A 72,089-nucleotide genomic window follows, 5' to 3' on the forward strand; every position below is an offset into this window, starting at 1 on the left:
CACTTAGTAGGATGGCAAAACTTTACCAATATTTGACCTGCGTGTAGGTTTTCCTCATCTTTTGAGGATAAGTTAACCTTTGAACGTGGTTGATAATAGGTGTGAAGTTTTGCTTCCTCTTTCGTGATTGTGCGGGTAGAACCGTCACTTGCACTTAGTAGGATGGCAAAACTTTACCCATATCTGACCTGCGTGTAGGTTTTCCTCATCCTTTTGAGAAATTTGTTTTGAACCGTTCGACGCGCGGTTGTCAATAGGTTAGTGTTCAGTTTCCTTTCATGACTCATGCGGATAGACCGGCACTTTCATTTAATGGGATCATTGAACTCTTCCCCTTTGACTGACCTGCGTGAAGGTTTTTTCCTGTTATTGGGTTTGTGCGGGTAGGACCGCCTTCCCACGCAACGACTTCACGTAATGTGAATGTCGTCACCCGTGTTGCATAGTTAACCGTTCGACGCGCGGTTGTTGATAGGTTATTGTTCAGCTTCCTCATTATGATTCGTGCGGATAGACCGGCACTTTCATTTTTGGGTGCTGAACCTTTTCCCTTCAACTGACCTGCGTGAAGGTTTTTTCCTATTATTGGGTTCGTGCGGGTAGAACCGCCTTCCCACGCAACGACTTCGCATAATGTGAATATCGTCATATTAGTGCAGAAAAGTAAAATCATCAGCTTCGATGTTCTAAAGAGAATCATTTCCATTAGAAGTGGCTCTTGGCCTTCTTTACAAATTGGAATTGATTTACATGTAAACTGTGTAAATGAGCTCCCTTCCATGTTGGGATGGGAGTGCCATCGAGCCGATACGCACCTGGTTCGGGATCTCGTTCTTTACGCAGCATGTAGTCTTGATATTGAAGCTGGAATTTTTATTCTTTTCCCCCGCTGGGGTTCTACACGCACCCGCCTGCTCATCCTTTATTGCGCCACGAGGTGCGCGAGCGTCCCATCTCTGACAAATGCTTCGACCATGTCTTTTACGTCTATGCATTCTTCAGTGTTGTGGCCTTTTGTCTTGTGAAAGTCACAGTATTTGCTCCGATCAGCATCGTGACGATGTCGGATTATTGGAGGCTTTGGCCACGGGAGCTCTTCAGTGGCGAATATCTCAGTGACGCTTTTGGTGAGTGGCGTCCATCTGGAGTTTCGGTGCGGCTGTACATTATCCCTTCCGCCCAATCGATGTTGCAAGCCGGATGAGGTGTCAAAGTTTACCCTTGACTGCCAAATGCCTAGCTTCCGCTTTTTGTTTAATCGGGCGGTGAGGACATTGTCTTCTCTCGTCTTCTGAGTGTAAATGTTTGTGCTCTGTGGGAGATCTCTACCCAGTTGCTTCTCCGTTTCCGCATAGCGCTTTGCTGCTGTCATGATGGCATCCCATGTGGATGGCATACCATCTTTACCCGTTAGGGTGCGGATGAGCTCTGGGTCATGCGCGCCCTGGATGAAGGCTGCGCGAACAAGATCTTCGCTGATATTGCCCAAACTTAGCTTCTTTGAGTTGAAGCGAGTGATGAAGTTTGGCAGAGATTCATCTTCTTCTCGTATGCATTTGAGGATTGTCCATTGCTCCTCGGTATACTTCCGTTGCTGGCTGAAGTGTTGGCTAAACTTCTGCTGGAAGTCTGCCCAGTCGTAGATGTGGTTGACCGGTAGACGATCAAACCAAGCTCTAGCAGCCCCAACAAGCGTCATTTGGAACATGTAGCACCACGTGGGTTCCGTCCAATTGCTGACGGTTGCCCCCGCTATGAACCTGTTCAAATGATCGTCTGGATCAGATATACCGTCATACGTGCCTATGTTAGGCATTTGTTTGGCACTCTTTGGGGCGATTGCTTCTGCAATGTCCCTTGCAAACTTGGACGTTCCTGCATTTGCAACGTTTGGTCTGAACGTTTTGGAGAAGTCTCGTGGACTTCCACCTGTGCTTTTTGGTTTGAAGGCTTGTCCAAAATGCCTTTTCGGTTGGGATTCCATTTCCTTACGCTTCCCTTTTGCCCTATGGCGAGGGTTCGCGTCGGAGTCGGATTCCTCTGAGTCATCCTCCCAGTTTTCGAATTCGTCGGCCTGTTGTACGGAACGCAAGCGTTCGTTCAATTCGGCCTGGAATTCCTTTTATCGTGCCTCCGCCCATGCCTTGACTTCATCGAGAGTTTGGCGGGGGAGTCTTCGTTTCTCAACCTGGGTATCAGTGGATCCCAGTAGGCGATCATTTACTGCACTTGCCCCAGCATGAGTAACTGGGGTAGTGTTCGTAAAATTTACTTCACTTGCCCCGGCTTGGGTAACCGGGGTAGTGTTTGTAAAAACTGTGTTACCGGTATTCCCCCCAGTAGCTGGGGTTGTGGTTACCGGAATTTCTCTAACCATCTTTGTAGAAGTTTGAAAAAACTGGAGAAAAATGTAGTTCTAGCTTTATGCACGGATGGCGCCAATGAAGAAACACTAACCGAACCCCGGACAGATTACTGGTAACCTGGGGGTTAGATAGATGTTTCCCACGAGGGGTTAGACCCTGAGAAGATGGTTCTTCTGATAACCTGCAAAACAGACACCGTGAGCTCGTCACTGAGAAGGGGGGGGGGGGTTCCTCCTTGTGACCACCCTCCGGCGTGAGAATCAGACTAGATTGCTCTTTAAATATAAAAGTATATTAAGAGATTGCTAGAGCAGATATCAGGTATAATATGATGATAATCCGATAAGATATGATAATACAAGATAAGATGAGATGGTCATACCATTTGTGGTATTTATAGCCGAATGTAGGTTTCCAAGGAGGTATGGCCGGCTGCAACAGTGTTCCTGTTCCACCAACAGTAGCCTACGCACGTGCCCTGCTGGTAGTTGGTGGGTAGGTAGCGGCTGACAGCGACCAGGCCTGCTGTATACTATTCCTTTTCCACCAACTGTCAGCTACGCACGTGGTATGACAAGAGTTGGTGAGTAGGCAGCGGCTAATAGTGACATACAGTGTAGGAGCATGCTGCTCGCCATACTGTTGTCTATAAGCTGTCGTATCTTTAGTCAGATCTTTTTCCCATACCTCGTCAGGTACAGTACAGAAGATCTTCCTGTATCGTACGGACTGGCTTATTTGGGCGGGAGTATTCCCCCTCCCGCCCTTGTGCGGGATTGTTCCCGGCTTCGCTCATTCCTTCAGGTGACACTGAACGATTGAGAGCTAAGTGCCTTGTGCGTGTAGCCTTGCTGCGCGGGTGGCCTTCCCTAATGGCTTGTATCCGAGGCTGCGGGGACAGGCGGAGTCCTTCACCATTGGGAGGCATTTCCTGCGGGACCAGCTTGCGTACTGCGCGTAAGGACGTCACGTCTCTGAGCATGGTTGGTCCTGCGGATCCAGTTGGTTTCTGCGCAGACGTCCCTGTTTAAGGTGAGTCTTGCGGGTCCAACTGGGCTCTGCTGGGACCTACCTCTTCAGTGAACTATCAACTTTTGACATGGTTCATATCAAAATACTTTCAACTAGTAAATTTAGTTTATCATGTCGAACATAATATCAGCAATTCTGTTAGTTTTGGATGATAAGTGACAAGTAGTATATTATCTATAAAAAGTATAACAGAACCTTTTTGACATGTAACAAAATAAAAATATATTGGTTGGTTTAACGCTGGTTTGATTATGGATTTTTATTAGAACGACGACTTTCTTGTATTTAGGCTACCGAGGTTTGGTTATGCTAATTCGGTTATTTATACACATAAACATAATGAGTCCCTAAAAACCAGTTATCAAACAAATCATAAGCGACTAATTTGTTCTTTTAATTACTTCATTTAATTTAGTTAAGAGTTGATTGTTTTTCTTCTCACCTTGTGCCATTTATAAAATATAAAATTTTATCTCAAGGAAAAGAATTTGATTACTCTCATTGATCCGTTTTGTTTGGATGGGCCGGATGGGTCGGGTAGCCGGTACTCAATCATAATCCAGTCGGTCTTTACACTCTTCGTCGGGTTTCCAGCAAAGAAGGCCAAAGCTTTTTTCACCCCAATCTTTCTGGACCCTGAAGAAGCAAATATTGACGTATCTTTTCCCATAGCTTTCCAAAAGCCCGAACCCGCCGATCTTTTGGGCCTAGACCCTTTCGGGTATTTCCTATCTCTCGGTGTAAAGAAAAACCACTCATCCTTCCCAAACAACGCCTTTCCTACAAAGCAAACACAAAATGTATCAATCCTTAACGAACCCAACAATAATAATAGAAAATACAAATATCTTACTAGGAAGATCCCATGGGTCATATTTATATAGCTCGATTTCAGCAATGATCTCGGCAGGAAGCGAAATTAGCTTAATTTTCTTAAACAAGTAATGCATGATGAGCTCTTCATCAGAAGGATGAAACCGGAAACCGGGTGGGAGACGAGGAAAGTCCTCTCCTACCTCCATGTTGTTTGGGTGAACGGGAGAGGGATTAACAAAATCACAAACACTGTTTATATTAACCAATCAACAATCTAGGACAACACAAAAGTTAATAAATGTCGTTTTTACTAGATTATAGAATAATAATGTATTAAATTATTAATGCAGATTCTAGTTTTAACTTTCTATGTTGTATTACATAGTGAAACCCGTCCCCAAGGTTGTGGAATGTTTATGTAGACATGTATTTGCTATTTTTTTGCTTAATATATGCTTATCACTCTTATATATAATATATACAGCGGCAAAAAAAATGTATGCGTTATTTTGTTTTTATTTAAAATAATGTACTTATTTATGCGAAAAAAATAAAAATAAAATTGAAATCTTAAATTTGTTGTTAATAACAACTAAGGTTGGCGTAATTATAGAGTGTAAATCGTAAATCAATTGAGTTGCTTAAAAAATACTTAATATTTGTAAGTCCCCCCGGGGGCGTCGCCGATCGATACGAGATCCGCACGAGGTCTAGGAGTGCGGAATCCTCCTAGACTCGTTAATGGTGTACAAGATGAAGAACACAAACACGTACACGAACAAATACAAGAACGAATACAAGAACGGGATAATCAAATCTGCAGATTCTTATATATAATAATCAACCACGAGACATACAGAACATAAACAGAAAACACGACTGACCCGAGGTGAGCTCTACCTCGGGTCGTCTCACACGACTCTCCTTGTCTCTTACTCTCTCTAAACAAACAAACTGCTCAAAACACACACTAATTACTGGATTCTTAAAACTAAACAAGACACACGCATATATACATAAACTTCAGTAGGCGTCAGTAGGCGAAGTTGTTCATAACTTCGCCTATGGCGAAGTTGTGATAACTTCGCCTAAGGTGAAGTTGTCCTAACTTCGCCGTTGGCGAAGTTGTTCTAACTTCGCCTAAGGCGAAGTTGTTCTAACTTCACCTATGGCGTCTCCGCTGGTCTGAATTGCATAGCGACGGTCACAAAATGCACCAACAATATTAGCTTACTCAAAGCTCAAAATGAGTCGAGCTAGCTTAATTGATATCCTGCTTAAGCTCGGTATCAAGTCCAAATTAGAGCTTGTTTAATAAACGAGATGAAAACCTAACTTCACATAATGAGTTTGACTAGGCTAGCAAGGTTAACAAGCATATTATTTATACATGTATAATAACTATTATTTATATTAACAATATAAAATCACATATTAAAAATAGTTATGATGAAATCAATTAATATACATGCATATATAAATAGCAGTAAGTCATAAAAAAACAGCATATTCTAATTTAGCAAAATGAGAAACTATTCTTAAAATTTAAGCATCTAGAGATGGGGTTACACTAGCGATATGATATGATTTTGTCTTGGCTTTTTTATATTTTTCTTGACAAATTATTCCTGATTGTCATGGGTACAAAAAAAAGCTGGAATTGGATAACGATATGTTCTCTCACTTTTGACAAAACCTTGATAATAACTATAATTAGAGTTGTTTATTAAGCATTTATGTTTGACTTAATATTTGTTTAATTAAGTTGCATGTATACGTTATTTATATATATTTTTCTCTAGTATACAGTTTCATCTGTGAAACTTTATATAGTTTACTACATACTTATTAGTTGTTTAAAGACGTCTAGTTAAATTAGAGCTCAACTAAATTGGAGGTGTCATTATTGCGTGTCTGGAACGAGGGGTAAAGACTCTTGTCTTTTCAGATAAAAACCGTGGTTCAAATCCTGACATGTGGTAGATTATTCTTTTGGTGTAGTTAAGGAGTATAGGAAGTAGACAAGTGTATCATACTCGTCAATTGTGATTATTTATTAATTTAACTAAACGGCTGGAATTTATTCGCCAAACTTCCTTACTTAAACCTTAAACAGGAATAATATAACCTACTAAAGTTTAGATTAAATAAGTTTACCAATGTGATCAACAATATGGCCGCCTATATTTTTTAGAAAAAGATCAGGACGCTAAAGTTTAAGGACCTAAAGTAAGAGCTATTTGGCCCAATTCTTTAGGGCCAACCCTCACATACACAGTTTAAATATAAACAGAAACATAATAAGACTTAAATGTACTCTTGAGTGGCTTGCCATAAACCACATAAAAAAAGAAAAATCAAAGATCAATATTATTAAAATTAAAAAGATGGGCAACTACGTAGCAAGAACCCGAACAAATAGAAAAGGAGAAAAAAACTAGTAACATGTAGCGAAACAAAAACAAACAACCATACTATATAGGAAAATTCACAAGGTTAATTTGCGCCAATCTTCCAAATGTATTATTGGCTATTTCGATATAGCAGTAGCACGAGTCAATCTATGTGACAGTTTTAGTATTTTGATTTTTGAAGATTAAAGGGTGATTACAAATATGGTATTTTTAGTAGCTGACAAATATTGACAAATAAAAGATGAGGATAAGAGAAACTGAACGATTATTAGAAACTAAAGATTGCTTTGTCTAATTTAATTATAATGCTTGCTAGAAACTATCATCAATTTGGTTTAAAAATAGATTCAAAAGTAAGTCGATAATTTAGTCGAATTTGTGTAAGTTTATTTTCATGTAGGTTGCTATTGTTGGGGTGTTGGCTGTCCTCCGGGTTGGGGAGACTACCTTTCAGCGGGTGTCGGTTGCTTATAAAATATACTGCTAGTTAGAGAAAAAAACGGTATTGAAGATAAATCTATACAGGGAGTAGATGTGGACAAATAAACTGGTTAACCAAAATGATCCGAAAATAAAACCAAAATCGAACTGGTTTGAAACCGATTATGTGGAAACCGGTTTGGAACTGATTGAAACCGTTGGTTCGGAACCGGATTGTAATTTTCTCCACCAAAACCGGGTCTAAACCGGTTAACCGAACCGACACTGGCCACAACTGGTCAAAACCCGAACCAAAACTAATCGTAACATGGTAAGAAACCGGTTTCAACCCGAACCGAAACAGATTATAACTGGTTTTCACTTTTATTGACCATCCCCGAACTGATTTCAACCCAAACCAGTTTTGAGTTTTAAACCGGTTTATGCACCTTGGGAGTGACTAACATTAATATGCAAATACTAATTGTTTTTAAACAAATAATATTTTTTCATTTTCATATAAAGAAAATTAACTTCTTTCCAGAATGATTTTAATAACTTATTGGTAAAAGATGTACGTACAACATCCATTAATATTATTGAATAATAAATTTAATTTAAAAATAGTAGATATGTAAAATGTAATATAAAAATACCAACAACAGTAGTTTACCTACACACATCTCTAGAGAATTGTTGTCTCGAGGGGAGAGAATATGGATTCCTTGGGTAATTGGGTATATATGGGTTTGGTAACATACCTCCGAATGCTTCATTCCAAAAAGTGGTTTAACCAAACATTTATACCCTTTTTATTATAAATTGGGCCCGATGGTCCCGAGCATTAATAAATATTATTTGACATGAAATAAACAAATACAAATATAAAAGTTTTTAATTTCGATTTTGCATATCTTAGGTTTATTTAAAACCAGTGTTTCACGTCGGACATGTTAGTAAACCACGAAGTTGACAAACCCAAGTGTCATTGGTCCCGGACGTTGAGGTGGTGAGTCGACGCAAATTCGGACATCATTAGGTTATGTTACTGACGCCGTTGATGCGTTAAAACCCAAAAAAGAAATTTGTTAAGGTAACATATAAACAAATAAAAAATTCGACGTTTATTTGGTCGATAAACCCATGGGCAATGGTAAAACCCAAACGTTGTCAGTCCAGGACATTGAGGCTGTAAGTCAACACGAGTTTGGTTGGTTTCAATTACTTTTGTTATGGTGCAAAAGCTAAAAAATGGGAAAAAAAATAAAATTAAACGAACCAATGGAGCGGCGACGGTTAGTAAACTAGGGTGTTGGTAAACCCCAAGCATTCTTGGTCCCGGGCGTTGGTCCTGAGAGTCTACGCGAATTTGGTCGATTTTTTGTTATATTCATTACTGTACTGGAATTTAAAAAAAAATACAAAAAATTGGCAAGGACCAATATGGTGCGACAAGTGGCCCAATTGGGACTTAGAGACATCAAACTTGTTCATTGTAATAGTAATAATAATAATAACAAAAACAATAATAATAATAATAACAACATGTTTACATTTATCTTATTTTACATTACTGAGTACACATTAAAATTTCTAAACTTACAAATAGATACACACACAAATTCATCAACACAAGTATCATATGTATTAAATTTATGAATTTATTTATGTACATGTATTCAAGCAGGTTGTTGTGAATAAGGTTTAAATATCAAGTTAAAGCATCAGTCACTATCACGTAGTTAGTAATTAGTAAGGTTGTGACTAACACAATTTTTCAACGTAGTGTTGTGATTTAATGACCTATTTCCAATTACTGCGTTAAAATTTCACAATTTTCTTGTTAAAGTATTTGGGTTTTACCATATCTTTGTTAAAGACATGTTACAATGTTACCATCTCCCCCTTTTTTGGTTGGGCGTTAATCCCCTTGTGCGATGCTAATACCCTGTTATTATGACACATCACTTTTGTAGTGTCGTTTGAAGAAAAAAATTGGGCTAATGATTTTTTTTATATCATAACTTGTTACCTACTAAATTGGTCCAATTAAGTAAGATAATGTAGATTTTTTTTTTTGGCTGAGTGTGGACATCAATTCATCAAATTTCAACAGGTTTAATTAAAGGGTGAAAAGAAACTATTTTTTTTTCATAGGCATGTGCATTTTATTTTATGTAAGTTTAGGAATTTAATATTGACAAACTAAGTTGATAGACTTATTCATTCATGATAATTAGGTGGTATTTTTTATGATATTTACTTTTGTAAACTTCTATAAAATCAAATTATATGTCACTTGAATGTATGCATCAATAAAGCAGAACATTATAATAATGATAATATTATTTTCCTGTCATTTTCAATCTTGTATGTACTTCTTCCCACCATGTTACTTATTAGCTTCCAGGAAGCAAGAGCGATAGTGAAATGCTACCAATATTATAGGATTTTCACCATGATAATATATATTTCAACAATGTACGTACCCTGACAAAATTGTAGCAAAATATAAAAAAGATTAAAAGGTGAGCATTTTTCGACCATAGTTTTATATAACTATTGTCAATTGGCCAACGTGAATGTTGTAATGCCAGAAAGCTTCTCTAGACTCTAGCGACTATTGACATAACTTTTGAAACATCAAGATGTCTTGGTCGTTGTCCTAGTTACAATCTAAAAACTTTTTAAGAGAGATGATATACACTATTTTTTATACAACGAACATAAGAAAAAGTAAGTAATATTAACCAGATAAAAATATAAACAATTAATTAATAAAATATATGAGAACACACTGTTATTACTCATGAAATTATTAATTTAATAATACGTTATTAGAATGATAAGAATTTTGGGAAATTTTGTATTTTAGAGCAAGGGAGATGGAACAATTGGGTTGGTGGGTGTGATTGTGAGTGTGAGTGTACCCTCACACCAACTCAACTGTTTACCGGTAGAAAAATGTCTGGGTTTATTTCTAGTTATAACTTTTTACATTAAAAAATTAAACCACATATAGTTAACGTATAGTTAATTAATATGTGCATTCTTTTTATTACCTTTTTCATTTAATAATATGGAAACTCTTAAACGGGTCAAAATATGAGGGTGCATGTTTCTATAAAATTATTGAGTCTCACTCTATCGAAGATCAATTTAAAAGTAAGGAGCATTGTTTAAAAATAATTCATAGGCGTTAAATTAAAAGGTATAATTCTCAAGCAAACATATGCCAAGGGACTAATGTAGCTGGTTCAAACGCTAGCGGGTCTTTGTTGACATATAAAGAAGATGGAGCGTGGATGCTGTGCTGATTAGATTTAATTTGATCATATTGTCGTCTCATTGAAATATAGTAGTCTTAGTTAGTTTTCATCACTGACTTGATCATATCTTCATGTTATTGAGAGTTCTAGGCGAATCGATTCAACATCACTAACCGGTGTTGTGTCTTCTATTGATTATAAGATTCGACGTAGAGATCTCTTGTCTATCTCTGTCTTCGATTGTTAGAATTTCATCTCTGTTTTATGATATAATCGTTAGTTTCTTGGTATTAAACATTTTGATTTGAAACTAAATGTAAAGATTTCATTTTTCTGACAATAAGTACGGACATATTAAACAAGTGTGGATGCTTTAATATATAAAAAGTAGTTTAGTGATTTATTTTTTCTGTACTTTTACAAGAAACTTTCAATATACTAAAATCAAGTTGAGTAATTCTTCCATAAAAATTAAGAAAATATAAATAGTTTTTTTTTAAATATATTTCCCCTTGTATATTAATATCTTTTTATTAAGTGAATGTTATATACAATTAGTGATGTTAAGTGATTGAAAATATTGATTGTGAGAGGAGGGTACGGAGATGTAACAACTCCCGTCCTAGCCTTCTCTATCAAAAGTTGTAGCAATTATAACCAAATCATTTTAAACGCTAAAAGTTGTGCCCTTTTTTACAATGCCATTTTTTATTTAAACATTATATACAAATTAACCCTCATAATTAATACACAATATAGTTTGAGTAAGAAATCATCGTAAAAGAGTATTTATACCCATATGTTGCGGCATGTAATGAATTCGAACGCTTTCACACGTGTTGCGGCAAGTTAAATTGTGCAAAAGATTAAATAAAAGAAAAAAAATTTTATTATGTAAATAACTTAAAAAAGCAAGAGCCACAAATTTGAGTTAAATGGCAAAAGTGATATGTTTATGAGACTTGTGTATTGATACATGAATGGCTTTTAGTTATAGTCAGTACTTTGATTTTGAAATAAAAGTTATACATACCGTAACATAATAATAATAATAATAATAATAATAATAATAATAATAATAATAATAATAATAATAAGCACTTCGCAATATTGTATTCAAAGTTTTTTAAAACATCGATCATATTTTAAATAAGATATGAGAAAATAAATAGATACAAGAAAAATGTGGTGGTGACAAATGTCATGACATGAAAGGTAATTAAAAAAATAAGAAGTTTTATTATATAAATAGCTTAAAAAAGCAGGGGTGTTATATAAAACTTTAAATTATAGGAGTAATGGAGTATTAAATTAAAGCGATTTACCATGTCTAGTAAGTTTGTACCATGTGCTGAAACATGGAATGCAACAAACTTTTTTTTATAGGTCGGGGGTGTATGGTCGTCACAGAGGCAATATTACTCTTTAAATCATCTAAAGGTCGTGGATTTAATCCTCACAAAAATAAAAAATTTATAGTTGAAAAAAACAAACTTTTCGTCTAAGTGGACATCTTCTTAAGCTATTAAACACCTGTAATATATGTAATAAATCAAATACAATTACATTATATTATGTGAAAACTAAATTTTTATAAGTAATATAGAATAAATTTGTTTTAATATTTATCATTAATGTATTTTGTATTACTATATTATAATTGTCTATATAGTATTACTATATTATAATTTAATTGGCGTTAATAATGTTCACTTTTAAATAATTAACTAGAATAACTTTAATGATTGAAAAAGCTAAATACATTAATGATAAATATTAAAACTCAAAATTCTATGTCCTTCATACTATTACTTGAAAATTATGTATTTTTATTTAAATTGTTTTCACACAAAATCATGTTTTAACATGGGGTTCTAACCTAGAACTAAACCACATGCACAAAGGCAAATGTAATTTATCGAGTGGTAATATAGTAAAGGCAACAACTCGATAGCAATCCATAAACACGATGGCTCTAAATATTAAACCTTAAAGTTGATGTTTCTTTAACTAAACTAACATGCAAATTGCTAATCACTAACAAAACATTCATAAGTATCTAAAGGCAACTAACATGGATTGAACTAGTCATCATATATATTACATGCTAACATCGAACAAAATAAACATTAATGTAATTCACAGTATTGAACACGTCAAATTATATAATATTGTAATAGTTATAACTTTGACATTATTCAAGTAGTAAAATAAAAAATACAACTAATTACTATCAAATCGAAGTCCAATATTTCTTGTACTTCTCAATTAGCTTGAGGTAATTACTTCGTAAATGGATTGCCAAACTTAACTTTATATGAACTTCGCTAATTATGAATACATCTCCATGTTCCATTATTTTCTTTATATAATGGAACTTTCAAAGAATACGCTTTGTTCGATGATGTGGCCTTGGCTCATTTTCCTATAGAATAGCTTACATGATGTCACGACATATCTTTATGGGCTTATCGATGCTCAAACATCACACTTAGATCAATAATTAACTTCTTCATCCAAGCCGCATCTTGTGCCGGATCCAATGCAACATTGTATTATAACTGTGTAGTAAATTGTGCAACAACCTTTTGCTTAAAAAACTCTTCAAAGTGATAGCTCCCGCATTCAACATGAACATATATGTAGGTTCCCTGGACGGATCGCACGAGATATATCGGTCTACTCAGGTGCGGAATCTCTGCGTAGATCGTTACGAGTAGGTTCCCTGTTGGAATACCGTATGCCCGAGACACATAATTAGTTTAATGTGGCTAGTTGTGTTTGATCCAAGTCGGGTCATACCCAATAACGAGTTAGACACACACCAATTATGTATTTGTTAAGATAAGATCTATGAGACAAATACAGAACACGATACATTCAGAAAATCGGGTTTCTGAATACCTACTTGAAAGTGTTAAATAAATTAATTGGTTAATTCATTTATTCAAATAATTATTATTGGAATGATTATTTTACTATGTGTTCTTTTATAAAATGGTTTATAAAAGATGGGGTGTTTATATATTTTATAAAGTATAAAATAAATAAAATAAAAAAATAAATAAATATATTTTGGGGCCGGTTTTGGGTGGGCCCCACACCCCAAAAGTTTTGGTCAAAGTTGGTAAAGAAAGGATGGAGGTTGAGTGTGATTACACTTGACCAAAAAAACCTAACATGGATTTGATTGAACTTGATTGAGATATGATCTCATATTATAAACATATGGTTCAACACACTTTCATAATACAACCACTTTTCTTTCTTTCTTTCTTGTTTTTTTTGGTTCCGCCGAGAATTCAAGAAAGGAGGTTCGGGTCTCGGTTATTCGTGTTCAAGCTCCCTAACAAAGTTCGGTGTGTGTTGGAGGCTCGGGGTATCTTCCGTTTGAGGATTTTCCCTTTGAAAGTCTAGCATCAACATCATCATCTTCTTCAACATCAACTACACTCTTAAAGGGTTAAGAATGTAAGTGTTTATAGCTTTGATAGTTTAGTTTTTCCGTATCATTTGATCCTTGCTTCGGGTTTCTAATAAATAGATTATTGGTAATCTTATGAAATGAATAAACTAGGTTGTTCATGAACACATCTTATATAAACTTGTAATATATACATATATAAACACATGGATACATATGTTTAGTTTGTAAATATCACGCTTCCGCCATTTTAATGACTAGTTAAATGGTTAACTAAGTTTATAAATTCCATAGAAACCCAACAAATGGCATCAAGAGCCGGGATACGGGAAACTAAGCTTCGGGTTTTCGGTTTTATATTTTCCCCTTGAAAGATTTTATACAAAAAATTAACATGCATAATTTTTTTGTATTTAATCTTGTTATATTTTTGGCTTTGTTCAAAAAAAAAAAAATAAAAAAATAAAACCGAGTGAAATGGGCCGAAGCCCATTTTGGATGAATGGGCCGAAGCCCATAGGACCTTTCATTGGGCCGAAGCCCATGTGTTTTGGACATGTGGGCCGAAGCCCATAATCAAGTTATTGGGTCAAGCCCAAATGGGTTGGGCTAGGCCAGATAAGGTCGAGGGTTTTTGAAACGGGATCCTAAAACATAACGGCTTATGTTTAATTTTATTAAAACTAGACCGAGCCTAGACCAAAATGGATGTTTGTTTGTGGTTGATAATTGTAATTAATTATTCAAGTTTCGGTTTGTAATAATTAATTAGGGGCAGTTTTGTAATTATTTATTCATATGGGTATGTAATAAATAGATTGTTTGTAATATTTTTATTTTATAGAAAAATGTATTAGGACATTTGTTTTGTAAAATTAAAGAAGATTGCAAAATTGGAAGTTTGGGCCTTATTGGGCCGGGTATGGTGATAATGGGTCTCACAAGCCCATTAAGGGGATTCAAGCCCAAAAGGACCTAAGCCCACCTATTGAGCCCAAATGGAAGCTTATGGAAGCTAAGGCCCAAGTTCAAGCCCAATGGATCACAACGGGGTTGAAGAAGATGCTCGAAGCATTTGGATGCGGGATCGAGTGGGAGCTACAACATCCATGTGTCATGTGTCCCTTAGGATCGGACCTAAGACACACACTTGTTTCGGCTAACAAGTGTGGTCTAACTTAGCGGCTCGTGTCTAGTATAATTGTGTATGCTTGTTAATTGATTGTTTGATTATGTGGTTGTTAGATATTAGGATATCAACTTCGTCATATAGAATTAATTAACAAAGCATAAAACGGGTTCTAATAATTATCGGTAATTACGTGACACGTAGTTTAATAAAATGGATTTATTAACTAGCCGTCTCACGCCCATAATAAAATGGTTTTATTATAAATTAGAATTTTGAAAATGGTTTCAAAATATCATGTTACTAAATGCATGTTAGAACATGATTTAAAGTTTTACAACTAGAATTATTAAAACTAAAAATCCCTTTTAAAATTAAGGATATCAAGTTAAACACCATCCTTTTGTATAACGCTTAACATATTAGTAAGCTCTTAGTGGGAAAAAGGTCACCTAACCGCGTAGAGTAAATTAATATGTTGAGGTAATATTGGCATATAAATGGGAAAAAGGTCACCTAACCATTTATATGTTGATATTACAAGTTGATACAAGTAGGACGACTTAAAATTAGAACCATGTGAAGAGGGTCACCCAAGCATGGGTCTAATAGGTGTTGATGGGATAAACATGCCGACACGAAATATGATTTCGAACCGGTCCCATAAAATCTAGAGGTTGCAAAAGGGTTTGCAATTGTTATGAATAACTACCTTGATAAACCGACAATGGGAAAAAGGTCACCTAACCGGAGTCGGGTTTATCGTTGGATTCTAGATTTTAATTATTAATTATATTTGGTATATATAAAAGGGTATTAATAATTAAAAAAAGGTAAAACACTAAAATGAACTTAATTAAAATTCTGCAGATGGCCGCACACGTCGACGACAACATAATCCCTAACGTCCAAAATGTATCTCTCCGATCTATTCTCGCTAAAGACCGTCTTAACCACAATAACTTTTCGGATTGGTTCCGAAATTTAAGGATTGTTCTAAAACAAGAAAAATTATATCATGTTTTGGAAACACCTATCCCCAATGAACCGGAAGAGGGAAGTGAGGTCGAATATATGAATTGGGTCCAACACACGGAAGATTCCATTCAAATGTCATGCCTCATGTTGGCGACTATGGTTCCCGAAATCCAAAAGGATTTCGAAAACCATAATGCGTACGACATGATTACTCAACTTAAGGAAATGTTCCTTAAGCAATCAAGAGTTGAAAGGTTCGAAACGGTTCGAGCCTTGCATGCATGTAGAATGGATGATAATCAACCAGTTTCAACTTATGTACTTAAGATGAAAAGTTACATTGATCGCCTCGCCAAGCTCAATTGTCCCATCTCAAAAGAGTTAGCAACGGATTTGATCCTTAACTCCCTGTCGAAAAGGTTCGACACTTTCGTGTTAAATTATAACATGAATGGGTGGGACAAAAACATTGGAGAACTTCACTCAATGCTTAAAACAGCCGAGGCGAGCATGGGTAAAAGGGTTTTACCCGTGTTTGCGATCAATGAAGGTAAATCCAAGAATCGATCTCAACCCAATTCTAAGGCTAAGGTAGCAAAAAGAAAGGGTCCTCCTGTGCATCTTAAGGGTAAGGGCAAATCACCGGTTATGGCAAAGAAACAAAAGGTTGTGGAACCGAGGGGTCATAAGGATGATCCTTGTTTTGGTTGTGGGGAGACCGGACATTGGAAACGCAATTGCCCGGTCTACCTAAAAGAGCTAAGAGACAAGAGGAATGCGGGGCATCCCTCGGGTAATGTCTTTATGATTAATATTGAGCTAAATCTTATTTCTTCTAACACATGGGTATTGGATACCGGATGTGGAACTCATATTTGCAATTGGTTGCAGGGGTTCAAAAGGAATGAAGACTTAAAGAAGGGCGAAGTGAGTCTTTTCATGGGCAACGGTGCAAGGGTGCACGTGGTCGCTAGAGGAGACTTCACTTTATCGCTTCCAAGTGGTTTGGAAGTTGTTTTGAGAAATGTTTTGTATGCTCCTAGTTTGACTAGGAACATTATTTCCGTGCACCTTCTTAGACAATGTAACTTTGACTTTAAATTTGTAAAATCAGAAATGCATGTATTATCTAATGGTATCTTTTATTTTAAAGCTGTACCAAACAACGGTATTTATGAATTGGTTCATGACAATACCTCAAATAGCTCATTATATCAAACTTCCACTAAAAGACTCAAAAAGGATTTGAGTGATTCCTACATTTGGCATTGTCGTCTTGGACACATAAACAAGAATCGTGTAAATACTCTCCAAAAGAATGGTCTTTTGAAAACAAATGAGTTAGGTTCGTTTGATGAGTGTGAATCTTGTATTCAAGGCAAGATGACCAAAGAACCTTTTAAAGGTACAAATGAAAGGGCTAAGGACTTGTTAGGTATCATACATACGGATGTATGCGGACCTCTCAAGCCCACTAGTAGGAATAGTGAAAGGTACTTCATTACCTTTACCGACGATTTTAGTCGATATGGGTATGTGTATCTAATGAAACACAAACATGAAGCCTTTGAAATGTTCAAGGAATTTCAAAATGAAGTACAAAATCAGCTCGACCGAACAATCAAGGTACTCCGCTCCGATAGAGGAGGCGAATACCTAAGTGATGCTTTTCAATGTCATCTTAGAGATTGTGGAATTATTTCACAGTTCACTCCTCCTGGAACTCCTCAACATAACAGAGTATCCGAGAGGAGGAATAGAACACTGTTGGACATGGTTCGATCAATGATGGCACGAAGCTCACTACCGCCATCATTTTGGGGATATGCGCTACTTACAGCGGCTCGTATTTTGAATATGGCCCCGACCAAAAAGGTGGATCGAATACCCTATGAAGTGTGGCATGGAAAGGTTCCATCCTTTTCATATTTAAGGGTATGGGGATGCATAGTTTATGTTAAACGTGACACCCCAAATAAGCTTGAGGCTCGATCCATCAGGTGTATCTTCATAGGATACCCAAAGGATGATATAGGATATATATTCTATGATCCTAGTGAACAAAAGGTGTTTGTTTCACGCAAAGGATACTTCTTAGAAACTAAGTTCCTTATGGAAGGACCTAGTGAAAAGAGAGTGGAACTTGAAGAGGTTCAAGAATCACTGGATGATACACAGTTGGTCGATACTAGTTTTCAACACGAGGATGTTGAAGGTGATCAAATGGTTGATCATACACACGTTGCTCGCAGATCTAGTAGGATTAGTCGACCTCCCAAGAAATATGGATTTCTCGTGGATGATTGCTACTTGGTCGATTCGGATGAACCGATCTCCTACAAAGATGCTATGTCACAACCTGATTGTGACAAGTGGCTTGAAGCCATGAGCGCCGAGATGCAATCCATGCAGGATAACCAAGTTTGGGAATTGGTTGATCGTCCACTTAACTCCAAACTGGTTGGATGTAAGTGGGTCTTCAAGAAGAAGACCGATATGCATGGAAATTTAGATACTTACAAAGCACGACTTGTAGCAAAAGGTTTCACGCAAACTCAAGGGATTGATTATGATGAAACCTTCTCGCCGGTCGCGATGCTTAAGTCGATCAGGATATTATTTGCCATTGCAGCTCATTTTGATTATGAGATATGGCAGATGGATGTCAAGACCGCTTTTCTTAATGGATATCTTGAGGAAGATGTCCATATGGTTCAGCCTGAAGGTTTTGTCGATCCATCTAATCCTGACAAAGTATGTAAGTTAAGGAAATCAATCTACGGGTTGAAACAAGCATCACGGATGTGGAATCATCGTTTTAATGAAGAAATCAAAGCGTTTGGTTTCGTCCAAAACGGTGATGAGGCGTGTGTGTATAAATGGGCTAGTGGGAGTATAATCATGTTCCTTATTTTGTATGTTGATGATATACTTTTATTTGGAAATGATATACCAAGTATGGAAAACGTTAAAGCGTGGTTAAGTAGTCGTTTCTCAATTAAGGATCTTGGAGAAGCGACATATATCTTGGGAATAAAGGTCTATAGGGATAGACAAAGGAAATTGATCGGACTCAATCAAAGTGCATACATTGATAAAATCCTGAAAATGTTCAGGATGGAAAACTCTAAGAAAGGTTTGGTACCTATTCCTAGAGGAACCGTGTTAAGCTCATCCCAAAGTCTTAGCTCTAAGGAAGAGCAGGATAGAATGAAGCATGTTCCTTATGCTTCGGCAATAGGATCTATTATGTATGCAATGATGTGCACTAGACCGGACGTCTCGTATGCTTTAAGCATAACGAGTAGATACCAGCACAACCCAGGTGACAGTCATTGGATGGCTGTCAAGAATATATTAAAATACCTTAGAAGGACTAAGGATATGTTTTTAATATATGGGTCTGGTGAGGAGGAACTCGTCGTAAAGGGTTACGTGGATGCGAGTTTCCAAACTGACCGAGATGATTCTCGGTCACAGTCGGGATATGTCTTCATTTTGAATGGAGGCGCTGTCTCTTGGAAGAGTTCGAAGCAGGATGTTGTCGCGTTATCCACTACAGAATCTGAGTACATCGCCGCTTCAATGGCAGCCCAAGAGGCTGCATGGATGAAAAAGTTCATCATGGATCTAGGGATTATCTCTACCATTCAGGAGCCCCTAGAGATATTCTGTGACAATGAGGGTGCTATTGCACAGATCAAGGAGCCTCGTGCTCATCAGAAAACGAGGCACATTGAGCGCAGATTCAACTACATAAGGGATGAAGTTGAAAAGGGAAAGATATGTATTCATAAAGTTCATACCGATCAAAATATTGCGGACCCACTCACGAAGCTCCTCGATAGGCCAAAGCATGAGGGTCATGTTTGTGCATTAGGACTTCGGTATTCTAGTGAGTGGATTTAATCTGTGTTTAGTGTTTGTATAAGAACAAATGTAATGGGTATCTCATGATAATTAATTATGTTTTAATTTTTCAATGAGTTATGTTCTATATTTGCATGTTTAATCCATGAATGACTTATGTTGTTCTAAAAGTCCGTAGTCGATCATGATTGTGGGAACAAGTATGAAGGTAAGACTATTATGAACCCGGATTGGTTGATATTCATGTGATGAATATAGGGCATAGGTTTGCCACCAAGGTTCATAGATATTTGTGGGATACAAATATTGGACATGATCCGCTCTCAAGGATCACTGCATGGAGTTAGTGCAACTGATCATAAGTAATCCTTGAGTAAAGGCGAGTATCATTGTGTCCTTTGACCTGAAATGCATATTGGATCTGGTTTTTCATCAAGTCTGATAACTTGACTCTCTTCTTTGTTATTTCGGTAACACGATGACGTGTAAGAAAGAGCTCAGATATCATATGAGATGTCAACGAGGATGTATGCAGTCAAGATGGGATTTGTTCCTCTTATGTGTTGAGAGTTTAGATGTCTAAGGCCTGTTAAGTTAAATCATTGAGAGAATGATCACTCTGTGTCTCTTCGATTTGACAGGACATCTAGTAACAAAGGGATATAATGATAAGACTTACCTATATCATATCATGTATGGACTTGAAGGGGATGATGTTATTGAATGGCACTTAGTCAAACACACTAGGGGTGGTGACCTGTTGTTAGGCGGTATTCACCATTAGCATTAACTTCTTATGAGTCACGTGCAAGTGGGAGATTGTTGGAATACCGTATGCCCGAGACACATAATTAGGTTAATGTGGCTAGTTGTGTTTGATCCAAGTCGGGTCATACCCAATAACGAGTTAGACACACACCAATTATGTATTTGTTAAGATAAGATCTATGAGACAAATACAGAACACGATACATTCAGAAAATCGGGTTTCTGAATACCTACTTGAAAGTGTTAAATAAATTAATTGGTTAATTCATTTATTCAAATAATTATTATTGGAATGATTATTTAACTATGTGTTCTTTTATAAAATGGTTTATAAAAGATGGGGTGTTTATATATTTTATAAAGTATAAAATAAATAAAAAAAAATAAATAAATATATTTTGGGGCCGGTTTTGGGTGGGCCCCACACCCCAAAAGTTTTGGTCAAAGTTGGTAAAGAAAGGATGGAGGTTGAGTGTGATTACACTTGACCAAAAAAAACCTAACATGGATTTGATTGAACTTGATTGAGATATGATCTCATATTATAAACATATGGTTCAACACACTTTCATAATACAACCACTTTTCTTTCTTTCTTTCTTGTTTTTTTTGGTTCCGCCGAGAATTCAAGAAAGGAGGTTCGGGTCTTGGTTATTCGTGTTCAAGCTCCTTAACAAAGTTCGGTGTGTGTTGGAGGCTCGGGGTATCTTCCGTTTGAGGATTTTCCCTTTGAAAGTCTAGCATCAACATCATCATCTTCTTCAACATCAACTACACTCTTAAAGGGTTAAGAATGTAAGTGTTTATAGCTTTGATAGTTTAGTTTTTCCGTATCATTTGATCCTTGCTTCGGGTTTCTAATAAATAGATTATTGGTAATCTTATGAAATGAATAAACTAGGTTGTTCATGAACACATCTTATATAAACTTGTAATATATACATATATAAACACATGGATACATATGTTTAGTTTGTAAATATCACGCTTCCGCCATTTTAATGACTAGTTAAATGGTTAACTAAGTTTATAAATTCCATAGAAACCCAACACTTCATACTATTACTTGAAAATTATGTATTTTTATTTAAATTGTTTTCACACAAAATCATGTTTTAACATGGGGTTCTAACCTAGAACTAAACCACATGCACAAAGGCAAATGTAATTTATCGAGTGGTAATATAGTAAAGGCAACAACTCGATAGCAATCCATAAACACGATGGCTCTAAATATTAAACCTTAAAGTTGATGTTTCTTTAACTAAACTAACATGCAAATTGCTAATCACTAACAAAACATTCATAAGTATCTAAAGGCAACTAACATGGATTGAACTAGTCATCATATATATTACATGCTAACATCGAACAAAATAAACATTAATGTAATTCACAGTATTGAACACGTCAAATTATATAATATTGTAATAGTTATAACTTTGACATTATTCAAGTAGTAAAATAAAAAATACAACTAATTACTATCAAATCGAAGTCCAATATTTCTTGTACTTCTCAATTAGCTTGAGGTAATTACTTCGTAAATGGATTGCCAAACTTAACTTTATATGAACTTCGCTAATTATGAATACATCTCCATGTTCCATTATTTTCTTTATATAATGGAACTTTCAAAGAATACGCTTTGTTCGATGATGTGGCCTTGGCTCATTTTCCTATAGAATAGCTTACATGATGTCACGACATATCTTTATGGGCTTATCGATGCTCAAACATCACACTTAGATCAATAATTAACTTCTTCATCCAAGCCGCATCTTGTGCCGGATCCAATGCAACATTGTATTATAACTGTGTAGTAAATTGTGCAACAACCTTTTGCTTAAAAAACTCTTCAAAGTGATAGCTCCCGCATTCAACATGAACATATATGTAGGTTCCCTGGACGGATCGCATGAGATATATCGGTCTACTCAGGTGCGGAATCTCTGCGTAGATCGTTACGAGTATAGAACACAAACAAACACACGAATAACCGAACACACGTTATATATTATAACTCAAACACGTGACGTAATATCACCGATACAGACTCTCGTCCTCACATTACAACGAACTCGAACTACTGAAACGAACTTAAAACAACTAACTCTAAACCAAGCCTTAAGCTGGTATATAAATACACGACAACTTCGCCTGGCATGTTCAGGCGAAGTTGTCCATAACTTCGCTTGACTAACAAGTTCGCCTGTTAAGCGAACTTGTCAGTAACTTCGCTTAAACATACAAAACATAGTTAAACATTACAGACACTAGATTATGAACTACTGACACTATGCACCAACAATATATCTTGATTTGTTTGGAAACTAGCATTAGCGGACGTTATAGGGCCGTCATGGTGAGTTCTTACTAGCCCAAAAAATAAGTATCAAAGTAGGTAAAGAATTTATTGATAGAGATGACAAAATGATATATAAAGATTCAAATGAACATTAACTAATTTATTCTACCTCTTCTCCTCAATTCTCCAATCGGGAGTTGTTCTACTAACGTTTCTCTTGAACTCAAGAGATTACTGATACACTAACGTGTCACTAACTCAAAGTCCATGATCACCTTATAAGAATATTTAACTAATCCAACGTATCATCGAAAGCTCGGCTGAGGAGTAAATGGGGTTGGGGCTTAAGCATAGGGATATAAGAAACTTTTCAATGAAATTTCTTTGGCATGTTAGATACGTTGTTGAAGAATGTTTTACATCAAACATAGGTTTAATTCCTAATTATTAGAATATAATAAAGTGGTTGGTGTAATAACTAATAAGACCATTCGCTATGGGGTGCGGTGGAGGAGGTTGATGGGCGCCCTTGGGCGCGGAACACCACCAAGGGGCGCCCTTGGTGGTGGGGCGACGATCGGCGCCCTTGTGTGTGAATGTGGGTCCCCCTCTTAGCAGCTCTATCCAACTCTCGCACACACATACATACGTATGCATATATATATATACATATATATATAATAGAGGTGTCCTTGGTGCATTAAACCATAGTGGGACATTATTGGTTACGGCTTCGATGCCCCTGTGCTTACGCGGCGCTGACGTGACACTGTGTTGGGGCTTCGATGCCCCACACCATAAAGGATAGTCTAAGTGTAATTTTTCAATTTTTAGTTAGCTTGTCAGTTTGTTCTTATATGTTTGGGCCCGAGGCCATTTAAACAAAGCTCATCAAGCCGTAAATAATGAAGCATAGCATGGCATGGCTTCACCTATAAAAGGTGAAGTATGAACATGCTAACATAACCTTTTGCAAATCTTATCCTTTTACCAACTCCCTTCTCTCTCTCTCAACTTTCTTAATCGGGTAATAATAAACTCAAACAAGATCCGAGATCTCGGTTCCTCATTAGTGATTTTCGCTAACTAGTGTTGAGACACTTAGGATAAATGTATTAACAATCACATCGAGTATGCACACAGCCCCGAAAACATAACACATAAATGGGGCTAGAAATTCACCTGAATGCGGTTACGTTCACCGTTAATCGTAATCCCTTTCTTGAGCTGTGCACGGCTAACTGTATAATATTCGCATGTATCAATTAACTATTGATTGATCCAAGAACACTAGTTGTTTGTTGTTTCATCCGTCCATATGACCAACGGTATAGGTGATAATTTATTGATAGAGTTGACAAAACGATATATAAAGATTTAAGTGGACGTTGACTAACTCATTCTAGTACCTAATTCTCCAATCGAGAGTTGTCCTACTAACGCTTCTCTTGAACACAAGAGATTACCATTCACTAAACCTGTCACTAATTCAAAGTCCGTAATCACCTTATACGAACATTTAACTAATTCAATGTATCATAGAAAGCTCAGGTAGTAGTAAATGGGGTTGGGGGCTTAAAAGTAAAGGGTGATAGGAAACTTTTCAATGAAATTTCTTCGACATGTACTGATAGATACGATAGATACGATCATACGTTGTTGAAGAATGTTTTGCATCAAACATATGGTAATTCCTAATTACTAGAATAAAATAAAGGGGTTGGTGTAATAACTAGTAAGTGTAATTCTGTAAAGAAATATTTATTAATCATGTAACTTTTGATCCTAGCTAGGCTACCATCTTGCTAGAAAGGTCCCATCCTTTAATATATATATATATATATATTGATTGATTGTTACCTGTTAAAAAAAATGATTTGGAGTAAATATTATTGTTATGCTCGTGAGTCAGTGATGGACTGATGGAGAAAGATAGGGTCCAAGTAGAGTCTTTGTCTGACAGACTTTCTACACAACCCGTGTAAGATTCATAAACTAAACCCATCTCTCTCTCTAAAAATAATATTCTCTTCTTTCTCTTCTCTATCATCATGTGTGTTTTTTCATCTACCAAGATTCAATTCAAACAAAACTCAAAACATTGACAAAGATCAACGTCAGATAAGAACTTTTATCAACAACAAAGATTCTTAACTTTGAGTTAACTCTATCCACTTAGATACATATCATCTTCATCTTTCATTTCAACAACCTACTATACAATCATCATCATCATATATACTCATCATCATCTGTGTTCTTCCTGTTCTTAACTCTATTGTTTTTCATCTCCTTGAATAATATATATAATAAAACATGTCCGGTGAAGACTTTTTATCATCTCCATCTTCTCTTTCAGCTTTCATCCAAGATCCCATCTCAAACCCTAACCCTAATACCTCAAATTCATCTAAAAGAAAGCGTAATCTCCCTGGCACACCTGGTATTATTATTATTATTATTATTATTATTATTATTATTATTATTACTATATAATATTATTATTAAATACTATGTAACAAATATAATCAAAAGTTACCAACTCTTTTTGTGTAGATCCAGATGCAGAAGTGATAGCTTTATCTCCAAGATCTCTAATGGCAACAAACCAATTTGTATGTGAAATATGCAACAAGGGTTTTCAAAGAGACCAGAACTTGCAGCTGCATAGAAGAGGACACAATCTACCATGGAAGCTTAAGCAAAGAAACAAAAATGAAATTGTCAAGAGAAAAGTTTATATTTGTCCGGAGGTAAGCTGTGTGCATCATGACCCATCACGAGCTCTTGGAGATCTAACCGGAGTTAAGAAGCACTTTAGCCGGAAACATGGTGAGAAGAAGTGGAAGTGCGAAAAGTGTTCCAAAAAGTACGCAGTTCAGTCTGACTGGAAAGCTCATAGCAAAATTTGTGGTACCAGAGAGTACAAGTGTGATTGCGGGACACTCTTTTCTAGGTAAATATTATGTTACTTTCATGCTATGCTATAGCTACACCACCACTCTTTACAAGATACTCAGACGCCCTTTTGAACATAAAAGTTGTTATTGTTCAAAACGGCGTCTGACTAATATCATGACCAGATATCATGATCAATGTTCTGACTATAGATGGTTGTTTAAAATTGTGTGAGATTAGATGTCGGATGGTGTGTGTATAGCTGAGTGTTGTAGATATGTTGTTAGATTATAAAGATTTAATTATGCTAATGAAGGTTTATTAATTTGCATGAGTTTATAATAGGAAAGATAGCTTTATAACGCATAGAGCATTTTGTGACGCGTTAACCGAAGAAAATTCAAGAATGGCTTCGTTTCCAATTATGTCAAGTAGTGCAAATCTCAACTTTCGACATAATATGATGATGTTGAACGGTGGTGGTGTCGGCGAGGGGTTGCGGTTTCCTGGGATGTTCGGGGAAGTTAATCTTGAAACGAGTTCGGAAAAACCTAGATTACCAATGTGGTTCGATAACAATAATAATAATAATAATAATATTAATGGGAATGAACCACATTTGGAAAACCCTAGTAGCTCTTCATTTTTAGGGTCTTCAAGTTCCAATAATATTAATAACAATAATAATATTAATAATGTTGGAATGTTGCCATTGGAGATAAATCAATGGTTTAATGGAAGTCAAGAACCTGGAACATATTCCGGGTTGTTTATGAAAGATGAAGTGTATAATAATATTAACTACCCTACTTCAACCGGTGGCGCCACCGTGCCGGCAAGCCATATGTCAGCTACAGCATTGTTACAGAAGGCGGCTCAAATGGGATCAACAAGAAGTACAAATCAAGATATTAATACTAATACTACAGGGTTTGGAGTGATGAGTAGTAGTCATGATATTAATGGTCATGATGGGTTGATGATGATGATGATGAACTTAAAGCAAAAGAATGGTGTGAATGATAATTCGGATTTGACAAGGGATTTTCTTGGAGTTCAACAAAAGATGTTTAAGTTTGGTTCTAATTCATCAATGGAGAATTAATGAGAGATATGATGATGATGATAAGATGATGACAAATGAAGAAAAGAGACAAAGGAGTCACAAGAGGGGAATAATATTGCAGGTACAAAGAGGTAGAGTGTGTGTATGCATGTTATTACAGCAGGAAAAAAGGTTTTGTTTTAAGAAACTTGTGTCTGGTCTGGTCTGGTCTTGCCTGGCTGTACAACTTTTTATACAGTATGTGTTGTTCAGTCTGTGACCTACTCGATCTCTCTCTCTCTCTCTCTCTAAAGATAATAAGGACATGGCTCATTTTGTATTATAAGAATTTATAGGGTGTGCATTGCTTGCATACTGATGTACCTTGGAATAGGAAATTACTTTTGTTTCATTGTGCTAATATGTTAAGTTGTTTGTTACCATGTACTCATCATTTTATGTGCCAAGGTGAATATTGATAAAGGAAGGTAGAGTTGTCATGTCCAATAAGTAACTTAGGTTAAAAGACAAAAGCTAAACCTAAATCACTGATTCACTGTCTTCTCTTTGACCATAAGACCATTTACGATGGTAAGCCCACGGACGTAAGGGCGTTAGTGGGGTGAGGTGGCTTGAACGTAAAGTAGAAAGTTGACGGATGGTTCGAGATTTCATGGGAAACCCCGTAAACATGCATTGGTAGAGACATGAGAAACTGTGAGCGGGTTGGGGGGGGGGGGGATTGTCCGTACATAAGGCATCTGCTCATGCCTTCCCGCGTTGAGTATGTCGTGTTTTCCTGACTGTAGATGCTTTAATATCAATGTGTTGTGTTTATTTTCCGTTAAGATGTGTAAGTGGATTTTGTTGCATGATTTTATGATGCGGTATCTAATTCTAACACCTTTTGGATTGGTTAAGTTATTAAACTCTAATAGGAAACACGAAATGATTCAGCACTTGGGTTAATTGAATTCCACAACAAATAGGATCATCTTTCTCAACAAAAAAAATTGATATAATGAATGATCCTGCAAAATTAAGTTATGAGTTATAGAATCTCAGTATACCTAAATGATCAATCTCATTTCAAAGGAAAAAAAACGAGTTGATATGATTCGATTATTATATCAATGTATATAACAATATTATAACCGAAAAAATCAATGACTCTTATGAATGTGATACAACCTTTTGGACAGCCTAATAAAGCCTGGTTTTTGCTTGTAACCTAACAATCTTTGTCTTAATATAAGTTATAACATTACAGAACTTTTGTAAAAAACACAATTATGAGTAGATCGATCTCTAAAATTTTAAAACTTCTACACATATATAAATGAAAAACCTTAACTGAAAGATTTTATTTATGAAAATTTATAGGACTTACGCACTCACTATAAATTAATGATTAGAATTAGAGAAATCTCTTTGTAAAATTGTGTTGCCTGATAGGGTTGTTGTGTCATTATCATTACATAAATTAATTGAAACAAGACAAATGCAGTCTGGATGCTTAACAGTCAACCCTTTCTTAAGTTTCAATACATGATTAATTTGGATTACCAAATTTGGCCAAAACTTCTTTGGTTAAAAATATGACTAAATAGTTTATTTTTATTTTTCTCTTTTTCTCTTTTACTTGAAAGAATTATTGGATTCCAACATTATCATCATATGCCAGAGAAAATAGTTTTAGATACGTCCAATTTCTTTAGATGCATTATGAGTAATTTGAAAAATAATAAAATTATTCTTTTATTGTCTCCAAAGGAAAAAAGAGAGGATATCTTTATCGGTAACATTAATTATTTTTAAAGTAGGAATACATCTAAATATATATGACGATTAGATTGTGTGATTGATGCATGATTTCTCGGTTCGACCAACGTTACATTAATATTTTGTTGACTCTTACTCTCTTAGTAGTACTATATTAGGGTTCTAGCACTTGGCTCAAACTATTGGTTATGCCCACTTGATAAACTCAATTCATATTGTTGAATGATCATCGAGCTTAAATAGGTCCACAATGGGCAAGTCCATTAGGTTTACCCAAATGGCCTCTATATATAAGAGCTCACCCTAGGGGTGCACACGGTTCGGTTATTAGCATTAACCCAACCTAACCGATCGGTTATCAGTTCGCACTACTAGAAAACTGGGCATTTGCAACAGCCGTTTCGGTCGCAAATCAGTCGCAAATGCCTTTTTGCGACCGAATCGCAACCGGTTTCAACGGTCGGTTAAACCTTGGTCGGGAATTATTTTGCGACCATATTTTGCGACCGAAAATATTGTTCTGACCTCTTTCGCGACCACAGTTTCGGTTGCCAATATTGTGACCGTATTTGTGACCGAATCACTTTTGCGACCGGTTTTGTGACCGAACTTTTAGCGACTGAAATTGTGACCGAACCTTTTACGACCGATTTTCCAACCGAATGTTAGCAACCGAAATCGTGACCAGAAGTATTTGCGGCCGATTTGGCGACTGCATTTTTAGCGACAGAGTTTACGACCGAAACTAGTTACAACCGATTTTGCGACTGAACATTTTACGACTATTTTCCAACCAAATGTTAGCAACCGTAATCGCGACCACAAGTTTTTGCAACAAGTTTTGCGACTGATATTTTCAGTTACAATCGAAGCTAATTACAACCGACTTTGCAACCGGGTTCTTTAGAGACTACCAACATTATGACCAGTTTTTAAATCAAAAAATTAATATTAAAAGAATTATTTTTTTCTACTATTTATATATTCAATAACATAATTAAATAAATCTATAAATTCACAAAGTTAAAACAAATTTATAAAGCTAACCAAACATTCAAAACCAAATATGACAAAATATCCAAATTTAAGTACGATAAAAATACTAAATATCCAACTACAAGTACAATAAGAAATATCAAACATAGGTTCACCAACAAACATATGAATTGACCTAGTTAACAAAAAAATTAGACACTTAACTAGTTAGAGCTACTTTTGGGTATGTTATTGAGAAGAAACCGAATTTTCTCTTTCATTTCAGTGTTTTCCTCTTTCATATCAGCGTTCTATTTTGCTCAATTTGCTCCATCATTGTAAGTTTCTCTGATCTTTCTTTTTCTTTCTCCAGCCGTTGTGTTTCCTTTTCTTGTTGTAGTTGTGCTATTTTCTCGTTCAACCGTTGTACCTAACATAAAAGAAAAAGCATCCAGAAAGTCATTTCAGTCTCTAATGTTGAAATGCTTATACTTGTAGGTAAATGAATATGTGTCTTATTGCTTAATGACATGTATTAGAACGTGGAGACATAATCATACAAAAAGCAAACTAGTCAATCCTAATCAACTACAAGAATGGGATCTGCTATTTAAACCATTCCTAATATATGCAGAATAAATTATTTAGAAAGTAGAATAATAAATGATCAAATCACAATTTTATATGCATAGCATCGTATTTTGGTGTTTACTACAAATCTAAAATTCGTATTTTGGTGTTTACTACAAATCTAAAATCCATAAAACTGTATAAAAGAAACTAATTCTTGAAGGCATGTTTCATATACGACAATTAATACTTCTTATGATCAGTTAGGACCAAGTCTAACTCACTAACAGAGTGACATCAGCTATGAGCTATTATATGACTTGAATATAATTGAAAAAGTCGACTAAAATAGAGCGAATATACCTCTTCATTTCTTGCAGGTAAATACGAAGTACTAGTACCAGGCATTGAAGGTATACCCGTCATCACAGCATGTGGATCATTGATATCGTTAAACCCAAACAGTCTACCTTTTTTCTTTCCCCCAACAGCTTGTACTCATGAATTTGGATCAAATAACGGGCGTTTGCTAGCATCATCTCCATGCCTCTCCTTGACATATTTCTGATATGATTTCTATAACAAACAAGAACATTATATTTTGTAATATTTATAACTTTTAATAAATAACTAATAAGAATATATAATATACAAGTAAAGAAACTTACAAGAGAATCCTTTGCCCGGGTGTCAACCCAATCACAATCGTTTGGAATATCAATCTCATCTAAAATGATGGCCTCTTCTGAACCCACGCCTCCTCTACGACTCACCAATCTATCTAAAGGTCTTGTCCCTTTCTTCCCATGTGATTGAATCCAAATTTCATATACGGTAGCAGGTCGCCCAAGTTCTTTATCCTACAAATGTCATATTTGAAGGTTAATATTAGCATGAAATGTTTATTAAAAAAAACAAATTAAAATCTCTTACAGCTTTTAGTTTAACCGTCACATAGGTTTGCGAGCCAATAGTATGTTTGCCCCCTGTTGATTTCTCTCTATTTATGATATTCTGAGAAGACTTTTTTCCACTCGTCTGTGTTCCATTTGTCAATTAGACCTTCCCAAATCTTAGCCCCCATCCATTGTGGCTTATGTGGAATAAGAACAGAGTAATCACCTTCAAACTCTACACTTTCCATACGTACAGCAACCTTAGCACCCTCTCGAAGCCTACTCAACAAATCCTTAAATTTTCTTTTCATGAACTTCACCCAGCAAGAGTGAACTTGGTCATCCCACTCATTTTCCCATTGATAGTATCCCTACAAAAAATCATTTTTAGTGGTCTTTATATTGTATATTAAGGTATAGAGAATGTAATTTACGAATATTTGTAAATACAAACCTTGAAACGCTCAAACATCCTATTTCGATCATCTGTAGAGACATCTTTCCAACTCAGCCAAGGCTCGGAATACATGGCCTCCAGTATTTCTCTTATAATCCTGGTAGCGCTACTTTGATTGCTGAATCTATAAAATGAAAACAATGCAACAAAGTCCACGTTACTTTAATAACATAATATGTATAAAGAAAATATTAATATTATGTACTTATTGTCCATAAATAATCCAAATCCATTCCCGATTTCTTGGTTCAGGCAGTGGCGTAGGGGCAACTGGTCCCCGCCGGCCAACAGTTGACTCGTCATCATCATTATTCTCATGTTGAGTATTTGTCTCATACGCATCCAAAACTAATCGTTCACCATTACCACTATCTTGACCGCTAACTCGACCCATGCCCCTACCTCCTCCTGCTGAACTGCGAGCCATGATATCTACAACAAAAAATAAAAAATCATATATATTTGATAAATTATATTAAACGGAAAGGCATAGATTCATTATTTTCTAAACTGGAAGCATCAAATCGGGATGTTGAAGATAATTATGTTATGCTTATTTGAGAATTTATTTGATGATTGAGTTCAAAGTGCAAACAAATTTCAACTTGTTCTTACACAAAAACCTAATTATTCTAAATAGTTATAGCAAGTAGGGTATCGTATCACAAGGAGTATGTGGTCAATGCAATTCGTGTACAGACTTTATATTATGAAGTAAATGGTTTTAGTGCTGATCACACAAGCAATTAAAGTGAGTTTAGAGAACTAAGCAATGAACAAGTAAACGAATTTCAAACAGTTAACAAAGCAAATCACACCTGGGAATTCTAGTAAGCAACCAACAGTATCTCATGCAACCTAACCACTTAATTACTAACGATTAACCGAAAACTGATCAATCAGACAAAACCTTAGACATCAACAATTACTTTACACACGGCACTGGTTATCAAACAGTCCTTGCCAGTGTGACTCAGTTAAGGGTAATTGTATGTTTTATCGTATTCAATCTAACCAAACAATTATATGACTAATTATCTAGCAACTGGTAACAGATCGTTCAGACCAACGTAAACCTAAACCGACTGAACACTCAGAAATACCAAACATCAATAATCATATATTAATCATCAATAACAAAACACAAATATTCTTAATCACATGAGAAAAACTGTAAAAGGTTACAAACTATACATCCCGGGTGCGATTCTATTATATTAGCCGAGCCTTGACATCATTGGATCTTCAATACGGATGATATGAATCATATGTAGGGTCTTGGCACGAGTTATGGTGGTGGAAATCGCCTCTTGGAGCGGCTGGAAATCGCCTCTAGCCGCCAAGAATGAGATGGAATGAAAGATAGGTCAAAATGCAGCCAAAAACCCTTTTAAATATGTTGTTACGAACTTCGGACCGTGGCCCACGGTCTCCACCGTGGGTCACGGTGGCTGCCGGGCCATACTGGACCGTGGCCCACGGTCCCACCGTGGGTCACAGTGGCTTCACCGTGGTTCAGAGGCCACGGTATGGTGGCTTCTGTCCGATTTGGGGCTGGCTTGACCGTGGGCCACGGTGGGACACTTTTCCAAAATCTTGTTTTCTTCATATCTTTCTCGTTTCAACTCCGTTTTCTTTGCCGTTTTCGCCCACGTTCTCGTAATTTCATCCTCTATCTCATTATGCTCTGGGAGCTGACTTTCAACCAACTTGTATAGTGGCTCCGATCTTCCCGAGATATCATTCCATGTTCGTACAAGTCTCCAATTTAGCATCTTTAACGATCAATGACCTGAAATACAAAAGCACGTATGAAGTACCGTAAGTTCTAGAATAAACAATTAAAACTCAACAATAAATGAACTAAATGATATACAAATTAACCGACCATCACATCCCCACACTTATCTTTTGTAAGGCCCCGTTCCCGGTAGCCTAACTTTAGCGTCGGATTTACTCATAAACACAGTTCTTACAAATCAGAGTTCATTAAAACTTTCGCGGAATATAAAAACTTTCATAAAACATTTCATAACAAAACACGTCTTGTCTTAAAACATCATTTTGTCTTTCAAAATTAACGAAACATTAAACTTAAACGTCTTGAGTCTTCCGATGCCAGCCTCTTATTCAGTACCACGTGTCTCCTCAAGCTAGCTGCATCATCCTACTCACCTGCGTGCATACTAAAAGTCAGCTACGCTGAGTGAGTTCTAGTTAATCGAACGCCATACAATACATACACATACATACATATCCGTAGATACATATCCATACTTCACTAGTTACCCTTCTGTTCTACGTACATATTTGCTACCATACATACATACATATCTACAATCACTAACCTCAGTCTACCGAGAGTACGTTCATAGTCCGCCGTCTATACCTGTACTCAAGGTCGTGAACACGTAAAAGGTCCGCAGTCCTTACCTATGTTCACCATTTATGGTACGTACAAGGTCTGCGGTCCTTCCCTATACCATCATACATCCACAACACGTACAAGGTCCACAGTCCTTCCCTATGTTGCGACCTAATTCATAGCACGTACGAGGTCCGCAGTCCTCCCCTATGCTACAATTACAGCACGTATAAGGTCCACAGTCCTTTCCTATGCTGAAATACATCCACAACACGTACAAGGTCCACAGTCCTTCCCTATGTTGCAACCTAATTCATAGCACGTACGAGGTCCGCAGTCCTCCCCTATGCTACAAATACAGCACGTATAAGGTTCACAGTCCTTTCCTATGCTGAAACATAGCACGTGTAAGGTCCACAGTCCTTTCCTGTGCTGACGCCTATCTACATTACGTATAAGGTCCGCAGTCCTTATCTACGTTACGTATAAGGTCCGCAGTCCTTATCTACGTTTACATCTATCATCTACATCACGTATAAGGCTCGCAGTCCTTAACTACGCCATCACCAGCCGAATCTATGTCCGACAGAAGCTAGAGGGATTTGCCATCCTAACTTACTATGTCGAACGTAGAACTCACATGCCATTCGTGTACCTATATACACATACTTCACAGATACAATAATTACATTATAACATAAGAACACTCTAGGCGTTCTTTACATCATTCATTTAACAACCATACCCCTTGTCGATACGTGCAATATCCGAAGATCGTTCACGCCCCGACAAGTATTCATTTGAAATATTCATACATCTTCGATATATAATATTCGTACCTTTATTTTTAACCTGACAGTACGTGCAATATCCGAAGATCGTTCGCGTACCGACAAACAATCATTCATATCTATCACACATATCACATATGACATACACTTATCACTTAGGATAAATGTATTAACAACACATCGAGTATGCACACAGCCCCGAAAACATAACAAGGAATGGGGCTAGAAACTCACCTGAACTCTGCTTCTTCCTCTGATAGCTGTAAATCCCTTCTTTAACTGAGCTCGGCTGACTGTATAAGTTACACGTATCAATACTCGCCTGATCCAATCTGGTGGCCTAGTATTAGCATACTTTTACTTATCGTTTTTAACTTATTTCCTAATCGAACTCGGCTTTAGGCGAAGTTAAACCTTAGGCGAACTTGGCTTTAGGCGAAGTTAAACCTTAGGCGAACTCGGCTTTAGGCGAAGTTAAACCTTAGGCGAACTCGGCTTTAGGCGAAGTTAAACCTTAGGCGAACTCGGCTTTAGGCGAAGTTAAACCTTAGGCGAACTCGGCTTTAGGCGAAGTTAAACCTTAGGCGAACTTGGCTTTAGGCGAAGTTAAACCTTAGGCGAACTTGGCTTTAGGCGAAGTTAAACCTTAGGCGAACTTAGCTTTAGGCGAAGTTGTCATCAGGCGAACTTGGCTTTAGGCGAAGTTCATCAGGCGAACTTGGCTTTAGACGAAGTTCATCAGGCGAACTTGGCCTCAGGCGAAGTTATCGCTTTGAAGGCGAAGTTATCGCTTTGAAGGCGAAGTTATCGCTTTGAAGGCGAAGTTGCCCAGTTGCAGGCGAAGTTGCCCAGTTCCGCCGCTGTTTTGGTTTTTATCAATCATTTTGGCGATTTTAACACCCTTCTTATGGTTTAACATCACCCACTACGTTCCCCAACCGTTTCCGGTCGTTTATACACTATAAAGCTTGGATCTTTAAACTTCAAAGATCAAGAATCATACATTTTTGAGCTTGTTTGGATCTCGTTTACTTGTTTAATCACAACTAACCCTCACTCTCTCTCGGATCTGGCTCGGTTCTTCCCTCGGCTGGCGGCGGTGTTGGTGTGTGGTGTGTGTGTTTTGGAGTGTTAGAGGATAGGATGAAATGAGTGATAGTTTAGGGTTTAGGGGATATTTATATCCCTTAAATCCTATGGACCTAAGGCCCATTCTCATTTAACCCATCTCCATTAATCCAAGTCCATAACCCATATCCATTACCCAACACTAGCCCGACCCATACCAACTCCTACTCTATTTATTTATTTCCCGATAACCCGAGTAAACTTTCCCTCTATTATTAAGTAATATAATTAATATCATTTTGGAAATTTCGGGTTGTTACATCTTTTGCTTGCCCTCAAGCAAAACTCTAAAGCAAACATCAACCTCCATCATAGGTATGTAGATTATCGCCATTAATACTAGTAAGGTTTAAGGTCATACCCAGTTGTCACACCCTCAAAATCCACTAACGGAGTTTTACCGTCAGAGGGTGTGAACTAACAGGATCGGATTCATTAGTTATAATCAAACCATAAAACAAAGTTTTCAAACCACGAAAACGTTTACGAGTAATTAAATGCGGAAACGTAAAAACCATGAAATAAATGTTGCGTCACGCAGGACGACTTAAACCAAATGATAACAGTTTTAAAAAAATAGTTTGCATAACAAAAGCGTTTCAAGCAATGCATGATCCTATACCACGCGCCCGCCTCGGCTACCTGAGAATAACATACTAAAAGTGTCAACACGGGGTTGGTGAGTTCACAAGTTTATATAAAATAAAGCGTTTAACGTTTGCGTTCAGCGTTTTGCGTTTCAGCATTTTGCGTTACCAGATAGTGTTATGTCAATTATATATCTATAGGTAGCTAGCCTATAAAACAAGTATTACTAAGTGTTCGACACCGAAGCTGACTGTTTATCATTTGCCTTGCCACCAGGTCTATCCCGACCATGGTATGTGTTTAGCCAAGATTACACCCACTCGACCTCCAGTCGAGTTTAGCGTTGGGTGGGGTTCGTCAAACCCAGTAGTACTACTCAACAATGACTCGCTATTATCCAATACTAAACGGTTCGATGTGAATGAAGGACTTTAGTTATTGCGTTTGCCACTTAGTCTTTACAAGTGATATATAATTTATATTAACAAAATCTTAAATGCGTTTTCGGAGTATGTTATCTCCCCAAGTGAAAAGCGTTTGAAAATAGTTTAGAGGGGTAAGTGAACTCACTGTTTGCGAAGAATTCCCAAAATAAATCACCAAGTGATGCGCGTCACAGAAAACTCTCTCTAGCGTTCTAAAACAACAAGGAGATTTTCTAAGTATCGGAACTAATATCGAGTCTCTAGACCCGGCACATAATTCCCAAGCACAAGATACGTTTCGTGTTTGTTTGTGAATCGTGTGTGACTTAACAAGTACATTTGTGATACGATACAGGTGTGAACAATTATTTACGTGTCATGTATTAATAATGTACATCACTAGCAACTATTCCCTGCAGGGGAAATTTGGTCAAATTATAAAAATTAACTAGCAATTATTCCCCGCAAGGGCAATTTGGTCAAAACACGACAATCAATTAGTAATTACCATGTTTCATGCAACTTTTACAAAATTCAGCAACAAATTTTCTTATTGACAGAATTCTACTTGAAAAACTAGTCTATTCCACCAATCATAGCATCTCAATTAATTTACCAAAAATCATCACAAAAGCATGTATGTCTTAGGTTTCCATAACATATTTTATTATCTTTTTATTCCACATAGGTTTCTCACAATAATCAAATCATTACAGCAAACTCATAACAGTCAAATTCATGCGCAACAGAATTTTATTTGAAATTCCTGTTAAACGAAAAATCCAACAAATGAAAGACCACTTGGGTTAGGTTCCTAACTCAACAAGTCAACTTCCAGAAGTGGAACCAACCCAATTGGTCTCGTGGTTCATGAGATATAACATTTACAAAACAACCTAACAGCAGGTCTAACAACTCAGCTTTGCACAACGTTTTTGTAAAATCATAAAGGTTAACTTTTACACGTCCAAAAATTGCAAATTTATATTCTTTAGAAACTAGACTCAACCTAGTTTACTGTAGTATCAATAATCTCAACAAATTTTCACATTTACACCCCGATACAGTCAATTGAACATCAACAACACAATCTGTCCAGAAACTGTTTGCAACAAAACTCAACCTATTAACTATCTATGGACCATAATCCGTTCATATGACCTTATAGACACCATAATCATTATCCATGCACATCAAATACACATTACATCCATGATTAGAGTTTTACTTGAACTCAAAATTAAGAAACAAACGATTAACATGCAATAACACCAATACTAGCTATCAATTCAACAATCAATACATCTTTCAATCAAAACAAGACATATGAACATCATGTATATAATTTCCAGATTTTAGGGTTTATAATTATACCTTCCAAAGCACAAAAATAAGCAAGGGGAAGGTAGAAGGTGACTAGAATCGGGTGTAGGATGCTTCAATTGTGAAAACCAAGATCAAGAACCAAGCAATATGTGTGTGTATGAGGGCCGATCGCAAGGAGGGGGGGGTAGGCTGCCGTCGGGTTTTGTGAGGGAAAGAGAGAGGGGAGTTAGGGTTTTATAATATTATTAATAATAATCATATTACATCTAGGTCCCTCCACTTTCAAATGTTACTTTTCTAGCTTAATTAACTAGTTCTAGCACATTGAGTTAACGCTTATAACAATGTTATCACATAACACATAAGTCTAACACATAATTATCACATAATTATTGTTTTGACGTTTTTCGTTTATTCACCAATTGTTTGCGTCAACTCGTTTGCGTTTCGGTGCAATTCCCGAAAGACTACACATGTAGTAAGTGTCAAGCGTCATTTAAACCCTAGTTTAAATGTAATGAGGTGTGCGTTATAGATTCAATAATTTTTAAGTTTGAATTGACGGAGTTGAGTTAACGGAGTTAACCTGAAATTGACGATTGTCACACTAGTTCCCAGACTGACACTGTTTATAGATTGACATCTCACAAATACAGTTTAATGCTATAATAAAAACAATAGAGCCGCCCAGACAGGTGTACTTTGTTTCCGGTTAAGTTACACATGCAAATACCTCTCGTAATATAACATCTCTCATCTCGGTTTAATATATGGACTAGCAAAAGATGTGCTAGTATCACTCTGCTCTCAGTATAACTCATAAACAGGTATCCATCCATAAAACTGCTTTGACACAAATGCAAATTAAGAGGTCTTAAAAGGGTTGTAACGGTGCCAGGTGTAACGGTATGGAAGAGAAATATTTAAGTAGCTCAAACAATCCGACCCGGCTTATTACAAAACATCTAAATAAACAAAACTGCTATAGAAACTGATTGACTTATTATAAAACCTCTAAATAAGCAAACTAACATACATACTGATTTCATATTTTTTTTCTTTTTTTCTTTTTTACATAAACGAACTACTGAATACATAACTGAATATAAACAGACATTTTTTTTAAGAATAATAACGTGATGCTTAATAATGGAACAAATACAAATACAAAAACAAAAATAAATGCAATTACAAATAAACTTAGTAAGCCGGATCGTCTCATTACATAATGTCGGGGGTTAAACAATTGAAAATTAAGTCCAAGAAAGGTTTTCTAAGGGACCCAACCCCCCGCCCTCACATTAACCTCACCTCATATGTGTAATAATGAAGCCCCAGCCCCCCAATACCCACACTCACGCTCATCCAGAAGAGGCTTAACCTAGTTGCCTCTATCACTTTTTCATTTTGCCAACTGTGATCCCGTAATCCATGAACATCAGTGAAAGCACTCAAATGACATGTGTGTACTATATATTCTATGTGTATTATATATATATTTGGGTCAACTCACACACGTACCGGAGGAATAGGGTTGACGATATAAACTTGTGTACCTGTCCCTATGACTCATTATCCCCGCCTAAACGACCCCATTTTCAACTTCTCGTTATAAAAACATTTGTGAGTAAGACTAATAAGACGCTGAAAAACCAACCATGACCATAAACCTATGACTTGGCATTAATGGCAATAATTAACAGTTAACAACTTTGGTTTTTGAACACTCTTCGAGGTACTATCGGGCTAAAAATTTTCAAATTTCCCCCATCCCCACACTTGAGGTTTACATTGTCCTCAATGTAAGAATACTTAACATTGTTCTCAAAGTTAAAAAGGATCGAACGATTAATGAACATTTGAGGGACGGGATTGAAATTGACTTTGTGACTATTAAGCAATTTTAAAATTTCGGGACTCATGTGTGGCGGTTCTACTAACAGTTATACAATTACACTTTTAACGTTTAAAGTAATAAAAACAAAATAAATTATGAAACTGAAATCACCTGATTTTAACGGGACTGGAGAAGGACCAGTCGGCTCGCGAACTCTCATAAACACTCGTATACTCTCGTCTCGACCAAGTACCAAACTGACAATCGAACCTGCAAAATCTCGAAACGTGTAGAAGCAAGCTTCTCACAAGTGTAAGACATAGGTCTTTTAAGAGTTACGAAAATGAATATTTGTTAATTTTATTAAAACAATTACCGAGCCAAATTAATTCGTTTCATAATAGATTCTGTTAAAGTGATTAAAAAATTTAAAAGACCTAACTCACTTTCGTAGGAATCACGATTGCATTTAGCGTATGCAACAAGCCCTGTAAACCCCCCTGTAGCCCGCGAGGACGAGTGGGGTCTCGTGAGAGTTTATAGTGAACTACACCCACAAAGTTCCAAATACAACAAAATTTACACGTACCCGGATTAACCACAGCAAAAAGAACATGAAAGCACTCTGGATAGCTTAACTGAAACTTCGTTTTATGATGGTGCGGTATCCCCACACTTAGCTTTTGCTATGATGGTACGCTTGGAATACAATTAGTAATATAAAAACTAAAATAAAATGAAAACTAAAAATATACAAAATGTACAATTACCACCCTTTTTAAACTTGTATGCCATTCAAGGTGGGCGTCTAGCTCGCTTCCGTGCAACCTTCTCATTATAAGCACGCTTTTCTTCAATCATTTGTTGCCAGTATTCCGATAGGCCACAATCTGTCCCGAACATCCTCAATCTCCATTCTCGATCATTTTGTTTGGGTGGCTGTCTCACTTTCTTCTTCCTTGGTCGGTTACCTTTCTCTTCCACCTTTTCACTATGTAGTTTCTCAAATCCCTTCTTATCTATCCTGTCAATCACAAATCATTCCTCTTTTCTACGATCCTTGTCCAAGGATACACACTTGTCAACAAGAGGGTTAGTAGAATTTTCAAACAATAATAACCGTTTATCACGGTCTCCACACTTGATTCCCAAAACCCCCTTAGCACAATCAATTATCGCACGTGCTGTGGCGAGGAATGGCCTACCCAATATGACTTGTGGTTGTGTATTATTCCCACGTTTAGCATAGTCAAGTACAAGAAAGTCAACTGGGTAGAAAAATTCCTCCACCTGAACCATTACAATAGTCACCATGCCCCGGGGAAGTGTATGAGTTTGGTCCGCCAACATCACGGTGGTGTTTACATTTCTAATGGGCCAAATTCATAGTGATCATATAAACTACCGGGCATGATACTAACACATGCTCCAAGATCTAGAAGTGCCCGATCAGTTTTAAATTTCCCGATTTGAATTGATAAAAGCGGCACTCCTGGGTCTTGGAGTTTACTTGAGGTGGTATTATTCTCCACCTCCTCATCTCTCATGTTGGTCAATTTACCATTTAAACATTTTTCACATGTGCAATTTTCACAAAAAGGCATTTCATATGTTTTTGGTTCTGATTCATTTTGGAAAATTGATTCATTTTGACCGACACAATCACTCTCACCACTAATATCTTCCACCACCTCCTCAACAAACTGTGGTGGTGAATCCACTTCAACACTAGAAATTTCAAAATGAGAAAAAAGACTTACAACATTGATGTGCACATTGTTTCCCTTCTTGGAGCTTGAGCAGTAATGGTTCGGGTTGACTGTAGTATCACTCGGGAGTTGACCTGCACTGTTTTGCAACTTTGCTATATCTGCTGCGAGCTGATCAATCTGCTTTGACATTGACCCTGCTGACTTATCATGTAACTCAAACTGTTTCTTCGTTTCAGCCTTATGATCTGTCGTAAACTTCATCAATGCATCCAACTTTGAGTGCACCGACTCATCCGCATTTCTCGAGGACTCCCTCTGCTGGTCCTGATTACCCGATGAATTTTCACCCCGGTTACCGTCTCTGTTATACCCCCGATTCTGATTACTCGAACCCTGCTGATAACCGCTCTGGCGGTAATTACCCTGCGATCTGTTCTGACTCGATCCTTGAAAGTTCGGGTTCAACTGAGAAGACGCGTTCCCGTAACAAAAATTCGGGTGATTCCTCAGGCCCCGGTGATATGTGTTTGAATTGAACCCTTGACCTTTGGAATCCCAGTAAGCACAATTAACTTCCTCGGTGTCATCCTCCTCATCATCATCATAATACTCGGGGCAATTTTCTGCCTTATGCCCGAGTTCACCACAGTCTTCACAAACCGGGAATTTCACTCCAACTTTCCCTACTTCTTTCTTCTTACCCTTTCTGTACCCAGCCAGTTCACGTTCTAATTCAGCGATTCTTTCAGACTCACTCGTGACTGACTTAACCGATCTGGATGAATTACCACGTCTTCATCTTTCAGCTGCTGCTTCTGCCTTCGAATCTTCACACATGAACTCTAAATATTCCCAATCATCTTCCTCCGGCTAATTCAACAACTGATTATTACACGAGGCCTTAAGATGCTTTCGGTCCTCATACGTCAAACCATTAACAAAGCACTTTTCCAGTTCCCACAGTTCAATTTGGTGATGTGGGCATTTTCTGATCATATCCTTATACCTGGTAAAAGCTTCATGGAATAACTCACCTGGTAACTGTGAAAAGTGACGAATGTCTGAACGGGCCTCGGTAGTCTTCGACTGTGAATAAAACTTGTTTAGAAAGACTTATTGCATCTCGGCCCAGTTTCTGATACTGTGTTTTGGTAACGAGTTAAACCACAGTTTCGCTTTGTCTTTTAATGAGAACTGGAATAACCGCAACCGGACTTCATCCTGAACGAACTTACCATCACCAATAGACCCGCAAACAGCCGAAAAATCAATCAAGTGTGAATACGGGTCTTCCGAAGCCATCCCGTTGAAATGAGGAACGATGTTGATGTATGATGGCTGGGACTTGAAAGTTTGTTGTCCCGGCACTCGTTCCTGTGGGAGCAACGGGGATGCTCCGTCTGAGATAGCCGGTCTGTACCGGCTGTTAACACCATGAGCCGGGGCTATGTAATTTCTCCTTTGCCCCCCGGGGTTCCCATACCGCCCTGCTTAACCGGAATACCACGAATTCTTTCGGGCCGTTCACCCGATTTACACTTTCTCGATCTCTTCGGTGTCTGTTAACGGGTTCAGCCCGTCTTCGATTTACTGGCTCCTCCACCTCATCTTCATAATTATTTTCACCCTCAATTTCTGGTTCACCAACCTCGTTCTCGGGTTCAACCTCCCGATTTCTCCTAACCCATCGATCAACCTCATCATCAGCTGCCCGAAAACCCTCGTTTCCATTATTCTCTTCACCGTCATCCTCATCCTCAGTCGGAACACTCGATCGGACATCATCAATATCTATCCTAACTCGGCGGTTTGGGTTATTATTTGGAGCGGATGGTCCGGCTTGGTCAAAGTTGAGGTTTAAGTTTCGGTTAAGGTTTTGATTTCGGGTTCTGGAGGCACCAGCTGAGTTGTTTTGGTTATTCTGGTTATTGAAGTTTGGTGGGTCGGGTATGTTTTCTGGGTGAAACATTTTGGTTTGTGGAAGTGGATCTTGGTTTTGGTTATCGTTTTGGTTCTGGTTCTGGTTTTGATTCTGGTTTTGTTCTTCCATTTCTGAGTTTCGGTTTTGCACTCAGTGCTGCCGAGCTAACCTCTCGATTTCGGGCTCGTAAACTAACGGAGACAGTCAGCCCGAATCGCGGGTGCGCATAAACCTGTAATCTGCACAACTAACACAACCCACGTAAAATGAAAAAATACAAATAAAATAAAGTAAAATAAAATTTAAACTAAAAACTGAAAATTAAATAAAACACGAAAATCAAATAACACGAAAAACAAAAAGCGCACTAACTCCCCGGCAACGGCGCCATTTTGATGATCGTCGTTTGAGTCAATCAAAAACCTAATTATTCTAAATAGTTATAGCAAGTAGGGTATCGTATGACAAGGAGTATGTGGTCAATGCAATTCGTGTACAGACTTTATATTATGAAGTAAATGGTTTTAGTGCTGATCACACAAGCAATTAAAGTGAGTTTAGAGAACTAAGCAATGAACAAGTAAACGAATTTCAAACAATTAACAAAGCAAATCACACCCCGGGAATTCTAGTAAGCAACCAACAGTATCTCATGCAACCTAACCACTTAATTACTAACGATTAACCGAAAACTGATCAATCAGACAAAACCTTAGACATCAACAATTACTTTACACACGACACTGGTTATCAAACAGTCCTTGCCAGTGTGACTCAGTTAAGGGTAATTGTATGTTTTATCGTATTCAATCTAACCAAACAGTTATATGACTAATTATCTAGCAACTGGTAACGGATCGTTCAGACCAACGTAAACCTAAACCGACCGAACACTCAGAAATACCAAACATCAATAATCATATATTAATCATCAATAACAAAACACAAATATTCTTAATCACATGAGAAAAACTGTAAAAGGTTACAAACTATACATCCCGAGTGCGATTCTATGAGATTAGCCGAGCCATGACATCATTGGATCTTCAATACGGATGATATGAATCATATGTAGGGTCTTGGCAACAGTTATGGTGGTGGAAATCGCCTCTTGGAGCGGCTGGAAATCGCCTCTAGCCGCCAAGAATGAGATGGAATGAAAGATAGGTCAAAATGCAGCCAAAAACCCTTTTAAATATGTTGTTACGAACTTCGGACCGTGGCCCACGGTCTCCACCGTGGGTCACGGTGGCTGCCAGGCCATACTGGACCGTGGCCCACGGTCCCACCGTGGGTCACAGTGGCTTCACCGTGGTTCAGAGGCCACGGTATGGTGGCTTCTGTCCGATTTTGGGCTAGCTTGACCGTGGGCCACGGTGGGACACTTTCCCAAAATCTTGTTTTCTTCATATCTTTCTCGTTTCAACTCCGTTTTCTTTGCCGTTTTCGCCCACGTTCTCGTAATTTCATCCTCTATCTCATTATGCTCTGGGAGCTGACTTTCAACCAACTTGTATAGTGGCTCCGATCTTCCCGAGATATCATTCCATGCTCGTACAAGTCTCCAATTTAGCATCTTTAACGATCAATGACCTGAAATACAAAAGCACGTATGAAGTACCGTAAGTTCTAGAATAAACAATTAAAACTCAACAATAAATGAACTAAATGATATACAAATTAACCGACCATCACCCTCCATCGGTCCAACCCTCTTAATTTCTCCACATAATAGTTAATTAATTATATGTTAGGTTGTGGTTAACGGTGTGGAAGTTACTTGACTTTCGTTTGACGATTAGAAACGAAGCGGTGCGATCATCTCATCATTGCGCCAGTTCGTTTGGTTTTAAAGGCTGGTCGAACAAGTTCTTTGTAACCTTACTTCCAATTTCAGTTAGAACCGACCAACTAAAAGATATCAATGAGAGTAGTCTTAGCATGCACCATTTTTTGAAAGTAAAAACTCTTTTTCATGTCATGTTACATTGTTATTTAGTTTTTGCCATGAACTCATAATTGGGCTGGGCTTAAAAAGCCCATAATACTTCCATGGGTTCAGGGGTTTTAGGCCCATACTAAATCTAAATAACCCATACTTTTCAAATGTTAATTACATATGAAGTGTTCGGAAATTCAACGAATTTATGTACATCTAATTATCCATTTGCTCTACGAGGACATGTTGTAATAACCGAAGTGGTCATTAAACCGACTGATTAAATCATATCACGTTATTAATAATTATAAAACATATTATAAAAAAATAAATAAAATGTCGAATAATTTTATCTTTTCTCGTGAATTTACAATTACAATGGTAAAAATCATATCGCGTTATAACATTTAATATCAGTAACCTTTTTATTATCAGTCTATAAGTTTATAGCGTTACATTTTTGAACTGATACATTTAGTAGACTTATATGGTCACACACAAAAGAAGTATATATGGACACAGCCAAGAAAAAATAGTTATAAAATTCAATAAATCGTACATATCGTATAATTCAAAGATAGAATGGGTAACAAATATAGCATAGGCCGTTGATTATTCAAAAAGCACACATGCAATGTACTAATAATAAAAATGACCAAATATTGATCATTTTCACAAATAGAACATTGTGATCAATGCAACCACTCCTATGGACCACCCATGCAAATGGGTACCAAAAGCAACAGCACTGGAAGCGTCCACGCTGGCGCTTCCTGCATCTGTTGTTGGAGCGTCATCATCGGCCCCAGATTTCTTCTTTTTCAGAGGTTCGGGGGCCGGGGCTGGGGAAGGCGTGCCAAACAGGCTCATTGGTAACAACACTTTATCCACTTGGTACACGGCAAGTGTACCATCCGTGTAGATACTATTCGACACGGTGGTATCCACCACCCCGGTTGTGACGTTCACTTGGTTGCCAGCAGCGGTTACATTTAGCGGGAACTTATCGCTAGCGGTGTCTCCTGCCTGTGTCCGTAACGGGTTACTAACCGTTTGAAGTTGCGAATTTGTGAGGTATGTTGGGACAACATGAAATTGCAACAACGAGACCTTTTGTTGATCGGAGAGGGAGTTTAGGGTCCCGGGTTTGAGGGAAGCGAAGGCATTGTCGGTTGGGGCGAAGACCGTCATCCCTTGGTTGGAATTGTTTAGTTGTGTGTTGATTTGATCACTTAATTGTGTGGATTTCATGAGGCGGATGAGGGTGGTGAATTGACCGGCTTTTTCGAGGATCTTGGTGATGTTGGTGGGGCCGGTTGGTCCGGGTGCCGGAGCTTGGGCTAAGGTGGTGGTGACGGTGGTGCATTGGAGGATGACTAGTAGTAGTGGTAAGGATAACAAGAAAGTTGTTGCCATGTTTCAAGAAAATGAAAGGTGGAGACTTGAATTGTTTGATAATATGGGAATGTGTTGAGGGGATAGAGGGGTTTTATGGGGTGTTGGTTTGGTGGGATGGTCTTGTTTTAGTTGGAAAGGTTATAATTTGAGTTGGTGGTGTGTTACAATTGAAGTACCAACCATGTGTGTGTCCAAGCATTTACAAGTCATATGTTTAATTGCTTTCTTTAGTTATTGTTTCTTTGTTACTAACTTGTAATTAGACAACTAAACCAATTTAATTAGAGAAGATAAATACTTGTAAATTTTGTTTTGATTGTAAAGCAATATACATATTAGGTTATGCTCTCATACGTCTACTTAAAACTGGTTATGTATCGAAGACATCCTATGTTATATTATTGCATATAATAAATCAAAATAATAAAAATTAAGGTAATTAGTAGCAATGATGATATGAAAGAAGAATGTAAAAGGACAGGTTGTAGTTTGCTTAGGAAGGAAGGTTGAAGATACACAACTTAATGTTATCATATCAAATAATCAAAGTGTGTGTGGGGGGTCAAGTGGGTCGCTTTCTAACTTAGAATATAAGTTACTGTCACATTCTAGTGTCCAAGGCCTTGTTGGAAAGTAATTGGGCTTGTTTCATTTGTATAAGCCCAAACCAATACTTTCCCAATACATTTTCCATGAATTCAAACAACCGCTAGTTCCACTTCCACACTACCACTGGCCCACTTTCACATATACCTCAACTCACAATAGTTTAATGATGTGCATCTTGTCTAATTTCAATCAATATATTAAAAAGAATCTAATTTAATCTTAATAATACATGTTGACACCTATTTTCGTTTGCAATAATTCATATGCCAATCCTGAGATTTATTTTCGTTTCTAAAGGTAATCCTTTTCCAATGAAGAATGAGCTTCGTATGCGCTTAATGGACAAGCGACTTACTGTTATGCCAGTCATAATGCTTTAAATTGTTGTCAGACGACATAAAGTTAATTAGGGCCAAACAAAGGTACTTGACCGTTAGAGTGAGATTGCATTTGACAACAAAACTATATCACATGGTATAATTTTCTCATTGGTAAATTCAATTAATGTACCAAATTAACCACTTTTGTTTTTGTTTAATACCCATTCCAAAGCTCGCTCGACCTTTTGAACTAAAGAAGTTTATAAACCGAGGTCTTTTTTATAAAGAAAAATATTTTCATTTAAAGTACCATCATATAGATATACGAAGACACACATTTTTTAGAACATGATTTCTAAAAGACACAAAATCACCATTTCGATAGAAAGTTCAAGAGACCGTGGGAAAAAGATGAAAAATATATTAAATGTGAATCGAACAGTTAAATCCTTATAGGCTATCAACTAAAACTCATTTTATTTTTCTACATTCGAACCGCGTTTTGTTCAATGTGGTACTTTACAAGGTATACGTGTTTCAATCCATTTTTTTGGTGTCACAAAAAGTTATAAAAATAATAATAATAATAATAATAATAATAATAATAATAATGTTGATTGCAATCAAGAATGCAATGAATATGTGTCGTGTGTTTTGTTTATTGATAAAGACACCGAACCCAGGGACCGCCACCACCAAATGACTTGGAGGTCCAACACGTCCCAAGTCAATACCGACCTTATCATCTTCGATTGTGGGCGTGGACCATGTGGCGGTGACGGTGCCATCAGTCTAGTGCTGGTTCGTTGGGCTCCCACCAAATAAACCCACCCTCCTGTTCATATGTTGAGGTTGCATTGAGTTATTACTTATTACTACATCACTCTTTTCATTGCTTTTATTTTAATTTAATGCTTTTGAGTGTTAATATGAGTAGTAAGGTTGCATTAAGTTATTAGGATTTGTAGTTAGTGTTGGTTTCGTACTCAGTAGGCCTTCTTTAGGCCCGAGGAGATGGGTGCGGAGCGGTCGGCCCTAAGCCTAGTACGGTTAAGATTGCTTGCCTACTAAGTTACAAATCCTAGTTTTAGTTTATATTTATATCACACTATGTACTTGTTATTGTAGAGGTATGGTCCTAAACCCTCGGTACGACACATTACGTTTTGTATCTGTTATATTAGTATTGTTTACTAACTAAGGCCAAATGGGCCGGGGGTGTGGAGGTAACCCCTAACCGGGCTTGGCCCACTAAGGTTAGGGTTCATTATGGTGGCCAGGGAGTCCCCTATCTAAAGGATATTAGGGATCCTCTTTGAGACTCTCTTGGCTTCCACCACATTTTTGTGTCTGTAAAAAAATGGGAAACTCTTAGCATTCACATCCACTCCCTCGTTTTTCATGGCTGGTCTCGAGCAACCGAAGAAAAGAATCGAGGTGCGGGTTCGTTCGTGTTCAAAACCGGAGAAAATCCATCTGACCCAGGCGAGGTGGGATTTCATGTTTCTTTAGTGATTATTGTCACCTAATAAAGAATACATAGTTATCACGCGTGGATGTAAGTTAATTTAGAACAAACCATGTTAACTATTCGCTCGTACTTGATTATTTTTAATTTACTAAATCAAGGCAAACATGATTAGATGGGATTACAATCACATGGTCTATGTTGAGGATTTTCGTAAGTTCATATGCTTCTAAGGATCCTATGCGAGATCGATACAATTTTACTACATCTATCTACTCTAATAAAAGACTACAAATTCTTGTCACTCGTTAATCACATAGCTCTTCTCATCTTTGTTTTATATCAATTTCAGTATATGATTCTTATATTTTAGCCATTTCAATATTCGAGTTTTTATTAAACGTAAATCCTAACTGATTCATTCATTAACATTAATGGTAAAATACGTAAATAAGGAAATGTCAAATTGAAGTTGCAGCCTATTAGAATAAAATTTTAAAATCATATATAATTGCAAGTTAAAGAAAATAAAGTTGCATAATTGTCAAAGAAATTGAATTTGTATGGTAATAAACTATAAATTGTTTTTAAACTGGGTTTTGAGCAGAAGTGCATAATATTTTTTATATAATATTGGTTCAAATTTGGTTTTAAATTTTCTCATATGCATTTGAACACAGGAAAATGTGTATTTTCTTAATTTTCTCTAAACATTTTGTAATAAATATTGCAAACATTGAGAATACTTGTTATATATATCTTTGTGTTTAGCACTAAATTATTGAAGTTGAATATTATAAATACAAGGGAATCGAATTCAAGCTAACGTTTTCAAGTAGTGGATTTTCTTATTTCAAAGGTTCCTTTAATTTTTAAGTTTTGCAAACGTTGTATGATGTTTTAAGTAATATAGATATTTGGATATGTAATTTGATTAATAAAAAGTTATTAACTTGGATGGTTTTTAATAAACATGCACATCTACATGGTATTTTCAATATTATTTTATGGTTTAAAGTTATCAATACTAGATTTTTATTGTTAATGACAAATGATAAAATAGTTGTTTCGTGAATATTTATTTTGCAATACTTGCAATTTATAAAAGTCATTACTTACAAACCATTCGGTTTTTAACTTATAAAAATTATGTTTTTTCAATGTTAACTTTATAATTATAAGTTTAAAGATTATTAATTTCAAGATTATAAATTATAAGTTTAAATGTTAAATTTACCTAACAAATATATTATGTTTTGTTCGTGTGTTACGCGGGCCACTATCCTAGCAATACTATATATTATTATTAAGTTCGAGAAGTTCATTTATTTTGTAAGTGGACAAATATAAACAAATCATTTTTATTCATTTAGTTAGACCAAGGGCAGGAGGAAATGCCAATATGCCCCCACCTCACATCTCCATTGGATGGTTTCACTCCTAATTGGCCTAGGGCTGGCTCTGAGAAAGCAAAAAAAGTTTTGGGCCGAATATTAAAAAAAATTTGAGCCTTAGGTAAAAGGAGTATTTTGTTGGGTTTAAACAATTTAATTTATATATGAGTTTACTTGGTTATAATCTGTGTTGGTAAAAAACTTTTGTATAAAATTAAGATTAAACATGTCTCAAATGAGACTATAATCCATAAACTTTGGGTTAAGAGTAATACCCATTTTGCCACTAGATCAAGATAGTGGTTATGTAATTAAGTTTAAACATTAAATATACATATTGTATTTAATAAAAATATATATAGTTTAAAAAAAATCGGGCCTAGCGGGGTGTCGGGCCTGTGACGTCGACCACCCTGCCACCCTGTAAGGCCCCGTTACCGGTAGCCCTACTTTGGTGTTGGATTTACTCATAAACGCAGTTCTTAATATCAGAGTTAATTAAAACATTCGCGGAACATTAAAACATTCATAAAACATTACATATAAATCCATAACTTTGTCTTAATAAAACATATTGTCTTTCAATTCAATTATAAATACTAAAACGTCTTTAAGTCTTCAGATGCCAGACTTTATTCTTCTGCCACGTGCCCTCATCAAGCGAGCTGCCTCATCCTACTCACCTGTGTGCACGCTGAGTGAGTTCTAGTTAATCACGTATCATATAATACATACACTTACCTTCAATTATGCATCCGAAGATACATAATAATTACTTTTCTAACTTACTTTCATTACATAATTTCATACGTATATTCATACTTTATTACTTTCATACTATATAGTTACTGTCCATTCTATCTCATATATTATTAGGGTATGGTCCCTCTTTCCTTTGTCTATCTCAGATATTTTAGGGTCTGGTCCCTTTCTTATCTATCTCAGATATTATTAGGGTCTGGTCTCTTTTTACTTCTCTATCTCAGATATTATAAAGGGTCTGGTCCCTTCTTCTCTATCTCGGATATTATTAGGGTCTGGTCCCTCTTTCTTCATCTTCGTACATACTGTCTTTACATGCCCATAACATACATACTTTCTTTAATCATTCATACATATTCATATATTGTACGTATATCTATCATACACATTCATCTATCATAAACATACCTCCCTTGTTGGCACGTGCAATATCCGAAGATCGTTCACGTACCGACAAGCTTTCATTCACATTTAAGATATACATACATAACATATAAACCATATAAGGCATACACTTACCAGTTAAGGTAAGTGTATTAACTATCACATCGAGTATGCACACAGCCCCGAAAACATAACAAGGAAATGGGGCTAGAAACTCACCTGAATGCGGTTACGTTCACCGTTAATGGTAATTCCTTTCTTCAGTTGTGCACGGATGACTGTATAATAATTACACGTATCAATTAACTATCACTACTCATATCATCTTTCTAGTCATAGTTATTACCCACAACGAACGGGGGTCCGAGGGCAGCGCCCCTGGCAGCGAGGTCTAGGGGCGGCAACCCCTAGCAGGGTCCAAGGGGTGGCTGGGGTCGAGCTGCCAGGTCAGTTTGAAAATTTTCAATAACTGTCTTAACACATTTTCCATTAGGATTTTAATTTATTTTCTAATTTGTTAACTCATTCTTCGTAACGATTTAAGTCTAATTCGCTATTCGACTCGTTACCGAACTTAACTTAAGCGAACTTAGCTAGTAGCGAACTTAACATCAACGAACTTGACCAGTGGCGAAGTTGCATATTAGCGAACTTAACTTAGGCGAAGTTAAGCTTGGCGAAGTTAAACATTTGCGAACTTAGCCTTAGGCGAAGTTATCATTAGACGAACTTATCACTAGGCGAAGTTACAGTTTGGCGAACTTTGCTCAGCGAACATGCTTGGCGAACATGTAGGCGAACATACTGGAGCGAAGTTAATTGGCAGCGAACTTGGCTGCGGCGAAGTTATCCAGCTGCAGCCACAGTTCGTCCCTAATCCCCCCCCCCCATAAACATTATCGTTCGTCGTGAAATCCTTGGGTATGACATCTAACCAACCTGCGATCATTCTTATGGTCGTTTTGGATATTATTTGGCCCGAAAACGCATAAAGTTTGGACCTTTAAGTTCGAAAACGTTCAATACAAGATCTACGGTTTACCTTCAACGAACCGTTTATGTTCGCGGGCTCATTAGGTTCGTTTAGCATCAAGTTCGCAACTTTACGTTTCGTTTATACCCGATCTATTCTTGTTCTAAGTTTCAAGGCTAAACGCTAATAAAAACGTAAACTTTAAAGTAAAACGGCTTACCTTTCGGTCTCGGTTAGCTTGCTTATGGACTCTAGATCTTGTGTATGGCTCGTATAGCAAAGATCTTCCAATCGCTCGATCTCGCTTTCCCTCTTTCTCTCTCGGCCGTAAGGTGGTTATGGTGGTGTAGGGTGTGTGTGTTTTGAGTGTGTAGAGATTAGGATGGAAATGAATAAGGGTTTAGGGTTTTAGGTTGGTTTAAGGGGTATTTATATCCCTTAAAGCTCATGGACCTAAGGCTCATTACCCTTTAATCCACCATAATTAACCAAGTTCATGATATTTTCCTTGTTAGCATTAATTACTCATTTAGGCCCGATAACTAAACGCGACTTTCTTTTATTAAATATGAAAATTTAGGATGTTACACACCCCAAGGGGTGGACCTGAATTGGCCCCACCATCATCTTCATCAAATGTTTTCTCCACAACGTTGGGAGCCTTTTTGAAGCTCAAAACGCCTTAAGACGCCGAGATGGAAGGTGTTCCCCGACGTTTTGGGCCCAAACGTTGCTCATAACTCTCCCACTACGCTTGGTCTTAAAAGAACGTCAGTGAACACATGTCATGTTCGTCCACGTACGTCAGTGAATGCTTGTTTATTTAATTTTGTTTATGTTCATTTATGTCACTTAGTATACATTTGTTTAAGTTTGTTTTGTAATACATTCATTTAAACTTTTATCCATTACAATTTAGTCTAGTTGTCGTAACTTTTTTGGCCCAACTAATCATTTGTATCTACTTTTGATTAGTTTTAGCCAAGTTATGTATATTCACTTAAGGACGAATGTTTTGTCTCAAATACTCGTACTTGTACACGGTATACATACCGATTTAGCCTATTCTGTATGGGTATCAGTACTCATTTTTTGTTGAATTTCGGTACATGCATATACAATCGGGTACATGTACGGACGTACGGTGCAGGTCTGTTTGGTCTTTTGTACCTGTTGGAAATATGTAGAGGTTTAATTGAGATTCTTTATGTTTAATATATAAAATAAATTCTTCAACCATGTTATTATTGAACAAGTATCAAACACTACTTCAATATTTTATAATATAGCATCCAGAAGTCGAACAAACAATCAAATCACTTAAAGTCGGCGACCGGATTATGGTTCTTCAATACTATCTTATCATTAAATTGGCGACCAACTTGGTACCCGTCACGTAGTTGTACGGTACCGGTACCCGAACTAATTCAAGTTGTTTGATACTTATATTGCTACCGGTTTCAAGATCGTCGAAAATTTTGGGAATTAAAAACCAAAGCGGTACAAAAACGGTTATCGTACCGAAATAACCGTACTAATAGCCATACATGTACCATACCGAAAGTTTTGGTACGCGTATCGGTACATGTTTGTATTGATTTTTGGTACGGGTACAATTTGGGTACATGTACGGGTACAAATATATGTATTGTACCAAGCTCATCCCTACATTCACTTATGTCCAGTTATATTTTTTTGTTTACTTTCCTAAACAGTTCATTCATATCGTTACAAGCGAACATAAACAAACACGAATTCACTCATTTTCTTTTCATAACGAACAAAAGTTAACTAGAAAACAATTTCTTGTAATTGGTTGTGTGTGGTTGTTTCTTCTGTTAACGTTAAATGAACGAATACGAACATGCTTCATTGATATTCGTTTACAAGTCTATTTAAAACATGTTAATTTGTACTGATAATATAAAAAATCGCACATGGGCATGTTTGCAATATAAAGATTGAATTCGATCACGTTATATAGGTGCGATTATGGAGCCCAAAATTGGTGGTGCTTTTATCTATGACAAAACCACCTTTCGCCCACCCACTACGATGTCCTTATTCACCATCATAAACTTTTAACCTTAATAAATGAATTTAAAAAAAAACAAAACATCCTTTAATAATTAGTACTTATGTCCGATTACCTATAAACAGAACATACGTTGGTACATTTTTTTTTAAAAACGACGACTTTTTTTGTGTGTTAAGCCATCACACTCTTCAATTTGAAGAGTACCGTTATCTCACTCTGACCAGACTATGTTGTCTTAATCGGGCATATGGTGGATTCAGTGTTTGGGTTGGACGTTCCATCGGAAAACCATACTGTAGGCTGTCAATTGACATTCGTTGTGTCACCACAAGGGCAGAGCATTCTAGTGTAACTTACGGTAGGACTAAAACCCATGTAGGCTTAGGATTCGAGCTGGCAATCTCGCAAGGCCTAGCGTGAATCTTTTATTGTTGATATCCACCCAAAGTGTCGCAAGTAAGAATCAAACTTGGGTCTCCATTAGAGAACCCAAGTCTCCTCTTACTAGGCCACAAGTGGGGATCATGTTAAATTAATTGGTGGGTTAATAATTGTAGGGTTGAACTATAAATCCAAACCCGACCCATATGAAGCAGGACCTTCTTTCCCGTATCAACTTTATGCCCGTGTATTGCAATCAATGGATTGTCTCCGTTAGCCTTGATCTTCAAGTGTTAATGAAAATACATGAGTATGTCTAAAGCTTACATGTGAGTATAAAGTCGATACACAAGTATAAAGTTGATACACAAATAGAGTTATGTATGTAAATATATAATACGTACTGTAAGTTAACTTAAATGAAAGTGAATACGATATGTATCATATTAAGATGTATCCCATGATATGAAGATGAAATCATCATGCAATCATTATAAAAACACAAAAAATTTTAAAAAATGATTATTTTCTATTTAGATATGGCATGTTGCCTTTTAGTGCCAAACATCCATATATGTCAATATTCCAATATTCCACTAGAAGTGTACATTACCCTTATTCGAAAATGGGATAAAGTTGCGTGTTACTATAAAATATTATCGGTGTATTTTACTTTATATATTTCTTCTCTAGGACGAATAGCTAAAAATATTAAATGATCATAGCAAATAAACAATATGACAAATGACATGTTTATAAATTTGATGACATTTTAAGGGAGTGCAGTTTTTGGCCAAGATTGTTCCAACCTCAACTTGTACCGATTGTCTTTGGTCTATTTTCGGGTCCAATAACACAAATTCTAGTTTTCATTCCAGTCCGGTCAAAGTTAATTAAAAACAGAGGAAACTGAGGCCAAACTATGTTCAATAACTGCATATGGTTCCATTGATGCTCAGTTGAAAGACATGCTAAAAAAATTTTGACATCGGAGAAGTAATATACGGTCTTTAGAAATGTTAAGTCTAATTTTTCTTAATTAATTTTTGTAGTTACTAGAAGAGATTATAAATTCTGCTATAATTTATAAAATAAATTAAAAGAGTTTGAGGGCATAGAACATAGAGTGAAACACAGGGCTACGAAAGAAAAGAGTAATTAAAGTATATGACTGAAACTAAAGTAAATATAATACAAGAATGTGTAGAAGATGAGATTTCAGGTACATGGTGTAGATTTGTTTCTCAAGGTAAAATAATCGAACCAATGTGTACTAGCAGGGAAAATTTGAGTACCCGAATTGTACCTCAAAATTGTGGCAAGAAGATCAAAAAAAGATTGCAGAAAAAACATTCATTTAAAGTGTTTTTAATTCTCTCGTATGTATTTCAACTAAGGATCAACTTAGTATTTATAGCGAAATAAAATCTAAATAGCTCTTTCAGATACTAGATGAAAAAATAAATAACAATGGACATCTTCAATGCAATTTATTTGGTATAAATCAATGATTTACTCAACAATCTTTTTTTTCAACCCATCAATAGTCAAGTGGGAGGTTGATAATGACCCAGGCAGTGGAAACGCTCGACAGAAGACACATGTGTGTAGTTACTTCGCATCAACTGGTTTTAATGGTCAAATTGTCGACCCATATTTGGAACGATGAGAGTGTGGAAGAAGAGGGGAAAATGGGTCAATAATTCAAACAAATAGAAAAACCAATTCTTTAATAAGCTGATTTTAATTTGAGTAGTTTTTTTTCCGTCTCTTTATTTAAATTAAAGTCTAGATATTGGCTAAAATTAGTATTTCCGTTATGGTCTTCGTCATTTATGTATTTAGTTTATTGTTATTTTGATCGAGTTTATTGTGCAGGCTACTAGAACATCCTATAAATAAATGGTTATTTGTAATGTTTAAAACAACTTTTGATACATGATAACAATATTTCTCCCACATAAGTTTTATCTAACGTTGCTAAAACGTATCTAGCATTTATTTTGCTTTAGTTACGACTTACGAGTCATCACTTTCAAAATTAGAAAGATGACTCTCAAGTGCCTGCTTATATATTACTTCAAAGTTTTACTTATCTTCTATGTGAGGCAATTTCCACTCTTTCCATTTTTTTCCATGTTAATTTTCGCAATAAACATCAAGTCCAGAGTATCGATGTCTCATTCATCCTAGTTTCCTTTCGGACACGATTTTTGTCGTTGCAAAAATCTCATTTTAGAATACAAACCAAATAAATAATTCTTGTATTAACCACAATTACAATATCTATTTACATCCAAAGTTAGTGAAAAATACACTTTTCCGGTTAGTGAAACAACTTATTTTTTACATTTTTTCCAACAAGATTAACGGGTAAACAATTTGCAAAAGTTGGTTAACTGGTTTTGTTGGTTCAATATTTTATTGAACATAATCTTAAACCTAAAAACTCGTCTAAGGCATCGCTACTATATAATAACCTTCACCGACTGAAGTATTATCAGGGAACACCGACAATCGATTGAAAAATATATTTGTTTAATATATAGTTCTTGTTGATCCGTTAGTGGCGCGTCATCGATGATTTGTCGGTGATATCCACCATTGTTGCGAAGTTGAAGAAACCTTCGATGATCCATTGTAAATGTTAGAAATAATGGTTGTTAATTCATCAGTTGAGCTTTGCACAGTCTCAGTTTTTTTCCCAAACGTTCACTGACTGATTAAACCTTAATAATAGCCGATAGACGTATCACTCGGTATAAATTTTGTGATTTACAGCGCATATTTTTTTGGTTTAGTTATTTGGTTAACCACTTAACTATTTTCCTAATTTCTAAATGCTATTTAGTAAACAATACTAATCTATCGATTTGTTCCAACGAGTGGAATTTGTACCAAACAAATTTGAAATGATTCGTTAAGATTTAAAGCTTTATTTAGAAAGTTGGTAATGAGTATGGATATGTTAAGATCATAACATACATCTTAACATACTTTGGTTGATCATGATCTACAATGAAAGGTTAAAAGGTAGTTCAATATTAAAAAATAAGGGCAAACATATGGAAAAGTGTTCGATACGTTTTTTTCCTATATCATTTTAGTTTTTATAATATTTGATAATTATTACATAAGTATTATATTTTCTTTAGTACTAATAAAATGGGATGGGTTATTGTACAATAATGACTTATCGTGCATTGCGTACGTGACCTTCTAGAGCGTTAGAATACAAAACACGAGTTAACAATTTCGTAAATAACCCAAAAACTAGTTCATGATCAAATCCATCGATTACAAAACGATTTTGATCCAAATTCTAAAATTCTCGCTATATCTCATCCAATTTCTAAACTCCAATCAAAGCTTAAAAGTATTAAATCTCAAGAGTCAAAAACCAAAATAAAAAGAATGACTTCGAAGTTTAAAAAATATTCAAATTGATCAAAAATTGATGATTTAATCAATCGATTTAATGTGTAGAAGGATTTAGATTCATCAAATGATTATGAAATTGCAGAATTAATACACTCAGTTGAGCTCTGATTAAGGTTCAAAATATTACGTTTAAACGTTTTGCACAAACTGAACACTGTGTACATTTAAACGTTCTAACCAAAACTAACACATATAAGCATTCAAGTTTAGAAGTTCATAACAAAAAGTTTAGAATTTAGCTTACACATTCAAGGTTAACAAAAAAGTTTAGAAATTCAGCTTATACATTAAAGGTTACACAAAAAAAAAGGTTTAGAAGTTCAGCTTATACATTCAAGGTTAACAAAAAAGTTTAGAAATTCAACTTATACATTCAAGATTAACAAAAAAAAAGTTTTGAAGTTCAGCTTATACATTCAAGGTTAACAAAAAAAAGTTTTGAAGTTCAACTTATACATTTAGACCTATAAACGCCCAGTAACATAAAACTTGAACAAACCTTTAAACATTCAGAAGCTCATATATGAAATTAAATATCTGTAACATGAAATTGAACACTGAAATCACTTCATATAATCTCGTAATCATCAAACAAGCATCAATCGATCGTCAATTTGATCATCGATTCCATCATATGAACAAATATGGAACGTCAGCAACTGAGTTTCTGCAAATAGCGCATTTCAATTCAATTGAAGTGTGTCTGCAAAAGGTGTCCGTGACCATAGTCACATAAATCGCGGTGCACTCCGGTACGGGTACGCAGTTGCTAGGCTAGACGAATTCGGTACAGAGGGAGGTAGGTTCATTTCGGTACGAACAGGTACGGTGTACCATGTAGTTCGGTTCGATGCACCTAAAAAAAGTAGCTATTTATAATTTATATATATTATAAATTTAATTTAATACTGTTTATGTATAAATATATATAAGATTAAGGATCAAATGTAAACTAGTGAGAACAGAGGGGGTTAATTGTTAGAATACACAAACTAATTTTATATTTTCAATAGTTTTTATGTAAAAAATTATAAATTTAAGGGACTAAATGTTAAATATGAAAAAGTAGGGAGTTAATGTTAAATTATATAAACTTTTAAAACCCTAAATTTACATAAAGATTACGTCGCTATCTTCTTCTTCTTCTTCTTCTCCATCTTCCTCATCTATGTATTCCTTCTCCCTCTTTCCGGCGAGAAAATGAACAATTGGAACACCGAATTCATTAGATTAGAACACCGATTTTGTTCAATTGGGACACCAAATTCGTTAGATTGGATCGACGAACTGGCGAATTTGGTACACGAATTGAACAACGATCAACGAATTCCGATTTGGTACATTTCGTACCAATATGAAATTTGCGGCATAGTGAGCGATTTATGTTACTATGTCCGTGACGATGGTTGAATCGACGCAATAGTTAGTTTTGATGGAAACGATTTGAAATAATTTACAAAGTTGTCACCGCATGTTTTTCAAAATCTAAGATTGAGGGGTGTCGCTTTACGTAATGTACGATAAGAGATTATTGTATTCAATCATTTATCTTAATAAAATAACTAAACAACATATACAACAAAAACTGATAAAAGATAGATAAAAAAACAAAAAGAAAACTACAAGATTTCATTAACATGGAAAATATATTACAGTAGTACATGTTTTAATTTATTTATTTGGGATTTTTATATATATCCCCTAACTAAACCTACTAAATTACATATATATCCTCAACTAAAAAAATTAATTACATATTTCTCCTTTACATATCAATTTACCAACTTACCCTTATTCAATGCCAAATTATAAATCAAAATTCAAATACATAACATAATAAGAGCCCACCATCGGATCTACATCATCTTCTCCAGCAAATCTTATATGGAACAAGCATATGCCACCATGGAAATTGGAAGTTTGGAACCACCTCTCTCACCATAGAACCACCGTCAACGACCTACGATCTCCTTCATCTACGTTTCAACTAACCGTTGGCCACCTTAACCAGCACCGCCACCGCAACCCACTTGCCGGAACTTGCAAGTCCGAAGAGAGTGTGAGAATATCAGATCTAGACTCATCGGAACCGTTGCCAACGATTTACGGAGATGATGGCGAGCGTGTACGATGGCGATGTTGAACGCCGGTGATGGTTAATGCGGTGAATTCTCGATGGTGAATTTCAGAGACGAAGACTTTGGACTTTGGGAGTTAATTCTTTTGGTTTTTTAAGTTAATTTGTATTTTGGTAAATAAATTAAGGGTAAATTAGTCAATAACAATATAATTTTTAATGAAATGGATAAATATGTAATATGTTTGGTTTAAAGAGGGGATATATGTAATTGAATTTTAAGGATTGGATAAATATGTAATAAGAGAACTCAAGAAGAAGATATATGTAAATGCCCCTATTTATTTAATTTCCTGCCGAACTAGATCAAGTATGGATACGTATATTGCGCCGAATAAAGGTGATTTTCAAACGTGTGGAACTCTGTTATACTCATTTCAACGTTACAACATTAAACAGAAATTGAAATGTTGAAGTCATGTCATAACCAACACACCCATCTTAGCCATAAATATATATAAATAAATAAGGTTATTCGAGATAAGAATGTATTTATTGTCAAAATAGTTGGATACGGACCGGACCACATATCGAAGATCTATCTTTTGTTTGTTATTACAAAATGTTATTTTATATATGTTGCCTTACGTAATATGCTATCTCTGGCCTCTCGAGGAAGAAAAAGGAAAAAGAATAACTTGAATGCAGATATGGTTTTTAATATGACATGTTAAATGTTTAGATAGTGTTAAATAGATGAATAATATAACACCCAAACATATTCAAAATATATCCGTGTAGTTACGTACTTACATACAAGCTTGGATCTTAAAGGATAAACATGAGGTAAATTTGAACAATAATGTCGGAATATTGTAAGGAACTAGCTATAAGATTATTATAATAAGTTTAGGTGTTAATATAAGAAATTTAAAATTAAAAAAATGTACACAAATCTTTTATGAAAACAACATATACCATATTAGACTAAAGATCTTCTTTTTATAGGAGACCGAAGACTGATTATCATGATATTTCAGTTGGTAATTGTCGGATAATAATTGTAACTATTGGCACTTACATAAACAAGAAAACCATTACTAGAAACTTATCAACAATAATACAGTTACCTTAGAGCATTCACGTCAGGTTCTCTATCTCTATTTTTATAATTACACTTAAAAACACTACATTTTCTCTATCGATACAATTAAATAATATTTTTTTACATTTTTATCATTATCTTTTCTCTCTCTTCCACTCACAAACATTTTCTAATATATTAAAATATAAATAGATGATGAACATTATTCCTCTAAATTTACTCAAAATTCACATATCTCTTTAAATTTCCCCCTCTTCCACTCAAAACCACTTAACATCCTCCGTTGTTTATGGGTCAAGTTGCTGCTAATCTCGGTTACCAATAATCACCTGCAACAGCTTATTATTATAGTTAATTCCCGCTAATGAGCATTTCTATACAACTTTTCATAAGTCGTACAAATCTAAAGCAGCTTCCACTAGGGGTGATGCACCCTTGAATTTGCAGGTTCATCGGTGTATTCATTATCGAGTTAAAGCCCATACCTCCTAACACATATCAACATTTATTCTTATTTATTTATTTATTTGTAAATTCAATTATATTAAAATAAATATAAATACACTTAAATCACTTAAGTTTAGAATTCCAATTAGCTAATAAAACAAAGTCAAAATCCCACTCGTTAACCTATGTTCAATTGGTTATCTTGTTAATAGTGAGAAAGGTCATACACAACATCACATCCTGGAGTTGTTGGTCGATGCCAAATCGTGCACCCACCCACCAACCTCAATCAATTTTGCTTTTAAAGGTACAACCACCCTAAGATCAACACATTAGTCCTTTCTTATAAAAAATAAATATCACCACCGAAATTTTTTATATAAATTAAAGTACAATTCATATTATAAACGATATTCTTGTAATTAAGAAAACGTTTGATCTATGTCATCTTGTGACATTAATAGCAAACTTATTATGTTTTTAGTTTTGAGTATCTAATTATCATGTTCCTAATTACCGGAAATGTGACGAATTTGTTAAGCATTATGTCATTAAGTATATGTCATTCATAGCAAAGTTGTTGGTAAGATCCAGACAATGCGAGATATGCACAAATCATATCTCTTATCTTACTGGGATAGAAAAACTAATTTCAGAAAGACTTCCAAAAGCTTATCTAAAAATATAAGTAAGCTATCATTAACAAAAAAATATAATGAAATGGTATAATAGTGAACAGTCGGTATTGACATCTTTCACAAGATATAATACACATTATCTTAAGTTTTGTTAATATTATATATGGTCTTAAGTATAAAGTTTTTTTATGAATTATGACAGTTTTAAAATAAAAGTATCATCTCTTTCTAGCTAAAAGTGTTTATTGGACATCGCTTATTATTTTTCTAAATATGAATAGATTGTTTAAATATCAATTTGTAGATTACACTAGTGAAGAAACACTAACCGGACCCCGGGCAGATTACTGGTAACCTGGGGGTTAGATAGATGTTTCCCACGAGGGGTTAGACCCAGAGAAGATGGTTCTTCTGATAACCTGCAAAACAGACACCGTGAGCTTGTCACTGAGAAGGGGGGGGGGGGTTCCTCCTTGTGACCACCCTCCGGCGTGAGAATCAGACTAGATTGCTCTTTAAATATAAATGTATATTAAGAGATTGCTAGAGCAGATATCAGGTATAATATGATGATAATATGATAAGATGAGATGGTCATACCATTTGGGGTATTTATAGCCGAAGGTAGGTTTCCAAGGAGGTGTGGCCGGCTGCAACAGTATTCCTGTTCTACCAACAGTGGCCTACGCACGTGCCCTGCTGGTAGTTGGTGGGTAGGCAGCGGCTGATAGTGACCGGCCTGCTGTGTACTATTCCTTTTCCACCAACTGCCGGCTACACACGTGGTATGGCAGTAGTTGGTGAGTAGGCAGCAGCTAATAGTGACATACAGTACAGGAGCATGCTGCTCGCCATACTGTTGTCAATAAGCTGTCGTATCTTTAGTCAGATCTTTTTCCCATACCTCGTCAGGTACAGTACAGAAGATCTTCCCGTATCGTACGAACTGGCTTACTTGGGCGGGAGTATTCCCCCTCCCGCCCTTGTGCGGGATTGTTCCCGGCTTCGCTCATTCCTTCAGGTGACACTGAATGATTGAGAGCTAAGTGCCTTGTGCGTGTAGCCTTGCTGCGCGGGTGGCCTTCTCTGATGGCTTGTATCCGAAGCTGCGGGAACAGGCGGAGTCCTTCACCATCGGGAGGCATTTCCTGCGGGAACAGCTTGCGTACTGCGCTTAAGGACGTCACGTCTCTGAGCATGGTTGGTCCTGCGGATCCAGTTGGTTTCTGCGCAGACGTCCCTCTTCAAGGTGAGTCTTGCGGGTCCAACTGGGCTCTGCTGGGACCTACCTCTTCAAGTCCCCCCAGTCCAATGTTCTTCTCATGAGTGTTTAATAAAGTGAGGTGAACTTTTGGACTTAAGCAAAGGGTTTTGAAAAGGGTTTTTTAAGGTTTTCCATGGGGATTCTTCCCGCGGAAGTCCTTGTCACTTGCAGAAATTCCCGAGTTTCCTGCTTGATCTTTGGGTATGATGCGGGTAGGTCTGTAACCTCCTCGCAAGTCAGGAGCGTTGAGTCCCACCTGTGTGGATTCTCCATGAGGTTTTGGTAGTTTTGAACATAGTGATCAATTATGTTAAAACCACCAATTCCATCCTGGAGCTTCAAACAACGTAGTTCTCGTCGTTCCCGCTATGCGGGGATGTTATTTCTGTTTCCGCAAGCATTGCCCAGAAGATCCTTCTTGGTTTCAATTCCCAGCGGAGCGCTAGGTATGTGAAGGGTTTTGCCTTAACACTGTACCCGCGCTCGTCTTACGGTTACTTTACTTCCAAGGTATTCCTGGCGTCAATTCCTTGCGGGTGCTAGGTATGTGAAGGGTTTTGCCTTTACACTGTACCCGCACCCGTCTTATAGTTACTTGGTTGCCGAGGTATACTTGGCTTCAATTCCCTGCGGGTGCTAGGTATGTGAAGGGTTTTGCCTTAACACTGTACCCGCATCCGTCTTACGGTTACTTGTTTGCCAAGGTTTTCTTGGCTTCAATTCCCTGCGGGTGCTAGGTATGTGAAGGGTTTTGCCTTAACACTGTACCCGCATCCGTCTTACGGTTACTTGTTTGCCAAGGTTTTCTTGGCTTCAATTCCCTGCGGGTGCTAGGTATGTGAAGGGTTTTGCCTTAACACTGTACCCGCATCCGTCTTACGGTTACTTGTTTGCCAAGGTTTTCTTGGCTTCAATTCCCTGAGGGTGCTAGGTATGTGAAGGGTTTTGCCTTAACACTGTACCCGCATCCGTCTTACGGTTACTTGTTTGCAAAGGTTTACTTGGCTTCAATTCCCTGCGGGTGCTAGGTATGTGAAGGGTTTTGCCTTAACACTGTACCCGCATCCGTCTTACGGTTACTTGTTTGCCAAGGTTTACTTGGCTTCAATTCCCTGTGGGTGCTAGGTATGTGAAGGGTTTTGCCATAACACTGTACCCGCATCCGTCTTACGGTTACTTGTTTGCCAAGGTAAGGGGTATTTTCCCGCTTACTTTTTAATCTTTTTGAATTTTGAATTTTGAAATTCGAAGAGTTGGTGGAAAGATAAGAACAGTCCAAAACTCTGAAACGTCGTGCGACGGTTTCTTCTGACTGTGTCAGGACGTGCAGGAAGTTATGGTGACGTGACAGTACATGGTCATTCCAGACGCTTTTTCAGGCGCGTGGGCGCGATTTTTCGGGCGCGTGGCCGCGAAATTAATGGTATGCGTCCTGTCAACAGCTGTTGCCAGCTTGCTTTTTGCCACGTGTCATAGTTTCATTGCACCTTCGTTTTCTCTCTCTTCCGCATTAATTTCATCGCATTAATTGCGATTAGTATATAAAGGGGGAGAGGGTTCTTTGTAATCCACACTTTCACTCTTCTCTTCATCTTCTTTACGATTTCCGGCGAATACTCACCTTTTCAGGCAAGCATTCTCCCGAAATCGTTTTCTTCTTTTACAAGATGTCTCGTGATCTCGAATCTACCGCTGATGACAAGAGTACTGCTGGCGAGTGCCAGTGTGCTCTGCCTGGCGATCTGTATCGGTACGTCGTCAGGAAGTTCATGCTCGAGTCTCTCGAGCCTGAGTTTCCTGAACCCCATCATACGGTGTCGATGCCCCCAGAGGCAAGATCGGGGTTTATGCTGCATTCTTTGTTTATGGGAATCTTAGGTTCCCATTGACAAAGTTTGTTTACCGTGTCCTTGAGAAGCACGGTGTTCATTTGACCGAGTTGCACCCCATGGCGATCGCCAAGATTCGCCACTTCGAGTGGGTGTGCCGGATTCTGGGCATTGAGCCCTATGTTGACCGCCTGATGACCTTCTACACTTGGAGGTGCATCCAGGGGTGGTATACCCTGACAACCCGAATCAAGGGTTTGAAGATTTGCGCGACCGAGCGCAGTCTTCGCGCGTGGAAGCGGGAGTTCTTCTTCATCTCCGCTCGCGCCATCCCCCTTGCCATGAAGTTTAAGAATGGGAAAGCTCTCCCAAGCCTTCACGCCTCCAACTACCAGGAGGCGGAATGGTTCTCGAAGATATCTCGGGTCCAATCTCCGGTTTACCGGTTTGCGGAGTCCGGGATGGTGATGCTGGGGATGAGCCGGGTGTGGAAGGCTGCCGATGCGCAAAAGATCCCAATCGTCCTCGAATACGGTTCGAACTCTGTTCCTTACGGTATGCTTTGTTTCTTTTTGTTGATTTTGAATTTCTTCTAACTTCTTTCCTGTTTATTTCAGAGGGGAACGACTTGCAGTCGCTCCTGAACCCGCGGGAGGCTGACGGTCCCGCTCGGATGGGTACTCGCGCTCTAGACGAGAACGAGTTGCCCATCCTAGAACAAACGGCGGATCGGTTCGTGGAGGTCTATCCGCTAGGCCATGAGATCCTTAGCGCCAGGCGGCCAGGTAAGGCGCTATTCGACCCTCGACCCCTCAATGTTGAAACCTCTGCTGGAATTCCTTTAATCGTATGTTCTGATGAGGAATCCGCAGATGGTCCTCCGTTGGTGCGGAAGAAGAAGGCTGCCGGCGGGAAGGGGAAGGGGAAGGAGAAGGTGGCCTCCACTGCCGATCCAGCGCCTCGGTCTGATTCGGAGACCGAGAGCGAAGAGGTGGCGGGGAATCCCGGTGGTGATAAGACCACCGCTCCGGAGGTTGCGACTGTCACCTCTGGAGAGCCCAAGAAGACGACGGTGACCGGCGCAAAGAGGCCGGCTCCATCGGGTTCGTCCCCGCCTCTCCGTACCTTTAGGCTCAAGAAAACCCGTAAGTACAAACTTCCTTTAGCTTTAGCTTCATAGTTTAATATCGTTAACACTTATCTTCTTTACGCAGGCGTGGATGTTGACGCATTCCAGGGTGGAGCGCAGAGGAGTACCTCTCCGCCAATGACGGTAGGCTTGGTCAGCCTACCTGAGGCGTCGACCCAGGCGCCTGCGCCTGCTTCCGCTGGTTCAGTTGCTCACTCCTTTGAGCCGACTGTTCCAGCTGAGATGACGTCACCGCCGGCTGTGAGTGCGATTTTTACTGCATCTTTCACTGAGCCGCGGTTACTATTGCTGCGGATTCCGCGGCGGCGACCGCGGCGGCTGCTACCATGTCCCCGCCATCGGCAACGACGGCGAATCCATCAGGTACGCATGGGGCTTCTCGCCAATCTCTGCTACCTTCCCATCTGCCTGACCTCTTGGATGGATTTCCGTTGGGTTCAGGTGATGGTTTCGGCGGCTATCGGCCTGTTATTGACCCTACAGGTGCGTAGGGTTCTTTTGGCCCATTTTATATATTTTTTATCATCTTTTCCTAACTGCTTTGTTTTTTTGCAGTGTCGGATTCCAATGAAGTGTATGTTCCACGATGGAACATTCGCCGAGGAACAACCCTTCGCACCCCTGTGGAGTGCGTGGAGTGGGCTCGTCACGCTGCTCCTAGTGGTGCGTTGGGGGAAGCCATGGCTAGCTACCAGGAGGGTAGGCTAACCAATGAGCTTCGGGTTCTCCTGGCCCGGATGCAGCCGCGCGTCGAGCTGCTTTGTCGTGAAAACGACAAGTTAAAAGCAGCTCGCCTTAAAGAAGTAGCTCAGGCGCGGGCTGTCCGGGAGGAGAACCAAAAACTTACCGCAGTGGCTGCGGAGAAGGAGAAGGCCTTCAAGGCCCTCGAGGTTGAAGTTCAGGCTCGACTCGAGGCCCGTTCCAAGGCTGCCCAAGCTGTTAATGAACAGCTTCGGCTGGCTAAGGAAACTGCAAGGAACGCAACCGAGAGGGCCACCAAGGCTGAAGCTGTTGCTGAGCCTCTACGCGTGGAGAATGAAGAGCTTAAAGCCAAATTAGAGGCTCTCCAGCAGGCTCATGATGCCTTGGCGATGGAAGACGCCAAAAAGCTCCAAGAAATCCTGGACCAGAGGGGGGTGCTTGACCATACCGAGCGTAAGCTAAAGGGCGTCGAAGAGGCTGCGGCTAAAGAAGTGTTGCTTGCCAACCTTAATAAGAGTGAAGCCGAACGCGCCCGTAACGAAGCTCAAGCTGCCCTCCAAGAAGCCCTGGTTGCCAAGGAATGGCTTCTTCGAGAAGCGTTGTCTCAGGTAATCTTTTCTTGTCTTTACGCTTTTCTTTGTAAATAGAAAAGGTTTTGACACTTGTATATTTTCTTGTAGGTTGTGCATCGGGTCTTCTCAGAGACCTCTTATGATGATGCTATGAGCGCAGCCCTCAACGCTTCTCACGAAGATGGGGAAAAGGTCGGCTTCCTGCTTGGTCTAGGGTTCGTTGAGAAAGGCATCCCGCCTTCCAACTTTCCTTTGTACAATGTTGATACTGAAGCTGTTTACGACCAAGCAGTGAATCAATACGCCGCCTTCCCGCATCCGGTGGTGGAGAAGGTGAATGAAGTTGCTGCTGCTGATGATGGGCTAGCTATCCTTAAGGCTTTCCTTGAACTGCCACGCTCTACTGACGGTGCTGGTCCAAGTGGAAGTGGCCCTGAAGCCTGATCCCGAAGATCCCTTCCCACTGCTAGGATAGATTTAGCTTGTATAGATTTATTTTCTTGTAGGCGGGTAGTTACCCGGCCATTCTTGTAATGAATATTTATGAAATATAAATCTTTGTGCGGGTAAGACCGCTACTTTCGTTGGGTTCCTTGCTTTGTAAACGTTGTATGACTTGCATACTTTAGTTTAAATTAGCAATTTTCCAAGTGTTTAGAATAAGTTAACCTTTGAACGTGGTAGATAGGTTTTGCTTCCTCTTTCGTGTTTGTGCGGGTAGGACCGTCACTTGCACTTAGTAGGATGGCTAAACTTTACCATCTGACCTGCGTGTAGGTTTTCCTCATCTTTTCTGAGGATAAGTTGACCTTTGAACGTGGTAGATAATAGGTGTGAAGTTTTGCTTCCTCTTTCGTGATTGTGCGGGTAGGACCGTCACTTGCACTTAGTAGGATGGCTAAACTTTACCCATATCTGACCTGCGTGTAGGTTTTCCTCATCCTTTTTGAGGATAAGTTAACCTTTGAACGTGGTAGATAATAGGTGTGAAGTTTTGCTTCCTCTTTCGTGATTGTGCGGGTAGGACCGTCACTTGCACTTAGTAGGATGGCTAAACTTTACCCATATCTGACCTGCGTGTAGGTTTTCCTCATCCTTTTTTAGAAATTCTGTTTTGAACCGTTCGACGCGCGGTTGTCAATAGGTTAGTGTTCAGTTCCCTTTTTCATGATTCATGCGGATAGACCGGCACTTTCATTTAATGGGATAACTAAACTTTTCCCCTTCAACTGACCTGCGTGAAGGTTTGTCGTTTTTTGGGTTTATGCGGGTTTTGCCGCCTTCCCCACGCAACGACTTCACGTAATTATGCGGTGAAAACCGGCATATCCGTGTTGAATAAATTAACCGTTCGACGCGCGGTTGTTAATAGGTTAGTGTTCAGTTTCCTCTTATCATGATTCATGCGGATAGACCGGCACTTTCATTTATTGGGATGACTGAACTTTTCCCCTTCAACTGACCTGCGTGAAGGTTTGCCGTTTTTCGGGTTTATGCGGGTTTTGCCGCCTTCCCCATGCAACGACTTTTCACGTAAATATGCGGTGAAAACCGGCATATCCGTGTTGATAGTTCATAAAAGTATAAATGTAAAATCATCAGCGTCGATGTTTTAAGGAGAATCATTTCCATTAGAAATGGCTTTTGGCCTTTTCTTTACAAATTTGGAATTGATTTACATGCAAACTGTGTAAATGAGCTCCCTTCCATGTTGTTGGGATGGGAGTGCCATCGAGCCGATACGCACCTGGTTCGGGATCTCGTTCTTTACGCAGCATGTAGTCTCCACATCGAAGCTGGAATTTTGTTCGTGTTTTCCCCCGCTGGGGTTCTACACGCATCAGCCTGCTCAGCGTTCATTGCGCCACGAGGTGTGCGAGCGTCCCATCTCTGACAAATGCTTCGACCATGTCCTTTACGTCTATGCATTCTTCAGTGTTGTGGCCTTTTGTCCTGTGAAAGTCACAGTATTTGCTCCGATCAGCATTGTGGCGATGTCGGATTATTTGAGGCTTTGGCCATGGGAGCTCCTCGGTGGCGAATATCTCGGTGACGCTTTTGGTGAGCGGCGTCCATCTGGAGTTCTTGTTTGACTGTACGTTATCCCTTCCGCCTAACCGATTTTGCAAGCCGGATGAGGTGTCAAAGTTTACCCTTGACTGCCAAATGCCTAGCTTTCGCTTTTTGTTTAATCGGGCGGCAAAGACGTTGTCTTCTCTTGTTTTCTGGGTGTAGAGGTTTGTGCTTTGTGGGAGATCTCTACCCAGTTGCTTCTCCGTTTCCGCAAAGCGTTTTGCTGCTGTCATGATGGCATCCCATGTGGATGGCATGCCATCTTTACCCGTTAAGGTGCGGATGAGCTCTGGGTCGTTCGCGCCCTGAATAAAGGCAGCGCGAACAAGATCTTCACTAATGTTACCCAGACTTAGCTTCTTCGAATTGAAGCGAGTGATGAAGTCTAGCAAAGATTCGTCTTTTTCTCGAATGCACTTGAGGATTGTCCATTGCTCCTCGGTATACTTTCTTTGCTGGCTGAAGTGTTGGCTAAACTTCTGTTGGAAGTCTGCCCAGTCGTAGATGTGGTTGACCGGTAGACGATCGAACCACGCTCTAGCAGCCCCGACAAGCGTCATTTGGAACATGTAACACCACGTGGGTTCCGTCCAACTACTGACGGTTGCCCCCGCTATGAATCTGTTCAAATGATCATCTGGGTCAGATATACCATCATATGTGCCTATGCTGGACATTTGCTTGGCACTTTTTGGGGCAATTGCTTCTGCAATGTCCCTTGCAAATTTGGACGTTCCCGCATTTGCAACGTTTGGTCTGAATGTTTTGGAGAAGTCTCGTGGACTTCCACCTGTGCTTTTTGGTTTGAAGGCTTGTCCAAAATGCCTTCTCGGTTGGTTGTCCATTTCCTTACGCTTCCCTTTTGCCCTATGACGAGGGTTCGCGTCGGAGTCGGATTCCTCCGAGTCATTGTCCAAGTATTCTTCGAATTCGTCGGCCTGTTGGACGTAACGCAAGCGTTCGTCCAACTCAGCTTGGAATTCCTTTTGACGTGCCTCCGCCCATGCCTTAACTTCATCGAGGGTTTGGCGGGGGAGTCTTGTTCGTTTTTCAAACTGGGTATCAGTGAATCCCAGTGGGCGATTATTTACTGCACTTGCCCCAGCTTGGGTAACTGGGGTAGTGTTTGTAAAATTTACTTCACTTGCCCCGGCTTGGGTAGCCGGGGTAGTGTTTGTAAAAACTGTATTGCCGGTATCCCCCCCAGTAGCTGGGGTTGTGGTTACCGGAGTTTCTTTAACCATCTTAGAAGTTTGAAAAAACTGGAGAAAAATGTTCTAGCTTTATGCACGGATGGCGCCAATGAAGAAACACTAACCGGACCCCGGGCAGATTACTGGTAACCTGGGGGTTAGATAGATGTTTCCCACGAGGGGTTAGACCCAGAGAAGATGGTTCTTCTGATAACCTGCAAAACAGACACCGTGAGCTTGTCACTGAGAAGGGGGGGGGTTCCTCCTTGTGACCACCCTCCGGCGTGAGAATCAGACTAGATTGCTCTTTAAATATAAATGTATATTAAGAGATTGCTATAGCAGATATCAGGTATAATATGATGATACTAGATAAGATGAGATGGTCATACCATTTGTGGTATTTATAGCCGAAGGTAGGT

General features: G+C 37.7%; 2 protein-coding genes across 2 annotated transcripts; one reads left to right on the top strand and one right to left on the bottom strand.

The window, feature by feature from the left end:
* The first annotated feature begins 24,594 nt into the window (after nucleotides 1-24,594).
* On the top strand, nucleotides 24,595-27,242 carry LOC143546351 (zinc finger protein JACKDAW-like). Its single transcript, XM_077038036.1, has 3 exons — nucleotides 24,595-25,237; nucleotides 25,351-25,750; nucleotides 26,038-27,242. The coding sequence occupies exons 1-3, from the start codon at nucleotides 25,111-25,113 to the stop codon at nucleotides 26,795-26,797; spliced, it is 1,287 nt and encodes a 428-aa protein (XP_076894151.1). The 5' UTR covers nucleotides 24,595-25,110; the 3' UTR covers nucleotides 26,798-27,242.
* An 18,749-nt stretch (nucleotides 27,243-45,991) lies between these two features.
* Nucleotides 45,992-46,951, bottom strand: LOC143546329 (fasciclin-like arabinogalactan protein 11). The gene has a single exon (XM_077038018.1). It carries the CDS (start codon nucleotides 46,863-46,865, stop codon nucleotides 46,122-46,124), a length of 744 nt encoding a protein of 247 aa, XP_076894133.1. The 5' UTR covers nucleotides 46,866-46,951; the 3' UTR covers nucleotides 45,992-46,121.
* Nucleotides 46,952-72,089: the final 25,138 nt, after the last annotated feature.

The sequence above is a fragment of the Bidens hawaiensis genome, unplaced genomic scaffold, assembly GCF_021521415.1.
Source record: "Bidens hawaiensis isolate Kalapana, Puna unplaced genomic scaffold, B.hawaiensis_p1.1 tig00014334_1, whole genome shotgun sequence".
Taxonomy (NCBI): domain Eukaryota; kingdom Viridiplantae; phylum Streptophyta; class Magnoliopsida; order Asterales; family Asteraceae; genus Bidens; species Bidens hawaiensis.

What these genes read in the sequence shown, in the direction of transcription:
- LOC143546351 (XM_077038036.1), top strand. Translation starts at nt 25,111, where the DNA reads ATGTCCGGTGAAGACTTTTTATCATCTCCATCTTCTCTTTCAGCTTTC. An exon ending in TAATCTCCCTGGCACACCTG is followed by an intron (nt 25,238 to 25,350) that starts GTATTATTATTA and finishes CTTTTTGTGTAG; the next exon opens with ATCCAGATGCAGAAGTGATA. An exon ending in TGCGGGACACTCTTTTCTAG is followed by an intron (nt 25,751 to 26,037) that starts GTAAATATTATG and finishes AGTTTATAATAG; the next exon opens with GAAAGATAGCTTTATAACGC.
- LOC143546329 (XM_077038018.1), bottom strand. Translation starts at nt 46,865, where the DNA reads ATGGCAACAACTTTCTTGTTATCCTTACCACTACTACTAGTCATCCTC.